Genomic DNA, 71,157 nt, shown 5'->3' on the forward strand with positions numbered 1-71,157 from the left:
TACATAGGAAGTGGTCGCTAAAGAGTCGACCAAAGGTGACGAAAAATGTTCGATACTCGATAGAATGCTTAATTTGGGTCTTCCGTTCCGTATTAGATTCTCTCTACAGATTTTACAACTTGGAGTTGCTTGAGAGATGAGTGGTGGTATATTTCAGGTAAAAGATGGCTGTGTGGCTGTTTTGATAATGACCTCTTTCACCTTTTTTGCTTTAGCTTAATTAGACAATAATGGCCGGCTCTTCTTTTTCTGGGAATCCATTTTTCACTTTGCACTACTTTTTATTGGCTGCAATAACTGCCATTTTATTAGTGGAAAACAGAACTCTTAACTAATTTGAACCGATTAGTATGGTGGTAATTTGTTTTTACCATTTTAGATATGTTCTTCTGCTACCTAGTTTGTGCTTGTCCTCTTAGAATGTCTTTTCATTCCAAACACATTACACGACGAACTTAGCATGTACAACTACAATCACTCTTAATTACTTATTTTATATAAACTTGCATATATAAAAACACCAAAACCAAAAAGGAAAAAAAAAAAACAAATTAATACGTACTTTTATTCTTGGAAACAATCGAACGTCATCTAAGGCACAGAAACAAACCATGCATGTGAGTTTAGCTAAGTAGATGGTATGAAGAGCAAACAAATTCTTAGTACTTTCTCCGTCATCTTAAGTTTCCTTTAATTTCAGCTTGCAGAATTTTTCGCAGGGTCCAGGTTGAGAGGCCATCACTGCGTACACAGTCTGAGCGGCAGTTAGAACAAGTCCCAATAATACGCCCAAGAAAGCAAGGATAGTCCAAGGGCTGCTGAAATGATCGTGAAAGAATTGAGCCATCCATGTCATCCAATTGTTATCGTAGTAGCTCTGAATCTTCAACTTTACATCCTCATAAGCTTCGATATTAGGCACCAAGTCAGTGCCTATCTCATTGAAGAGGTCAGCCACTTCTTGATCGCTGCCGAGGAGGTTGTACAGCACGTGTGCCTTCCTCATATCTTTTACGTCGTTGACTTCATCGATGAGTGAATCTAGGAAGGATATATAAGAGGTAATGCCGAAGTCGTTGTCAAAATCCAGGCACATCTCGTAAGCTATCAAGTTCATGAACTTGGGGCCCGTTGAGTCGTCCACTTTAATTGGAGGAAGCCAAAGGTATCCCGGGTAGAAACCGAATTTTCTAGTGAAACTTATGTTTCTCAAGTTACTATTCTTGCTCTGTTTCAGTTGGATTCCTGCTGATTTAAGCTCCTGCACGTTGCGATACGATTGCCAATCTGGGTCCTCTCCACCTTTCTTTCTATGTGGCCATATTCCACATGTCTTTCTGGAGGGTGGTTCGGAATTTGAGGACCCTGGAGGACTCGAGGCTTTGTTTGTTAAATTGTTTTCTTCTTCTTTTTGTGCTCTGTTTATATAATAAAAATATTAACAATTCAAGACATAATTAAAAATACTCATAAAACAAATAATTTTTACCTTTATACTACATGAACATATATATATTTTAAATTAAAAAAAAAAAAAAAAAATTACCCCAAGAGTGTTGTTCTCAAAAGGTCGAGAAGATGGGCCGGCTCCGAACGAAAGCTTCCAATGAAACTTCCAATTGATATTCTCAACTCGTCATTCTTCCCGCTCAAGTTCATCAATAAGTTGAGGAGACGATAGGGAACTTGGTTCTCCAGCAAGAACAAATCCTGTTGAGCGAAAGTTATGCTGTCGATTTTTATATTCAACTCTTTGAACTTGTTATTTACGGCACTGAATATATACTGTACTATTGCGGAGCCATCAACGAACAACATCCAGGCGAGTGCCTCATCATCATACTTTTTTGTCACTTCCTCCTCGAAGCATTCTCTCAGTTGCTTGATTTCATTCACAACCGCCTCGTATAAAACTTCTATACTCTTCCCGCTACATTCGACGAACTTATTCGCCAATATAAGCTTGTATTTCTCTCCGAGCTGGTACTTTTTGTTGTCATGGTGGATAGGACCAAGAGCTACCACTCTTGGCTCAAAGTACTTAACGAAATGCTTGTGATCTCGCAGCAAGAATATAACCTTCTGTATTTTTGCCTCTTTAACCACTCCCGTTTGGACTCCTGCAGCTACCTCTGTTAAACTTCTAAACCTTTCCTCCCTGCTAATGGAAGGCCGGTCGTGGCTGCTGCTTCCTTCACCACTTTTGACAACCTTCTTCGAGTGCAGCTCCTCAATGGAAACAATATGTTCCTCCATTTTGGTAATTAGCAATTAAATTAATCTGGTGATATTGCTAGCTGCATGTCCCTGTCCTTGCATTTAGTTCATATATATATACTACTTGGAAACTAAGGACTGTTGCTTTTATTTATTCGGCCCCTCTTTGTATCATTTTAAAATTGTTGTATGATTAAACCAAAATTCAATAATTATTTTATTAAGAGAATCCAAATAAGCCATTAGTCTTCCTTCCAGATAAAGATTCCAAATAAAGATTATAAAGAAATAGTCATTAAGAAATTAAAGTTGGGATACACTTTAATTTATTGATGATAATGACTCTATCACGTGTCTTTTATCCATCAAGCAATACTGGTATTATATATACAACTTAATTTCATACAACTGATCTTTGCTTTTATAATACTTTTATCCTAATCTATATATATATACCTCGTCGGCAATCGATCGGCATCATCCTTTTCCAGAAAAGGAGAAACGTATATTAAACGATACGTCGTGCTTTAAGGCAATTGTTTTTTTTTTTTGAAACAAATTAGTTTATGTTACGTTTTTCAGTAGGCAAATTCAGTGCTAAAATATGTTTAGTTGTAATCATCAGGTTTAGGGATTAGTTGAGATTTCATTATGTAATATATATATATATATATATATATATTACATAATGAAATCTCAAATATATTGTGAGCTTGCGATTTAGCTCGGAAATATATTTGGTATTAATTAATTAGCTCTTTTGCGATTTAACTATATTTTTTTTATGATGATTTAATCTTTCCATCAATCCTGCTGCAGGTACCAAACTAGTGAAGTACGAACAATATTCTGGAGAATGTTTCCGAGAATGAAGTCTTTTAGTTTTTCCTAAAAGAATCACATGCATGCATGGGATTTAATTTCTTTTACTTAACTAATAATGCAAAATTGGTGCCTTTCTAAAGGATATATAAGTTATGGTATTTTATGCTTTTTCCCTTTTTTCTTCATGAAGTTTCATTCTCCCTCCATATTTTACAACATTCATGGTCCATGGATCGGTAATTGCTTGAGAGATTAGTGGTGGTATATATATATATATATATATATAGCGCCATTATTATCTAATTAAGCTAAAGGAAAAAGGTGAAGAGGTTAGGTCATTATCAAAACAGCTACGTACACAGGCATCTTTGAACTGCAATATGTATATATATCTATATACATATTGCAGTTCAAAGATGCCTGTGTACGTAGCTGTTTTGATAATGACCTAACCTCTTCACCTTTTTCCTTTAGCTTAATTAGATAATAATGGCGCTTCTTTTTCTTGGAATCCATTTTTCACTTTGCAGCACTTTTTATAATTGGCTGCAACTTCATCCGCGGGAAACAGAGCTCTTAAATCGATTAGTTAACCATTTTAGACATGTTCAAGAAAAGAAACAAATTAACTTGCATGGTTTACCTTTACCATTTTAGATATGTTCGTCTACAACCTACCTAGCTTGTTCGTGTTTGTTCTCTTGGGATGTCTATAGAGTGAAGTTGAGAATCCCCTTAAATTAGACTTCTTAAACTGTCCAAGACAATAAGAGGGCTCGTAGTCTCTCTCTCTCTCGTTTGAATTTTAGTGAAATTCGAGCAGCCTAATTTTGAAGAATCTCAATCTGGAGCCAAGTTTTTCTCTAAATGAATTTAACAAATGTCATTGAATTCTTTTTAATGGGCCCAAACCAGCATTAATTTTAGTGAATCCCCTTAAATTAGGTTGCAGGGCTGTACTTATAGTCTCCTCTCTTGTCCAAATTTTAAAGAAATTCGAGCAGCCTGCTCTAAATGAATTTAACAAACTTTAATAAATTTTTGTTAATGGGACTGGCAACTGTTGGAAATAATCAGTTGTAAATATTTGCTTGGTAACATGTATTGCATAAACTATATATATATATAGCTAGCAGTTTAGATGTCTTAAATGCGTTTAGTTATGTGTGTTGAGTAAATCCATTGAATGGGTGTTGGAATAAATACGTACATACCCGATCCACTCATAATTATTTTCATTTCAAACACTTACACAAAATTAGCATAAAATTAAAACACCCAAACCAAAACCAAATAGTAAACAATTTAATACAATATATTTTAGGATTGCTGGCGCCTTGTCTGCTGATTTTTCCTTTGTTTGGGTTGTAGAGGGGTTTATTTCCTTTGTGGGATGTTCTGTGTCTTGGGTTATTCTGCTGTTGCTGGAGCAGTTGTTTTGTTCCTCTCTTCAGGCTGCCTTTTGGGTGTAGTTGAGTTTGCAGTTCTAGTGTAATTGGTTTTGTTATTTTAATTAAATTTTTAATCATCCAATAATAATAATAATACCCGATCAACTCATAATTATTTTCGTTTCAAACACATTTCAAGCTCGTACAATTCAGTACGTACCCTTACTTATTTAATATATAAATTCTTACTACGTACCTTTTTCTCTCATGTTAAAAGTTTCATGCTTATTTCTTGCAGAGGCAATTGCGAAACAAGCCTGAATGGCACTTGGAGAAAGTGAGAGCAGTACTGAGTAAAAGATAGTAATGATATTCCAGTGGCGGCTGAAATACTTGTAAAATAATTTAGCTAATTAACGTTTTTTTATGTCATTTTATACATAGTTCTAGGGAGTTTGACGAGGCCAGGACATTCTTTCACCCTTTATTAAAGTAATGACGTTGGTGTTTTATATAGAAATATACATTGTGAGCTTACGAATATTACATGTAAGTAGCTTTATTTAGACACTGTTGATGATACAAAATATCTCCCAAGGCTCAAATAATTAAGGAGCCCACTCCAAATAAAAGGCCCATAGCACACTAAGTCATTAAGCCCAAGCCCCTGCAATCCTGGCACGGTCGCCTAGTCTAGATACATGATATACGATACATGTAATTTCCAAGATTATCTTGAAAGATAACCTTCGGTTAAAACCACTCCAAATCAAGGGAGTCGAGTAAGAGTACCATGACTCACTCACAGCTTCTATAAAAGTAGGAGTCAACAAACGATACAAATACGGTGAATTTTATCATTGACTATTCTCAGTTATTATTATTTCTCTATTTCATTACTCTTATCTTAATCAAGTTCTGACTCAGTCATCAGCATCTGAGGTGGTATGACCGCCACACCCCCCACTTCGCGGTCTACCACTACTGATCCATTTTTATTCTTAGCAGGCTTTGGCATCGATTAATTAAGTATTAATTAATTAGCTGTTTTGCGATTAAGCTATTAATTTGTTTATGATGATTTTATATTTGCATCAATCTGGAGAATGTTTCCGAGAATGAAGTAGTCTTTTATAGTTTTACCAAAAGTAGGAATTCGCTCCAATGAAACATGCATGGGATTTAATTTCTTTTACTTAATTAATTATAATGCAAAATTTGATGCTTTTGATCCTTTTTTTCTTCATGAAGTTCCATTCTCCGGTCCTCCATATTTTTAAATCATGCATGGTCCATGGTGTTGCTTGAGAGATTAGAGGTGGTATCTTGCAGTTCAAAGATGCCTGTGTGCATGTGGCTGTTTTAAAAATGACCTATCCTCTTCACCCTTTTGCTTTAGCTCACATAATAAATAATATTGCCGCTTCTTTTTCTTGGAATCCATTTTTCACTTTGCACCACTTTTTATAATTGGCTGTAAGCCTGTAACTATCTTCATCGATCCGCAGTAAACAAAACTCTTAATTCGATTTGTTAACCATTCTAGATATGGTCAAGAAAAGTAACAAACTTGGATGGTTTACTTTCACCATTTTAGATATGTTCGTCTGCAACCTAGTTTGTGTTTGTCCTCTTGGGATGTCCGAAGGTGAGTTATTCCCTAAATGAATTTAACAAACTTTAATAAACTCCTTTTAATGGCACCAAACCAGCATATATATCTAATCCAACAAATGAAAATGATAACTATTCCAGTGTCTAGGATATAAATCATTTGGAATAAATGTTGATTTTATATTCTCTAAATCAAGTGATTTAGATAATATTTGTTAATCTGATTTAAGAGATATGTTTGAATTTAAAATATTTTAAATTACATATAAAGCTCTATAAATAAGATATAGCCTATAATGGCTCTAACTGTCTCTTTCATATCTTATTATTGTTATTTCGCATTATGTGTTAATTTCTACATCCAGTTTGACGAATTGATCATTATTCAGATAGCTAGTTTGAAATAATCAGTTGTAAATCTTTGCTTGGTAATTAACATGTATTGTATAAACTATAGCTAGTTTAGATGTCTTACATGCGTATAGTAATATTTATGTACGTACGTGTTGAGTAATTAAATCCATTGAATGGGTGTTGGAAATAATGCATACATACCCCGATCCACTCATAATTATTTTCATTTCAAATACATTACACAAAATTAGCATAAAAACACCCAAAGCAAAACCAATACCAAAGTAAACAAATTAATACAATATATTGTAGATGCACTTGGAATGAACAAAAAACCAAATTCTTACTACATACCTTCTCCGGCCACCATGTTAAGTTTTATGGTAATTTGAGCTTGCAGAAGTCATCGCAGGGGCCAGGGGGAGAGTCGACTGCGTACCAAGTCTGAGTGGCAGTTAGACCAAGTCCCAATAATACACCCAAGAAAGCAATGATAGTCCATGGGCTGCTGAAATGATCGTGAAGGACTTGAGCCATCCATGTCATCCAACTATTTTCGTAGTACCCCTGAATCTGGATTTTGACATCCTTATACGCTTCGGCATTAGGCACCAAGTCCGTGCCTATCGCATTGAAGAGGTCAGCCACTTCTTGATCGCTGCCGAGGAAGTTGAGGAGTATGCGTGCCTTCCTCAAATCTTTGACATCGTTGGCTTCATCGATGAGTGAATCTAGGAAGGATATATAAGAGCTGATGCCGAAGTCGTTCTCGAAATCCAAGCACATTTCATAAGCTATCAAGTTCATGAACTTGGGGCCGGTTGAGTCATCTACTGTAATTGGAGGAAGCCAAAGGCATCCCGGGTAGAAACCGAATCGTCGAGTGAAACATATGTTTCTCAAGTAACTATTCTTCTTGCTACGTTTCAAATGGATTCCTGCTACTTTCAGCTCCTGCACATTCCGATACGATTGCCAATCTGGGTCACGTTGACGTGTGAATGGACATCTACGAGATGAGTTGGTGGGTTTCGGGTGTGGCAGGGGACCCAAGAGTGTTGTTCTCAGAAGGTCAAGAAGATGGGTTGGGTCTGTTTCTTCTTGTTTTAGTTGCGGCTTCGTTTGCTGATAAGTAACGTTTTGAATGTAACTTTGAATCGACTCACTCAACTCGGTTTCATTCCCGCTCAAGCTCATCAATAACTTGAGGAGACCATAGGGGACTTGGTTCTCTAACAAGAACAAATCCTGTTGAGCGAAGGCTACGCTGTCGTCTTTTATATTCAACTCTACGAACTTGTTTTTTGCAGCGCAGAATATGTACTGTAGTATTGCGCAGCCGTCCACGAACAACATCCAGGCGAGAGCCTTGTCATCATATTTCTTCGTCACCTCCTCCTCGAAGCATTCTCTCAGTTGCTTGATTTCCTTTGCGACCTTGTATAAAAGATTTATACCCTTCTCGCAACCTTGGACGAACTCATAGGCCAATTTAAGCTTGTACTTTTCTCCTAGCTGGTACTTTGTGTTGCCATGATGGATAGGACCGAGCGACGCCACTCTTGGCTCAAAGTACTTGATGAAATGCTTGTGATCTCGCAGCAAGAATATAACCTTCTGTATTTTTGCTGGTGGGCGGTTGGTTCCAAGGGCTTCCACCGCTCTCATTTGGTCTCCTTCTGCCATAAAATTTATATACCTTTCCTCCAACTCCATGTTAATGGCAGGCTGGTCGTGGCCGCTGCTTCCTTCACCATCTTCTATCTTGTCAATGGGAACAATAATATGCTGATCATCCATTCGGGGGGTTGTAGCAAGTTTGTACCCAACAAGGCAATTAAATCTGGTGATATTGCTTGCCCTGTCCTACCATTTAATTCATATATATATACTTGATAGTACTTTGGAAGCTTTAGCTTGAGAAATTATAGGCAGTTGCTTTCATTCGAATGTTTAAGCTTAGCTGGGAATTAAATATTGGCACTTTTATGAAACAACTATATCTAATTTTGACTATAAAATAGCAAGAGTGGAATCTAATCAACAAGATTTGTTGAAAAATGTAGAGAAATAGGAACTTGCTTTTGGCTTTCATTAAACAATTATATGTTCTGAATAAACTACTGATTGTCATGACTTTGTCTTTTCTATCGAGCAAGATTGGTATCAAATACAAGGTAATTTCATTCATGGACCTGATCTTTGCTTTATCCTAATTATCTAGTAATATATACCCAGTTGGCATCATCTTTTCCCAGAAAAGGAGAAAAGTGTATTGTAATTTAATGGAACTGGTCTTTGCTTTTATCCTATTCTAGTAATATATCCCTAGTTGGCATCATCTTTTCCCATAAAAGGAGAAAATTGTATTGAACCATACCTCATGCTTTGAGGCTTTGAGGAACGTTATATTTAATTAGTTATGTTTTGTCGGTTTTATCTTTATTCTGTGCATCTGAATAAGATTATTGCCTCAGTCCCTTTCATGATTGGGGGGTTGTGACATTGCAGTAAATGCATATGCAATGATATTAACGATGGAAAATGAGAAATGGCGCACCCTAATAATTACAATAATGCTATACTTCACACCACAATCACACTACGCTAACATGAGCTTAGAATTTTTTTTTTTTTTTTTTTTTTTTTTTTTTTTTTTTTTACAATGACTGATCTAAAGGCTACTAACCTATGTCATGTCAGCATAATGTGATTATGGTCTGAATAATAGCATTTCTCTAACAATTATGATTCTAAAGAGTCTGTCTTTATCTTTACTATTGAAAGTAAAAAAACATGATAGGTTCCTTATAAAACCTCTCTTAACTCGTGGTCCATCCAACCAAAGATGGGGAGGAGACAAGAAGGTTCCCAATGGAAAGTGAGCCCCTCCAAAGAAAACATTGTCAATCAGGCCAGCTAAAAATTGTTTGATTCGGAGTATTCAAAGTGTGAGGGAAAATAATTCCCTTATTCCATTATGGGTGTATTATGTCATCGAGAAAGAACTTCATGATTATTGTCCTAAAATATTTGCTTCTATGGTCTCCCATAAAGGTGTTTTCATTTAGAAAACTACTTGTTGGAAACTAAACAAATCAAAACGTGAGAGTTTTTTTTTTTTTTTTTTTTTTTTTTTTTTTTCTAAATGGTAGAAGTTATAAGTTCTTTTAATTAATAAGGGACTTTAGTTTTTCTAAATTCATGTGTTTATTTAATTCTCAACAGAAGTCTTAACTTAGAGATAAGTTTTTGTTATTTATTACAATAAATATGGAGAAGTAAAAGTCTTGTAAGTTAGCCTTGTAATTTATTGTGTCATTAGCCATTTAATCAAAGCATTATTAAATCGATACTTTATACTTAGAAAACGTATATCACATGATCTTAGATCTAAGATAATATTATTATAATAATATGAATTGTGATTTGTGAGATAATATGATCATATAATTTAAATATGAGTGTATGACCATTAGATTATTAGCAATTTAGGACTTAGGTGTTTGAGCATTACAATTAGATAATAAGTTCAATTCAAAAAAAAGATAATAAGTTAATATAATAATAATTTAAATCATTAATCATATGATATAATTTAATGAGATCATATGATTATATAATATCAAATTAAGTAATTGACATTGGATTCAACAATGTCCCTAAGGGGTAGCTCAATTGGCTGTGTACCACGCCTCATGAAGCGGAGGTCACTAGTTCGAACTCCCCACCCCCCTTCCCTTGTGTGGACATGTCAAAAAAAAAAAAAAAAATGTGTTATTTATAACCACAATTAAAGTATTAATATAATTTAAGTTGGCCTCTTGAGCCGTTTAAGAGTACTTGAAGTTTAAATTTATATAGCAATAAAAAAAACATTAAATATAAGAGTCAAGCTCAGCTCGACTTATTTATAAGCTCGAGCTCGATTTTTTTGCTTGTCTTTGAGCTCGAGCTCAAGGAAAATTTAAACGAGCCGAGCCCGAACAAGGAAAGTTCGCTCAAGCTTGGCTTGTTTACACCCTCAATTAATTTATTGACAGAAAAAAAAAAAAAAAAAAAAAAAAAGAAAGAAGCCCATATGGGTTTAGACCCAACCCAATCAAATGAAAAAAATTACAAAAATGCAATTCACATAATGCTCGCCCCACATTACCTGCCCCATCGGCACCCGCCCTGCAAACACGATACCCGGTGGATAATGGTCTCTATAGCCGGGTAACTAGTATAAATTCTAAAACCAGCATGTTGCCGGCCGGGTGTCCACCCCTAAGTGTGTAGCCCAAATCCAATACTAGGATATCTAGGTTTGATTGTTTGAAGTAATATGTACTAATGCATACGGTGTAGAAAAAACTAGTCAAATAATGAGTACTTGTTACAATGGCAGCTAGGGATGAAATAGCGATTTTAGCATTTGGAAAATTACTAACTGCTAACCACTTTTATATATATATATATATATATATATATATATATATAATGATGTCATTTTGGTGTTTAAATATATAAAAAACCATATAAAACTCTAAAAACAACGTCGTATGTAGTAGGATATTACTATAGAAATAATGTCGTTTTTTTTTTTTAATTATTATTTTCTCTTTTTTCCTTTTAAAAAGCGGTTAGCGGTGCGGTCTGACAGTTAGCAAAGACGGTTATCCAATTTTACTAACTGTCCAGACAATTGCGATTATTGATTTTAGTTGATTACCGCTAACCGTAATTACATTGTCACCCCTAATTGACTGCATGTAATAAGACGCCTTAAAAGTGGCCTAAATATGAAGCCAAAACATAGTTTGATCCAGTGACAAGACAATTCAAACTAGAGGCAACATGCCAATCTGGGATTGAGAAAGTTAAAAGTTTGACTTAATTATCATGTGATTGTTGGGTTCTGCGTTTCCAATTAACCAAAAGTAAGAATAAAAGACTCATGCAAATAATGAATCTCAAACTATGAGGATGCAGTCAACTAGTATATGGACATGAATCTTAGATCAGTTTCAACTCAATTAATCATTGAGTATGGTTTGATGATCATTATCTGAATCATAAAATACAAAATGTAAGAACAAAAACAGCCATACAAATGCATTTATTTTGATAGAAATGCTCTTAATAGTATTCCGGAATTGAAGTTAAGCTGTAACTGCTATCTAGAAGAGCCAGGTTGAATGATCTTTGGGCTCTGATTCATCAAACCATGTTTGGTGCACATGCATCCAAGTGAATCCATCTGCAATACTGGTGGCATCCTGCAAAAAAAAAAAGGAAGAAAAAATAAAAAAGCCAGAAAAGGTCATGCACAAGTTTTGTGGGAAGCATTTACATCAGTCTCATAACTCACCTTTGAACTTAGTATGGCAGTTGTCATGCAACATCGCCGGTCCTCGCCTACAAGAGAGCAGCAAAAACCATAAGGAACTAATCCCACCATTCCATGGTGGCTTTAAAAGATGATTATTCCTTTCATGGCCTCGGCATATTACTACAGAAGAAAGGGTATGGACTATAACATATGCAACAGTCATACAGGTGAAGAGAACTGCTCTTGATGGTTTTCCAGAATACAAATATAGTGCTTATACCATGACATTGTCATTGTAGAACATGTTAGATTATTGAACCAATGAGAATAAGAAAAGGCACAAGAACATAAAAAATGAATAAAAGAAGAAGAAAGTAAAGACAGGACAAAAACAGTACCGCATAACTCCCATTTATTGAACTTCACAAGCCATGTATGCGAACTAATCTGTACGGGCACAACCCGATCAACCCAAACCCGGAGTTGTTTTCCCTGTTTGTCTCCATAGCATGATCTCATTGCATTTATGGTGTCACAAAGAGATTGCTCAACACCAGACGGATGGACAAAACTCGCAGATGGATCCTGACAAATATGCAAAGAGAAAAAATAACTAGACTCCTAACTAAACAGAATAGTACAGATTTAAATGACTGGCAGGAAGAGGGGGCGGATTCAAAATTCAAAAATTAGTATCTTACCACCCACACATTTATCATGCATACATTAATGTATCAAAAATTCTCTAGATTTACACTTAAAAGACATGTGGCGATCCAAGATGAAAGTTGTACAACTTCAACAACACTTATATGTCTGACCACCGCAAAGCAATGTTTTAGTAACACAAGTGAGTCTCCAACTATACATGCTCAGTGAGTAGGAGTCAAACTTATTATCATATTTGCATAATTGGATTCATGTCCTAAAAAGTTTAATCTAATAATGTAACAAAATTAATAACCATTTAAGCAAACACAAATATGATATCTAATTTATTATCTTTTATATGGTAGGAAAAAGGAGAAAAAAGAATATTACAGCCCAGAGTTTTACCAGAAGAAATGCAGCTCACACCAGTGCAGTAAATGTTACTTATTATGTTGCATAAAAAGTCGGGTAAAGTTGCAGAAATAATCCATTAATATTGAAATTTGGCATGTACAAGCATGCAGATGTTATCCCCTCGGAAATACCACATATCACCAACCTATACCAGATAAGATGCTCTATACTTCCTGTATGAGTAATTAAAAAACTAAACTGAAAGGTAAAATGGATATCAGACATACACAAGCTGCTTTCAAGCTTGCCAGATACAGTTCAGAATTCTCAACTTCTGCACGCCTCCATCTCTCAAAGAACAAGTAAAATTTCACCACTTCATGTCCATAATTAACATTTTCCAGCTTGCAGTCCAAAAAGTCAGTGACATCTCTAGGAGATGTGTTTGGCCCCAGGCTAAAATGACCGATGGCTTGTATGATCCCAGATGCACACCTCTCTGTTGCATGAATAATCTTAGGGTTATTCTTAGCATTTTCAGCATGCCACTGCAGCAATTCTTCTTGAGCATTGCTAACCTACATGATGGATAAATGTTAGCATACAAACAGTTAGGAAGACAACCTCAACTGCTGAGATAATAAGAATGATAATAATGTATTAGGTGAACTACCAACCATGACACCATATACTTCTGGTATACTGAATAGTTCAGCATCATTTCCAGAGTCACCACAAACAAGAGTGTTATTGGGTAGTTTTCCCTCCGACTTCAATTTTTTTAGTAGATACGCAAGAGCTTGTCCTTTTCCAGCACCTTGTGGTAATATATCTAAATCCATTCCTCCACTATAGATTATTTTAACATCGAGCTGGCCAAGAAAAAGCAAGATTTTCAAACATTAATAACAATACATGACATAAAATCATGGTAGATAAATCTACTTGGGACTTAAATCTTACCCCAAGCTTTTCAAAACACTCTTTTAGGGCCTTTGTCACAGCCTGGGCCTTAGCTTTCTCAACATAAAAGCTAATCTTGTGTGGTCGTTGCTCTGTTTCCGACTGTGTCACCCCATAAACAATTCAGAAATTTTAAATACATGAAACATTTTTAATTGACAACTCAAGTCAATTAACTTAAAAATAATTTATAAATCAAATTATCAAAGTTAATGTTGCCGCCGTGTACCAGGGGAAACAATCAACTTATTTCATGCAAACATCTTTAAGCAATACCTGAAGAGTGAGTTCAGGAAATTTGCTTGATTCCTCTATGACTAGGTTCCTGTTCCATTTCTGATTTAAGATTTCAACCCAACCATCGTCTGGAACCAATGAGTTTCCATATGTTATCTCAGTTCCAACAGACGTTATGGTTATATCCGGAGTTAACATGGGTTTCTCTTTCCTCAACTGTTTGTAAAGTGTAGGTGATCTTCCAGTTGAGAAAACTAGCAGAGAATCATGACGATAATTGGATTCCCATAAGGCATTAAATCTGAGCAGAGAAAGGTTCTCAGAATCATGATGATCAACCTGCAAACGGAAACAACTAGCCCGATAAAATCACAGCAGCAAGAGAATGGAGTGATGCGAACACAAAGAAAAGAATTATAGAACCTACCATTGTATAATCAAGATCTGAAACAATCATGAGACGTGCTGGAGACTTTAGCCGATCCATGATTCTTCCCTTGACTTGGTCCTGTCATTAAAGTAATTAAAACTACAAAACAAGCATCTATAAAAATCTATAACGGAAAGTATCTAAAATAGATCAAAGTATAAAAAACATTCCTTGCTCATCATTAAGTGCATAAACAGAGTCTGCAGAGAGTACAGATCAATTTCGTTAGCTGTATGGGTGATTTCATCGATTGTATTTTTTACTTGTATGAGCATTATCGTCTTTAACATTTTACTGGGAAATTGAGAGCATGCAATTTTATTTCAACCTACAATAATTTAAAGGACAACGGTGGCTGTTATACCTTTCAAAACTATAACTAGTACTAACAGATACAGAAGATTCCAATGAAGAATGACAATGCTAAAGAAATTGTAAAGCATTTCAGTGGGAAATTAGCTACCATAAATTGGGTTGCTTATAAAGTTTTTAAACCAATAAACTTGCCAACAATACCATAATATTGCCCTACCAAAAATATTACAATATTACAATCATACTTCTAAAACAATTGAACCCCTCTCCATCCTACCACAAAAACATAAACGAAAAATAAAGAAAAAATAAATATGCATGCACACACAGGTCATTAACTAACTAATCACAGGGAATACAGGATTAATGTCATTTGTATTCTCTTTAAATACAAAAGTGCACTGATATTAGTGGCTTAAATGTATTAAATACATGAGCTTTCACATGCATTCAAGCTTGACCCTGTTTAGCAGAAGTAGACTGTCAAAACAGAAACCCAGCACCAGCAAACATTATAGTACTAGTGCACCCTTCCCCCCCCCCCGCGGTGTAAAAAAAAAAGCAAGAGAAACTTAAAGGATTATATGAAAAAACGATCAACTTGAATTAGCAAAAACTATATCCCGTTACAGGTAATAAAGCATTTCGAAACCACAGCAAATACATAATACGCATCAAATATCCACAACCGCAAGCCAGTTCGATTGAATAAGACAAATCCAATGAATCATCATATGATCGCCGAGAAACCTAGGAAGATATAGCTTTGATTTCCACTACTCAATACTCAAAATTATTACTCCCACTCACGCCCTAAGTATTGAAAAATCATACAATTCAGAGCTTCCAAATCGTAATTTTGTCTCACATTTTCTCGGCAACCAAACAGAACTTAAAGCAATAGAACCAAAACAGAAAAAAAAAAAAAAAAAAAAAAAAAAATAGATGTAGTGTAGGAAACAATCAGAGAGTAAATAATCAATAGGATTGAAATTCCAAAATTAACATCGAAAATCTCACAAGAAAACAATCATGATCAGAAAATGCAAAAAAAAAAAAAAAAATCAATCAATCTAGTTACCAGAAGAAACTTGGCCTTGAATATGGAATTGAGAGGTTCAGATTACGTGCTTGGATGAAAGGAAATGAAACACATAGAGAGACAGAGATGAGGTGGCGGATTAATGAGTGGCCTGAGGAGGTGATAACTGATAATGGGGAAGAGAATTGGATCCGAATTCTTGGCGCTTCTTTTGTAAGCAGAACAAAAAAAAAAAAAAAAAAAAAAAGATCTCATAAAAAGGAAAAAAGACACGTGTCAGCTACTGATGTGGATGTGGGGCCTACTCTCGTCGTTTTGACGGTGGTGATGATCATGTTGGTGTGATTAAGAAAATTTGTAGAAGCATATTCTTTGGAATGTTATATTCTTATGTAATTTTACCCAACGTTTGCTATTTTCCTTCGATAATCTTCGATTGGATGTGGTTCCTTCGTGTGTTTTTTGTTTTTTCCTTTTCTTGGCAAGGAGATATATCTTGGTATGTTTCATTTGTGGAATCTGCAAAGATAATATCTAATTTATATTAGAGTAATATTATATATCCTACTAATACAATCATCTAATTACTATCCCATATTATATGTTAGTATGGCTCTATCAATTCACCCTTAAATCTTAAAAGGAAAACAAAAAAATTAATGATAAATTAGTAATGCCGCATTAAAATAGTGATGAAATAATAGTGTAATCTTTATATTAATTTACAAATATGAAATTGTTTTGTTTTGTTTGTTTGTTTGTTTTTAATTTTTTAAGCTTGTGTTGAAAGGGTTATAATATTTATGCCCATAATATTATACTTGTTATAACATTTTTTTTGATTGGTGTGAACGGCATGTTTTTTGCGTTTTTTGAGGCGTCATTGATTTTCAATTTTTTTCATCCTTTGAGATAATAACCAATTAAGAGAACCTACTAGTGGGGTGCTAGCGGGTCTCACTTCAATGTTTAAGTCAATCTCTGAAAGAAGAGTATGTACAATGCAAAGTAATTGAGTATAAGGTTCGTACCTGGTATAAAGGCCTAATTATAGGCTAATAAGTGGAGTTAGATCTGGAATAAGTCTTCTACTTCAACTTGACCTAAGAATGTTGAGAGTTGTGGTCTATTATTCTTCTAGTGGACTAATATTGGTCTTGAAACACACGATGTATCCGGTGGGCTAATAAGGTTGAATTATTCCCAACAATACTAATTAAACTTAGCACGTCCTCCATTAGAAATTAGTGAACCAAGGTGCAATATTTGGGCTCCGTTTTGTTTCGATATAAAATATTTTTCATTTAAAATTTATTTTTCAAAAATTATCTTCCAACAGTTTTATGGAAAATGTGTGACAACAGAAAATGGTCAATGACTTCCAGCAATCTCCTGTGGTGGCTCAACAAAAGTCTAACAATGGTCCGACTGTTTGAGAGGAGAAACTCAAATTAGAAAAATAGTTTATAAAATTTAAAAATGAAAACAACTTTTTAAAATTAAATAAGCTTTTTTGGTCATACCGAAAATATGTTCGATTTGACTTTTTTTTGTTTGTCGCACTAAACATAAACATAAAATAAATAATGAAAAACATTTTTTTAGAAAAAATACTCATGATAACACAGATGGAGCCTTAGTCTAAAAATTGAGAAATCAAAGCGACCTAAGAAGAGTAATGGGCAACAACAACTTGAGACTGATATTTTACAAATAAGGAATTATTGTCAATGATTTCTAGAAAGTTTTGTTTTGTTTTTTGTTTTGTTTTGTTTTTTTTTTTGTTTTTTAAATAAAGTAAAAGTATTAACAAACAATTTTAAACACAAAATACTTAAAAAAAAAAAAAAATCAAAACTACTTTAACATTTATATCACATCAAACTTTTCAAAAAAAGAAAAAAAAAAAGAAAAAGAAAAAATGATAGTTACATTTTCCTCCCATGAACTACAACGCATTTTCACTTTGCTTCCATAAACTACCAACTCTATTGCTCGACCCCCATGAACTACCATTTTGTGCCGAAAACTTCCTTCCGTCAGTCAAAGGCGTTAACTCAGACGGTCAAAGTGATAATACGTTGTAGTTCATGGGGGTAAAGTGATAATGAATTATAGTTCATGGGGGCAAAGTGATTGGTAAATCGTTTGAGTTAACGCTTTTGAATAACAGAAGGAGCCTTTGATTGATGGAATGTGGTTTTTTGGCACAAAATGGTAGTTCATGGGGGTCGAACAGTAGGATTGGTAGTTTATGAGAGCAAAGTAAAAATGTATTGTAGTTCATAGACAAAAATACTCAAAAAAAAAAAAAAAAAAAAAAAAACCTCTAAAAATTTTACCAACGAAATCAATTTTTTTTATTTTAATGATATTTTGGACTTTGAAGCAATATATATAAATTAATTTGTACAAGCGTATGTTGAAGTTCATGTGTTACATTTGAGAGCCGCTACTATCAGGTCTATCATGATAGTACCAATTTTGAAGCTTCTAATTACTATGTGACACATCATCAATTTAAGAAAAATGCAAAAAATAAAAGTGAGAACAATCACACCAAATCAGAGGAAAAAAAAAAAAAAAACCCATAGCTAGCAAGACCTCAATCAGACCCACATCATGGGTTGGGCTGGACCCACATGGGTCTGGCGAGACCCACAAACTCAAGCCGTGGGTCTCGCGGGACCCACGAACTCAAGCCGTGGGTCTCGCGGGACCCACGAACTCAAGCCGTGGGTCTCGCGGGACCCACGGGTTTGGCCGGCGGTGAACGCCTCAAATCCCGTTGGCCGTAACCCGCTTCAAAACTCATTTCTAATGCCTCAAAACCCGTTTCTAATGCCCAAAAACCAGTTTTTAATGTCTTAAAACCCGTTTAAAATGCCTCAAAACCCATTTTTAATGCCTAAAAACATATTTCTAATGCCTCAAAATTCGTTTTTGGATTCAAAACTAAAACCTAGAGGTAGAAGGTTAACTCTGTAGGATTTTATCACCCTAAAATCTAGTGTATTTTGATCCAACTTATTTTTGTGTACTTTTTATATTTGGGTTAAATACTAAATACCCCCATAGAATTTCGTTGCTTTATTTTTTTTCCCTTAGAGTTTGATTTTTATCACAGGAGATCCTTGTGGTTTTGATAATAGACAAAATTAGTCATTATGTCAGTTGACCATTAGTTGACTTAACGAAAATCTATGTGGACCAATCAAATGTTGACACGCAGCACCTATTTGATTTTTAAAAAAATTAAAATATATATATATATATATATATATATATATATATATAAAACAAAAAAAATTGGGGGTGGCTCTTGGCCATTTCGAGTCACCCCCTTTGGCCATGGGGCCCATTTGGCCAGATGTGAGCCACCCCCTTGGAGCCAAGGGAATGGCCAAAACCACCCCCAATCACCATTGGGGGTGGTTTCGGCCACCCCGTAGGCTTCATGGGGGTGGCTCCTTTGGCCATGGAGGTGGCCTGGCCACTCCCATTTGCCCGGATGGGAGCCACCCCCTTGGAGCCAAGGGAATAGCCGAAACCACCCCCAATCACCATTGGGGGTGGTTTCGGCCACCTCGTGGGCTTCATGGGGGTGGCCGAGCCACCCCCAGTACCCACTGGGGGTGGTTTCGGCCACCCCCTTGGGCACCCCCCACCCCCAAATGGGCTATCCCTAATTTTTTATTTTATTTTATTTATTTTTAAAAATACATTATTTTTTAATTTTAAAAAAATTAAATATGTGCCACATGTCAACATTTGATTGGTTTATATGAATTTTCATTAAGTCTATTAACGGTCAACTGACAAAGAATTAATTTGGTCTATTATCAAAATTACAAGAACTTATTGTGATAAAGATCAAACCTTAGAAAAAAAAAATAAAGCAACAAAACTCTAGAGGGGTATTTAATATTTAACCCTTTATATTTTTACTTATATGGTAGTTATTGATTAAAGATTATAAAATAGATATCATGATATACTTATCAGAAATTGTGATGCACTGCAATTTTTAATGTAACACTTCTAATATCGACAAGCTGACGAAACGGTGAGTTTCAAGAATAGAGAACTAAGACAGGCTAGCCACATAGAGAGAGAGAGAGAGAGAGAGGGAGCAGTGCCTGAAGCTCTCGTCGGCCGGAGATCTGAGAAAATCACCAAAAGGGTCTCAATTGAAATGGGTATGGGCTTCGTGGTAGGCGTCTTTGGAGCCGTAATTCTCGCCCATGCCGCTTATTCAACCATCCAATGTAAGCCCTTTATATATATACAAAAACATGAATCCATGTGAAATTAGAAGTTAGTTTTCAGGGTGTCGAATTTTTTATGCGTTGGTTTTGTTCTGATTGATTTGGTTGTGGTTGCAGATAGGGCTCTGCTGAAGATTGTGGAGGAAGAGTTTTCACGACCCCCAATAAATGTGAGTATTATTTATTGGCTTTTCTTTGATCCTTGAATTATGGTTTGTGGTGTTTATATGAATCTGGGGGTTTATTGGGAGTGCAGGTGGTGGTTGAGTTGCTTCTAGGATTAGTCTTCTGTATGTGGGCGGCGCTGACGGTGCCGGGGAAATTTCTTTCCATACTTCCCCATTCCGAGCAGAATAGGTATTGCTATACCTTTCTTTCTGTTTCTTCAAATTTTTTGAGTTATATTTGAGGTTGGAGATTAAGAGATTTAGTTTTATTTTGATGGAAGGTTTTGTTAGTGGCAGTTTGATTGAAACCTATGACAGTTGACATTAGAGTATGTACATGATAAATTGTATGTTGAGCAATGTAAATTTCTTTTCTGTAGCATTAAGGTTTTCCCTTATAAAAAATATAGTTAAAAGTTGAAGTGAAAAAGACCAGATTTTGATTCTGTTATGTAATATGGGGGTCTGATGTACCGATACGTGAAACTACTTGCGTATTTTTTTATGATACTGATATATTAAAGCTCACAACTGGGACTTCCTCATGTTAGAACAGGATGAAGGGTGATATATATATATTCAATTATCTTCTAAGAAGTAGACTATCAGCCTCTTGCCACTTAGCCCACATTGCTTTCAACACTACTTGTCCTTGAATTGCTCTACAGAATTCTTGTAGATGCTTGCCTTCTATATTGTTTGAGATTTGACCTTTAAACTATAACCAATGTTACTTTGTTGTTTTACATATGATCAAAAATAAGAAAGTCACATGCTTAGTCAGATAACCATTGAGCGGTTGATGGAAATTTTTTTTCCAATTCAAATCATATTTCAGACACTAAAGTGCTTTTGTGTAGGAGAAGCGTTGTTAAATTTTTGTTAAAGAGTTGTAGCTCTAATAGCACTTACCCCCACCCCACAAACACACACACAACACCCTTGCAAGAATGGGGTGGATGGTGAAGTTGTCGATCCAAAATCCGCTGGGTAGTGTGCCTATAAAAAGAAAATAGAAGCATTGTCAAGATTAATGGTTATATCCAGTGCATGGCTTTTTTCTTTACTTCCAGTTCTAATTTTTTTAATCTTTCAGGGAGTGACCAAGTTACAAATGGCCTTCACTCCCTTATTTTCTTCTAAATTGTGGTAGATAGTTACAATGCACGACTTTTCTTATGATATTTAAACTTTCTAGCTTTACGAGAGAGCAACTATGTTCTCTTGAGGCACATGAAAATATGTGCAAGGCAGTGAGTGATGCTATGTGATTAAATTTCTTTAACCCTTAGAACTGAAGTTTCAATCTAATCCTTGCATTTAATGAGTTAGTAAATCTTTTGTTCAGTTATGCAGTAGATTTCCTTGTTGAAATGCTCATTTAGATGAATTTGTTTAGCCGTTTCTTGATAAGACTGATGTCAACCCTGATGCCATTTCTTGCATGTTTAAAGAGCAATTTTAACACATTGTTGGTTGCAACTTGTGAAGATTGCACGCCTAGATTCTTTTGGTGGCCTTAGTGATGCAATTAGCTAGCACATTGCTTTATAGCTTTGTTGTGCAAATGACCCTAGCAATCGAAAGAGTAACATTATGCAGGTTTTTTTCTTCTCTTTTTTTTTGACAGTTTTCAATTCAATACTATATAAATAAATCATGAAGCTTTTTGCATTATGACTCGGATCATCCATTAATGTGATAAAGGTGCATCTGAGTTGCCTTTGTTAATGCTTCAACATTATATATACTTCCCATACAATAATAAGTGGTACCAATACAGAAAGGACCCGTGAACCTTGGATTGCTTGATTTAAGTCAGAATTGCTAATTTGGAAACATATCATAGGATATTCTTCTGAGACAGAGATATCCTAGAAAGTTCATATCTAACTCTAGAATACCTTCTGCTATTTTCTCTATCACTTCTTGAGTTAATTGTTCTGTGCATCCTTTTTGTTTTATTTTTCTTTTAATTTTCTACCAAAGTGAGATATTACTTGTTCTAGAAAATAATTAGAGCTAAGCCTTGCTGCATATGCCTGAAGAGGCTAAGATAAATTCTTCACACACGCCAAAAAAAGAAAAAAGTCTGGCTATCATTTTTAATGGTGAGGCTGTTAATACATCGTCTACAAAGAAAGCTGTCTCACTAGAATTTTTGAGTCGCTCTCTGTTGCTTTTTGTTAATTTCAGAGTCAGAACTGTTCAATTATTGCAACTGTGCTTCCCCTGGCAATATTGGCTGCAGGATTATTACTTGGATTATTGAAATCTGGATTGTGTATTTTTGGATGCAGGATAGTGTCTTTACCAGCGAATTTAGACTTTATGATTTTCAACCATCGAGGCAAAGTATTTCCTTTGGAAATGGATTTGAAGCTCAAACATTGAATCTCCTTTGGGCTTTACTTGAAGAGAAGTCATTTTCCAGTCTCTTTAAAACTTGGAAAGAGAGAAACAGTGGCACTTGGCCTATTGCTTAGTTGTTTCAGATGATGTCATTGTATCATCTCTTTACTTTCGCAACTTATTGTAAAAATAATTCTCTATTGGCTACCTTGGTTTGCTAGTTTAAACTTGGGAATATATATATATATAATCTCAATGGGATTTTATTGGTTGTTGTCTAACCCATGACCATGAGGGTTTATAGGAAGTTGAATAAACAACAGTGGCATGTGTTGGGCAGGAGGGGCGGATGAAACATCCCCATTTTATGCACATCCAACCAAGATTGGTGGCGGTGTTATGAAATTCCCAGTGTCTTTCATTTCCTCCTGTTACCAGCAGTGGCATAGCAAGTATCATGTTCTCAGTTCTCCTCTCCTTGGAATCTAGTTATTATTTCATACAAGGTTTCTTAAAAGTGCTACTTTGGAAAGCAAATCAATTCTGTTTTTCACCATGGAAGAGCAAATTTAAGAATGGAGGTTTTCGATTTGTAGACTATCTCTTCCGTGCCCCTTACAACTCTCCCTAAAGCAAGTTTCCATTGATCATTTCCGAGGAAGCAAGTAATTTACAAGTGAGAGTTTGAGAATGAGAAGTTCAAATTAAAAAAATAATTTATAGTTTAAAAAAAAAAAAAAAAAATTATTTTATGAAATTAAAGAAGTATTTTCAGTTAAACTGAAAATGTTTCGGTTGGTTATAATTTTTCGTCCCACCAAAAAATATAAAAATAATTTTAAAATAGCTTAAAATCTAAATGATAAGAGGGTGGCAGTAGATATATTTTCCCAAATTACAAAAACCAAAGGCAAAAGAAGGAAATATCGATCATCCTCGTATTTGACACAACCACGGCTACACGACAAAACCCAACGGCCAACTAATAAGCCCAAAAGCAATGCACCCACTATCCAAAATCTTTGAATAACAATTTTTCTTATTTTCGCTCAAAATGATTTCTCATTTGTCTCATCTCCTTGAGGAATCATGAAGTGGAATCACCACCAACTCACTAATCAATCCTAATACAGAAATAACGAAAGCCAGCCATAGCCCAAATCCTCAATCCTTTACCAAAGCGAACAACGCCCAGGAACATGTCACTCTCTCACTCACTTTCCATGCCTGAATTTGGGTTTTCTTCTGTGCCTGCCTACCACAATTCCCAGTTTTTCAATCACCATAGTACCACAAAATTGGGCACCATAAGACCCACAAACTCAGTACACAAATTCAAGTTCTTTGATAATAAAAAACCTACAGGTTTCCTTTGTTCCAAGCTGCGGGACTTCAACTCAGGGTTTAACAATTTTCAGTTTTTTGGTGAGTGTTGTGCTATACAATCGAATAGGTGCAGACCCAGAAGTCAAAAACACAAAGTTTTATGTCTCAATGATTACCAGCCCTGTAGCATGTGTTCAGGGTTTTACAGTACCATACAGTTGGGCACTTTCAGACCCAGAAATTCAGAAAGCAAATTTCTGTCTGGCGGTGCCTTGGCAATTCCAATTTCCAATAGTTTCAAGCATGGCAGTGGGAATTTAGGGTTTTGCGAGGTGAATTGGAGCAATAAGAAATTTGTATTAAGGTCCAAATCGATGTTGAGTGTAGATAAAGTGGTAGAGAGAGAGGAAAGTGGAGGAGAGCTGGGTAGGGAGAATTCTCATGATGCAATTGTTATTGGGTCCGGGATTGGAGGGTTGGTTGCGGCAACGCAGCTGGCGGTGAAGGGAGCTAGGGTCCTGGTTTTGGAAAAGTATGTAATACCTGGTGGGAGCTCTGGGTATTACCAGAGGGATGGCTACACGTTTGATGTTGGGTCCTCTGTGATGTTTGGTTTCAGCAATAAGGTCAGTTTGAGCATGGATTCCTTGTGTTCTTTCGTACACTGCACTTACTCGTTCGCTACCACTGATAGGAACTCTCTGAGCTTATGATGATTGAATTAAAATTTGGTTCATATCATATCATTTGATTTTTGAAGAACTATGATGGTGTGAAGTGATTTTTGGAAAAGTGGGAAGTAGCGTAACCTTGGACAATGCTATTGTATTGTGATAGAAAAACTACCATGGTTGAAAGGAAATTTATTATTTATCTGTATGAAGAAATAAAAATACATTACATGGTACAATCAAGAAGAATTAATGCCTTGTACCTTATTGATGTGAGTGTTTACCATTCCTTAAGTCATACTACCATTGATCACAATGTTTGGTGTTTGAGATGGCTTTTCCCTTGACTTTATGAAGAGCTGCTGTGGCTTTCTTGTTTAGTATGTTCAATAGTAGGAACTACATGGAAGTTTAAAATTTTCAAATACATGAACAAGTCCGCTGGAATTTGAGGTTGAACATTAGTTGCATGGAGTTAGATCAATTCATGGTAATTTAGTTTAAGTTTTAGAACCATGGAATACCTATTATTGACATAGAAAATTTTATTCACGAGACTGTCACAGCTTGTAACTGTAAAGCATTGTTCTATATTGCTCTATGCCCTAGACTTGGCAATCTATTGGAAAACCCTAAAGTAAATGAGAAGTGACATTACTAGATTAGTTTTAAGCAACTTGTTGGTGATGGACATGAATTTCCCATACACCTCAGTATATGACTTGTGCATCTAGACTGATCCTATGTCTCTTATTCCTATTATATTGGTAATGTAGTATTTGCAAAATGGGGGAGATATTTTCTGCTTCTGTCAATAAACCATGAACATCAGATGCTTTTATGAGTTATGTATGATTTATTGAACTTAATAATGTAGTATTGGCCTTTTACTGTAGTTTGTCTAGTTCTCTTAATAATTATCTACCATTTTTCGGTTGGTAGTCTGCACAGCACCCTTACTCTTGATGTTCTTCAAATCTGGGCAGGGCAACCTAAATCTGATAACCCAAGCATTGGCAGCAGTTGGATGTGAGATGCAGGTGATACCTGATCCAACTACTGTCCATTTTCATTTACCCAATAACCTTTCTATTCAAGTGCACAGAGAATACAGTGAATTCATTGCAGAACTTACCGATAAGTTTCCCCATGAAAAGGAAGGGATCCTCAAATTCTACAGTGAATGTTGGAAGGTATATTTTATTTTATTTTATTTTTTTGGATTAGTGGAATGTCTGTTTTAATTGAGATGACCACAACTTCCTCTGGCTCTTTTGCCTCCACTTATAATTTATCACTCATATTAAGGAACTTGTGTACATATTGAATAGATTTTCAATGCTTTGAACTCATTGGAATTGAAGTCACTTGAAGAGCCAATCTACCTTTTTGGACAGTTTTTCCAGAAGCCTCTCGAATGCTTGACACTTGGTAATCATTGTTTTCTTGATCTAGTTATGTAGCTGTGAATTGCAAAACAATGTCATAATTGTAGAAATTCTTTGGGCTTTGGTTTATCTTACTAATGCCAGTTGGGAGATCTTTTGGGCATTAATTTTGATCAATTGCTAAGTGTCACGTGCTCTATATTAAGATTCTTATGTGGCAGTGGCGGAAAAATGTAATTGAGACAATGAAAGATGCATCTCTAGACCACTTTATACTTGAACTTATCTGCTGAAATTTATGAATATGCCAAAGACATTCTTCATTCAGTTTAATAGAAGTTCATCCGCACTACATGAAGATGGGAATGCGATATTAAACTAAAGATCATTGCAGTACTACCATCATGTTTATTTTCTTGGTTGGTTCTGAAGTTGAGAACCTTAATGTTGAGATCATTGCACTTTTGGTCCCTACCATTTGTGTATGATCCTTTTTCGCAACACCCTGTTGGTGGATCTTCTTTGTGGACTATGGCACATATTTCCAGTCTTTGTTTATTTTTACACTACCGACTGTGATTGCTTCCCAAATTTATAATTTCTGTTTAAGTGGTCATGTAAAGTTTTCAGATCTCTTAGTTATGGACTTAAATAGTGTTGTCCTCTGCAGCCTATTATTTGCCTCAAAATGCTGGAGACATAGCTCGTAAGTACATTAAGGATCCCCAGTTGTTGTCTTTCATAGATGCAGAGGTGGGTTGAAGTGACTTTTTTGATCCTATTAGAATTTTTATTAAACAATTATTTAATTATCAATTGAATAGCTATGGCTCATCCCATTGATCTCATCTGATTTTTTTTTTCCTTATTTTGTGTCTGCAGTGTTTTATAGTGAGCACAGTCAATGCTTTGCAGACCCCAATGATCAATGCAAGCATGGTAAGCTGTTAAATTAGCTTTTAGGCTATTTTCTGTTTATTCTTATCTCGTTTCCTCATGTATTTTTTGTCCCAGGTTTTATGTGACAGGCACTTTGGTGGGATTAACTACCCTGTTGGTGGTGTCGGTGGAATTGCAAAGTCCTTAGCAAAAGGCCTGGTTGATCAGGGCAATGAAATATTTTACAAGGCAAATGTGACTAGCATTATAGTTGAGCAGGGAAAGGCTGTGAGTTTGACATTAGTCTCAAAATAAGTGATGCTTTAATATCCAGGGTTCATTCTATATGTCACAAGGATGTGTTTGTTGCTTATTTTATTTTATTCTGCGTTTTGTAGGTGGGGGTTAGGCTGTCGGATGGAAGGGAGTACTTTGCCAAAACCATAATATCAAATGCTACTAGATGGGATACTTTTGGTTAGTTTTGCCAAGGAATTTTTAAATGTTCATTGAGAAATGCACACACTCCCAAGTGCACATTCCTTGATGTCACAGTAAAAATAACCATTAGATTTTGGATGGATCACTATTAAATTTTGGATCCAATGGTGATTTTTCGCTGCCATATCAAAGAGTGTGCACTTGGGAGTATGAGAGTGAGAGTTTATGTTGCATTTCTCATGTTCATTTGGGTGATGATCCTTTTTTGCTATTTCATGTGCCAGTTTGCTTTGCTATCTTGTTGATAATTTAATTACGTTGAACTTTGATTTTGTGTAGGAAAACTCTTAAAAGGAGAATGCATTCCAAAAGAAGAGGAAAATTTTCAGAAACTTTATGTTAAGGCTCCATCTTTTCTTTCCATTCACATGGGGGTTAAAGCTGAGGTCCTGCCACCAGATACGGATTGCCACCATTTTGTGCTTGAGGTATTTGGGTTATTTCAGTAGCTTCATTTGCTTGGAAATTTTGAGGGCCTATAGATAAGTATTTTTAAATTAATAATTTGTCTTCACTTAAATTTCTTTTAGAATGACTGGACAAGATTAGAGGAGCCATATGGAAGCATATTTTTAAGCATTCCAACTATACTTGATTCATCATTGGCTCCAGAAGGACGTCATATTCTTCATATTTTTACCACTTCTTCCATAGAGGACTGGGAGGTACGTATAATACTGTCAAAATTAAATTAAAAGGTTATGTCTTATGTGGATCTTTGATTCCCACCCCGTCCTCTTTCCTCAGCACCTGCTAAATTTTAGCTGGGGTTCAAAAAATATGTGACATTTCAAATAACAAAAAAGCTGGTCTACTTTCTAGGGTCTTCCTCGAAAAGACTATGAGGCAAAGAAGGAGCTTGTAGCGGAGGAAATCATAAGCAGATTAGAGAAGAAACTATTTCCAGGGTTGAGATCATCAATTGTTTTTATGGAGGTATTGGCCTTACTGTCATACCAGTGAACAATATTGCAAAATTTGTTTAACAATTTGCAAAATGTGTAAATTTAAAACTGAACTTTAGTTGCAGAATGCTATATGTAAGTAAAGGTTAAAATTGAAATTTGGTTGCAAGCACATCTGCTATGTAACAAATTTTTGTCTGCTCAAGGAAAACAAATGATGAGGTTATATATTTCTCTCCCCCCTTCGTCCTCACATTAGCTTTGGTTACGCTACTTACTCTGGGCTGTCATGAGAACAAATTGAAGTTGATTCCTTCCAATCTCGCACCCCCAGTTTAATGCAGTTGGCTGCCTAGGATTTCTGCAACTCTTAACTCTTCATAAAATGAAGTAAATTTGAAGTTTCTGATCATGGCAGGTAGGAACACCAAAGACACACAGGCGGTTCCTGGCTCGTGATAAGGGTACATACGGACCAATGCCACGCAGTACACCAAAGGGATTACTTGGAATGCCATTCAATACAACAGTAAGTTTAATTATAAGCTATGGTGGGTCAGTCAGTAAATAGTTTTACAAGCATACTGAATTTTATTGGCTCATGCAATAATGGAAACTGCAGGCTATAGATCGTCTGTACTGTGTTGGTGATAGCTGCTTTCCAGGACAAGGTGTTATAGCTGTAGCCTTTTCAGGAGTAATGTGTGCGCACCGTGTAGCTGCTGATATTGGTGAGCAAGAGGCCTCTTTCAAAATAGAATTAGCTTGTTAATGGGTGGAAATGATTTGGCGGATCCTCTTTTACAGTTTAACTACTTATATTTAAGCTCATATTTTGACTTAGTATAAACTCACACTAGAAAAGGATGCTCAAATAAGATTGGTTCCAGGATGAAGCTTTGTTCAATTTTTTAACAAGATCTTTATCAACGAGCACTTCTCATTTGCCTATATCTTTTCTTTGACAGGGCTTGAGAAGAAGTCTCCAATATTAGATGCTGCCCTCCTTCGACTACTTGGTTGGTTGAGAACATTGGCATGATATACCATATGGGGGAAAATATGAGATTCCGATTACCACTTGGCTGCAAAATAATAGCTTACTTGCCTAATGGCTGCGATCCATAGCAGGTTGAGGATGTGCAAATTTGCTATCCTTTAATTTTTTCTCTGGAAAGGTCACCAATCATTGAAGCCAATTGAGGTACTTTGTGCAATGGCTATTTAAACAAAGTCGGCTCACGGGATTGCCCTGTAATTCTTATTTGCTAAGCTGACACTATGCATGCAAGGATTGTGGAGTTGTCTACATCATAATTATGTCTCTTTTGCTGATTGATTTAGTAGCAGATTGCTGATTCTTTTATGTATAGGTCTAAATGATTACTCTTGTAATACACTGATGCAAAATTTGCTGCATTTTCCCCTCAAGTCTTATTTACTGGATTTTAAAATTCATTTCCAAAATCCAGTAGTAAATAGTAGTTGTGATTACACAAATCAAATTTTTACACATAAGTTGTAGTCAATTACAATTAACACAAACTACTGTTTTTAGTAATAAGACCGCCTGTTAACATGACTTTGAGATTTTCCGAGGACATATCTGAGAATTCTTCATGAAGTGAAATTGACTTAAACACCTGTGGAAACATGCTGCACTCTTGATACTATCTATTTGAGATTATTTTTGCTCATCAATGAACCTTGCTAGCATTTCTTGTCACCTTGACACTCAGGTCTTCGCAAGATAGCTCCTGGAGCAGCCCTCCAGATCTATGTTGCTTAGCAGATTGCAACTTATTTAGCTCCAGATTGGAGCTTCATTCTTCTCAAAGAAAGGTATGCCAGAAGACGGTAACCAAAAACCATGGCCACCAGGGCACAGACCTCTGTCAAACCATTGTCTAGTCTCATCCCATTTATGCTGGGTTTAATGTGTTCATACTGCACCTTGAGAAGAAGCTTGTATGTGTGGTAGTTGAAGGATAGATAGCGGATCCAAGAGATGAATATTGGAACTTTCTGCAAAATTGTAGAGACTGTATTGTTATTTCTCCCTTAGATTCATCTAGCAGCTCTTGAGCGTAAATTTTTGTTAAGAATCTTGAACTGTAATATTATGGTGAGGAGATCTTCCTTTTGTTTTGATATAATACAGTATAAATGTAATTGCATCTTGAAGGAAAACTTAATTGTTCTGGCTTAGATCCAATGAAGCGGTTCCTTTATTTATATAGATGAAAGTAAATGCAGATTTTGACTTCCAAGTTTGCATGCTTGACTTCAGACCAATCAAAAAAGTAAAAATAAAAAAACATTCATGCTTACCTTCACAAAGAATCCACCAGCCAGCATGAAGGTCATCACAGTTACTGAAGCCAGAGTTGTTGCCCTCTTTAAGTCCATCAATGTAGCCCCAATGGCTAGTCCAAGTCCCTGTTTTGCAGCTAGTCATATTTAATTGCATACAGTAATTGTATTTATGGTGTCATCCTAATCAGTAGCTACAAGAGGCATACCTGAGCTGCCACGATGCAGAGGAAGATTGTAAGCATGCTTAAGAAAAAGGGTCCAGCACTCCGTCTCAAGCCTGCCATGAAATAGACGACAACATGGAATAGTACTGGTAATATCAGGTCAAGTGGAAGGTCGCTTGTAGTCCTAGCCACAAAATATGCACTTAGTCTATACATGTCGGCTGCTCGTTCTTTGCTCAGCATGGCTCTCTCTTGAGGAAATGTGAAGATTGCTGTGAAGACAGGAAAGAATCCCCAGAAGACACCAATGAAGAAAAGCAGCCCTGCCTGCAAGGAAGGTAGGTTACGTTCTATGTTTGATTGAATATTTCTGTATATATTACTTATAACAAAAAAAATAAAAATAAAATTCTGTATATGCACAAGAACAGACTATACAGTTAACGCTTGCATGAGGATGGTTATACTGCAAAACAATTTAACCATTTAAAGTTCTTTTGACTAGGCTTCTTGACATAGTACCATCGAGTAGCTTAATCTTATTACTTTAGAATCTCATTGTTCCCTTGAAATGGAAATTTATGAACGGATTTTACTTCAGATTGCATAAATAGCTTTGTTAGAAAAGAAAGAATCAGAAGTGCCTCTTTCCTTTTTGCTTGGTTTGTTTTCTTTTTCCCTTTTTATTACTGATATGTTTAACCGTCATCTTTTTCAACCATTCTTTGTGGTAAATATGTAGTTTTATAATTAGGCTAAGAAAGTGAGAAATGAAGAAATCTTATGCACGAAGAGAAACAGCTCAGTTCTGAGAACAAATGGATCTATTGATGGCACTGGAGAGGTATACTGAAGTATAGATTGAATGCCTGATATGACATTGCAAAGGCAAAATGATGTTTGATTGAGTTGGTGGGAACATGTATTGAGTATAAACAGATACCTTATCAGAGTCTATGGAATAGTAACATGAAATGAAAAGTGGGGCTAGTGTAATAAAAAGCCAATTTGCCAATTTTTTGTGAAGAAAGACATGTTCGACGGATTGCTCTTTTTGTACATGTAAAAGCTGTTTATCTTTTTGGTATAGTGACTGCCACGATTGTGGCTTATTTGGTGGAAAGTAGAGGGGAGTTTTGAGTACCATAGAGGTCGCTCAACTTGTATGCTTTAACAAGAAAATGGTTTACCTGTTCTTGCAGGTCTTTGTGGCTGTTACTATCAGACTGCCACCACAGTAATCCCAAGATAATTGCAGTGGAGAGAACTTGAGTGACTCTCAACCAGCTAAAATAGTCATGCCGCCGTTCTTTGATTCCTCTCCAGAACAATATGCAATACTGTTCCCACCAGCTTGCTCCCCATTGTCGCTTTGGAGAAGACACCTTCGATTTTACCTCCTCGTCCAGCGGTATTGGTACCATAAGTTTCTTCTTTTCGGTTTCCGCAACCCGCGTTTCGTAGGCCTCCACCAGATACTGATTTTTAAAAAAATATTCGTTAGGCAGAACCATAGCTTTTGATGTTCCCAGAGGAATCACAAGTAGAACCTGCTCTTAGGACACAACACTCACAATTATGTGGAATTCGATCTTCAGACGAGGAACACTAAATTCCAGTTTTTTTCCACTTCAACATTTATGCAGGGACAAATATATATAGTTTGAGCACTTCGGTATATTGAGGGCTTTTCCTACAGAGGGAAACATTGGGCCGCTCGTGGCAGCATTCACAGTCGCCACTTAATGGGTTTACTAGGAATTTTGTTCCTTTTTCTTTTCTGTCAAAATTGTTTTGTTGGACTGGTGGTGATTCTGGTCACTTTGATCTTATGAAGCAGCCATATGTTTTGAGCATGTCAAGGAGTGCCAATGAAGGGGTTTGGGCAATATGATCATGACATACAATAGATGGTAAAACATGCTTATCGTATAAATGTTTGAATCTCTGCCTGCATACTTCTATAATTGTTGTTTTGGTGGATCAGTCTTTTTTATTCCTGAACCGTGTTGAATGCTGATAATTTGAACACATTTCAGTTTACAAGGAATATAATTTTCTCCTTTTAGTGTCTTCCTGAGTTGGTAATTTTAAAACCAATAGATACCTCATGCACTACGGTGGGAGATGGTTTCCCGTTCCTTGTTTCAGTCTCTGAATGCTCCATTTGAACTCTGTCCTCTAATTCTGATGGTACTGAGACATCGTTTAGGTTTCCATTTGCAAGGTCTAGCAAGAATTCTGCTGGGTTCATGGCAATCAGAGGAGAACATCCTATAGATGAGAAATAAACCATTGCTTCTGATGCTTTTCCGAAGTACAACAAGCTCCCTTTCCCAAGAAGGATTAACTTGTCAAATTTGTGGAAGAGTCTGCTTGATGGTTGATGAATTGTTGTTACCACTGTTTTTCCAGCCTGCCATAGATTTGGAACAAGGTATTAAATACAATGTCTTGACTTTTTGGGATCACATTGCCCCCATAAATTTCTTGTGATATTAGTTTGGACATGAAACATGCTTGGTTTTCCAAGGTACATTCTAAAGCCTATTCAATTTCAGCATGGATCTGGGCATCAAAGAAATTGACTCTTAGAAAATGTACAGGAGAGAAAATAACGGTTTCTTCCGGCAGATGAAGCTGTTTAAGGACGTCACTGTAAAATACCTCTGCAATGTCGTGTAACATCTGGACAGTCCTTAAAGCAGTAGTAGAATCCAAGCCAGAGGTTGGTTCATCAAGAAACAGAAGGGACGGGTTGATTATAATCTCATTGCCAATACTGACTCTCTTCCTCTCTCCACCTGACACTCCACGAACAAAGGAGCCACCAATCATAGTGTCTTGGCACCTGAGCACATATTTCTCTTACTACATTAGCTTTCAAGAACAAGATCAACTAATGGTTGTTTGCTTCAGCACCCCTTATTTATATCAAAATTCTGTACTCTTACCAAGAGAATGAATGCTCCAATGCTTGATACTTGTACAAAAGAAATCCCAAGATTCAGTGATAGCGGGGAAAGAAGTAAGCTTACCTCTCCAAACCCAGCTCATAGATTACATCTACTGCTCGTTTTTCCTTTTGCTCTTTTGTCAACGTCTTTGGGAGTCGTAGGAGGGCAGCATAAGTCAGTGTTTCCTTCACTGTTAGGTGAGGAAATAGAACATCGTCTTGAGTTACAAATCCTATCCTGCCACATGTTTCACGTTATTATGATGCACGTTTAAGCTTTAATTCCTACATCTTCTCTCCATTTTTAAGTGAAATTGAGAGGAGTTATTTCTCAATCAAGCTTTTACTTTTGTTGTATCTAACAGTATAAATGGTGTCACGTCATTTAAAGACTTTGCAACATGTACACCATTAACTCTTGAAATCTAATATTGAACATGAAATGGAGAGGATTCTATTCCCTCTCCTGATGCTTATTCTAGTGTTCCTTTAGATAAAACTTGAAAATTTAAAGTAGCAAAACCTTTTGTAGGTTCTTAATGGAAAACCATTTTAATTCCTAGAAGGTTAACCAAATCCCTTATGCTATTGCTCTTTCATTTGATCCGACTATTTTGATGATCAATGCCTTTATTTGAAGTTATTAATGTTGAGAAATTCTTGTAACTACACTATTTATGTGTTAGTGCATGCTGGTTATGCATTAGCTGTGCTCTGCAGAAGATTTATATTATACTTTTTGAAAATATAGAGCAAGCAATTATTGACTATTTTCTCTTGACAAAGCAAATAAATTAAGGCATTACAGGAACTAAGTTTATATTCTGACCCATTCACTACAAAACAGGGGAAGATAAAATTTTTGGCTTCATTAAATGTCATGCAAATTTGCTCTCGCCCCGTTAGGATAAAAATCCTCTCTTGTCCCTTCGGCATGTGAGGAGTATTGATGGAGAGCTCTGGTCGTTGGAAGCAGGTTGTAATCGGAAGTAGTTGAGTTTGTTCTTCTGTTTTAAGCTCTAGTGTTAACGATGGGATACTTAGGCTATTTCTACGTGGATTCTAAATCGTTTGAGATTCGTTCCGACGTGAACGGAGGCGTTCAATTGGCTGAACGGAGTAAAAGGGTCTCAAGATCAATGATCATGGCATGGCCGACCGTGTTTTGATTGGTGAATGCATGGGATTTTCTGACCGCAGAAGAAACGGTGCATGAGAATTGGAGAACATTTCGCTTTGGCAACTTTGCGTATGTGGTGCAGAGAAGACACAATTCTTATGAGATTTTTTTGGAGTTGTCTGAATATGGAGGCAAAGGGCGGAGAAGTTTTGTGATTATCCTAGAGGGTAATGACGGGAAGGGCTGGGTGGACTGCAGGGTTCAATTACGTCGTTTGGAAACGGATTTTGACAAGCAGCGTGCAGTCAGACCGGCGGTTGGAGGGCAGTCGAAGAAGGAACTGGAAGGGCAGCAGAGGGAGGTGCAAATGAGGAAGGTATTGCAAGGAACACAGTGGGCACATAATCGGGAGTTGTATGCAGAGGTGGTGATGGGGAAGAGAACCAACGAATGGGACAAGATTCTAGCCATGATCATAGAGGAAAATTCTTCCCAAGTGGCCGGAGAACTCATCACCGGTAATTAAGCCGCCGGCAAAGAAGAGACACGGCTGATTTTGGAAAATGAAAAGGACAAGGAGCCATTATTTGCTCACGGTCATGGAGATCGCACCCTTCCAAATATAGAGATGCAGTCAGCTCACGCTTGGGAAGGAAACATTTAGCCGTTGAAAGGGATATTACTTTCCTTAAAAAGGGAGATAGACAGCTGTATGCACAAAATTGAGATGGGCTGGAGAACATGGGGGGAAAGAATGCAGATGGGCTCTGTGACTAATGAAAAGGTGGGCTTTGAGATACCAATAAATAATACGGATGATGGGCTACATCAAATTCAACCCAAACTGGACCTAGTGGAGAATAGAGCCCAACCCATACAACGGTTTAGGAAAACTTACGGCCGTAGGCGAGCACCCAGGAGATTGCTTCACTGACGCGTGAAAGAAGTTGGCCGGGAAAAATCAACTGACGCCGGAAAAGATGCCGAAGAACAGCCGGAGCAGGTCGCCGGAACTGGAACATGGCTTAAATGAGCCAGACCAAGCCGCCTAGACAATCTACGTGGAGAGGAGGACCGGCAATGGTGTTATGCAGCTTGTAGCAAAAGAACAAATGTCGTCGGAGAAGCTGTCGGAGAGTAGCCGGAGCAGGCCGCTGAAGCTAAAATTGAAACTGGGTCTAAATGGGACAGACCAAGCTGCCCAAACCATCTGTGCAGAGAGGAGAATCGGTGATGGACGTATGCATACCGTAGAGGAGGACGAGATAAGCTCTATGGCGTTGGATAGATGCCCGGCGATGGGTATGGGAGGCAACATCGTCATCGGCAGGTGCTATAACCAGCATAGAAGATTCAAACAAAGCCTTCCAGGCCATTGGCCAAACGCTGGAACACATGAATGGAAGTCCGTGGACTCCCGATTTCGTTAATGATAGACTGGAGATGGAGGAAAAATCAGGCTTAGGCCGAATAGAAACAGAGTTGGATGATAAGCAGTTTGGGCAAGAAATTACGAGGAAGGGGGAACAACTGACAAGGGTAGCTCTAAAGCCTACAAAACATTAGTGGACCCCAATGGATAGTGAGCCAATTGTTTTATCACGGTCAGTGTTTTTCGCTGAAGTGGAAAACAGTCGGCAAGATGATGAAATGGATGTAAATAAGGTAAGCTTTTGTGTGACAAGTCAGCAAACAGATGATGTGTCTGTCCCAAGCACACATCTTGTCACTGGTATGGAATTAATACATTTTGCAGATGAAGATGTGGTGGATTGTGAGCCTCTGAAAGTACAAATGGAGAAAATGATGAAGGGTGAGGAGTTGAATAAGAAAGAGGCATGTGAATGGCTTGTGGAAAGAGTGAAAGGTTTTTGCCATGTTTGTTGGATTGTCACTTGAAGGGCATGAGGAAGAGATGATGGCGATGTTTAGAACTATTGAAGCTGATCGAAAGAATAAAACAAGTCCTCTTGTGATTAACAAAGTAGTGGAACCTACAACAAGAAGCTCCAAAGGTAAATGAGAGTTACAACGTTTGTCATGTTCTATTAATTATGATGGAAAGAAAGGAATTGCAACCAAGGCCAGTGGGAAAGGGCAGGGCTCAATTTGTGGTTTAATGAAGCCAAAAATTTTATCTTGGAATGTAAGGGGGGTGAACTTGGAGGAAAAACGAATGAAAATTAAGGGCCTCATAGGGGAATGAAAAGCGGATATTGTGTGCTTACAAGAGACTAAATTGCAGCATGTAACTAGGGAGATAGCTAGAAGCTTGTGGGGTTATGCACATATGGATTGGTGTTATTTAGGTTCTCAAGGAGCTTTCAGAAGTATTTTGCTTATGTGGAATAGAAGGATGGTGTAAAAGTTGGAGGTTTGCATGGGGCGTTTCATCATTGCATGTTCTTTTCGAAGTGTTAGTGATAACTTCGAATGGGCTTTAGCAGGTGTGTATCGTCCCAATGATGATAATGATAGGCAGCTATTGTTGGATGAATTGGTAGGTATCATGCGTTTATGGGAAGTGCCTTGGTGCATTGGTGGAGACTTTAATGCCATTAGATATCCGAGTGAAAGGGTAGGTGCTGCTAGGTCTTACAGTCCTATGGGGGAATAATCATTGCTGGTCTAGAGTTGACAGATTTCTTTTATCTCCTAGATGGGAAGAGAGGTTTCTTGATGTGGTGCAGAAACGACTACCTTGTCTATTGTCGGATCACTCTCCTATTTTACTTGATTGTGGAGAAAGGAAGAGAAGAGGAGAATACTTCAAGTTTGAAAATATGTGGTTAAAATCTGAGGGGTTTGTGGATCAGGTGAAAACCTAGTGACAATCTTATCAATTTAATGGGAGTCCCAGCTATGTGTTATCATGCAAATTGAAAGCTTTGAAAGGTGACCTGCGACGATGGAATAATGAAGTTTTTGGGCATGTCGGTAAACGGAAGAAGGTGTTATTGGATGGTATAAGGGACCTTGACATCTGTGGGGAAGGTAGAGGGTTGAACGAGGAGGAAAGGAGGCGCAAAGATGAGTTATCTTCAGAGTTGGAGAGATTGTTGTTGTATGAGGAGATAAGCTGGGATCAAAAATCTCGGTCTCTATGGTTAAGGGAGGGGGACAAAAATACAAAATTTTTTCACAGAGTGGCAAATTCAAATAAGAGAAACAATGCCATTGAGTCTTTAATTATCAATGGTTCTTTGTCCTCGTAAGCCATTGATATCATGGCGCACATTGTTCAGTTCTATACACAATTGTTCATTGAAAGTTGTAGTCGGAGGCCTATACGGGATGGTTTATCGTTTCAATCTATTGGAAGTGAGGAAGGTTTGTGGTTAGAAAGGGATTTTGTAGAAAGTGAGGTGCTAGAGGTGGTAACGGAGTTACAAGGAGATAAATCCCTAGCCCCGATGGTTTCTCATTGGGTTTTGTGCAAACATGTTGGGAAATACTTAAAGAAGATATAATGGTTGTTTTCAGAGATTTCCACAACAAGGGAAGGTTTCAAAAAAGCCTTAATGCAACATTTATAGCACTTATTCCAAAGAAAGCAGGGGTGGAGGAGTTAAAAGATTTTCGACCTATTAGTTTGTTGGGCATTGTGTATAAATTGATTTCTAAAGTACTAGTGAATCGACTGAAAAATGTGTTAGATAAGATTATATCGAAGTCTCAAAATGCGTATATCAAGAGGAGACAAATTCTAGATTCGGTTTTGATAGCTAATGAATATATTAATAGCCGGCTTAGATCTGGTGAACCCGGTTTGTTATGTAAATTGGACTTAGAGAAGGCGTATGATCACGTGAATTGAGAGTTTTTGCTATTCATATTGCAACGAAGTGGGTTTGGGGAGAAATGAAGGAATTGGATAGCGTTCTGTATTTCCACAGTTCGATATTCAGTTTTGATTAATGGAGAACCTTCAGGCTTTTTTAGTAGCTCTCGGGGTATAAGACAAGGGGATCCACTATCTCCTTTTCCGTTTGTTATTGCGATGGAGGCACTAAGTAGAATGATGGAGGCTACTAAAGCTAGTGGTCTTGTGGCTGGTTTTTCAGTGGGATCAAGGAACACTCCTGGTCTTAGTGTCTCACATTTGTTGTTTGTTGATGACACATTGATTCTTTGTGGGGCCAATGAGGAACATCTCAGAAATCTACGATGTCTTTTTCTATTTTTTGGAGCGGTCTCGAGGCTGAAAATTAACTTGTCAAAGTCTGAGATTGTTCCAATTGGTGAGGTAGAGGATATTGATAGGTTGGCAAACATTTTTGGGTGCAGGGTGGCAGGATTACCTATGAAATATTTGGGTCTTCCTTTGAAGGCACCTTACAGGTCTATCACCATTTGGAATGATATTATCGAGAAGATATGAAAGAAATTGGCAGGTTGGAAGAAAATGTATCTATCAAAGGTTGGGAGGCTTACACTTATCAAAAGTACTTTGTCCAATCTCCCTACGTATTTCTTGTCTTTATTTCCTATTCCTGTGAGTGTGGCGAATAGATTGGAGAAGATACAAAGAGATTTCCTGTGGGGTGGTCTAAATGAGGAGCCCAAGTTCTATCTAGTGAAATGGGCTCAGATCTGTTCTCCAATGCAAGATGGTGGTTTAGGAATTCGAAACTTACGCACTTTCAATCGAGCTTTATTGGGTAAATGGTTATGGCGATATGCAACGAAAAGGGAAGGGTATTGGAGGTTGGTAGTAGAAGTTAAATATGGGTGTGTGGATGGTGTACCAAGGTGGTGGAGGGCCCTCATGGAGTTGGGATGTGGAAACATATTCGGAAAGGGTGGAAAGTTTTCTCGAAATTTATTACCTTTGGAGTAGGAGATGGCTCTCACATTAGATTTTGGCACAATATTTGGTGCGGGGACCAGTCCCTAAAGGAAGCATTTCCTGCATTATTTTGAATTGCGAGTAATAAGGAGGCATGGGTTTGGGATCATATGTAGCTAGTCAATGGCGTTATACAGTAGAATGTTCCTTTTTTACGAGCGGTACAGGATTGGGAGGTAGAGGTAGTGATGGCTTTTTTGGGAAGTTATATACTTTCCGTAATCGCATGGGGGTGTCGGATTGTATGCGGTGGACTCCTTCTAAACGACATATCTTTGAGGTCAGGTCTTTTTTTTCGTAAGCTTTCTTCCTTGGGGACATCCTCTTTCCCGTGGACGATTGTATGGAAAGTAAAAGTTTCATTGAAAGTTAGTTTCTTTGTGTGGACGGCGACTCTTAAAAAGATTTTGACCTAAGATAATTTACGTAAAAGAAGTGTCATTGAGGTGTGATGGTGTTGTATGTGCAAGCACAGTAGTGAGTCTGTAAACCATCTTCTCCTTCACTGTGAAGTGGCCCGAGCTTTATGGAGTATGGTTTTCTCTCTTTTTGCTGTGAATTGGGTCATGCCTAGAGGAGTGGTAGACTTGTTAATTTGTTGGCGCAGTTAGCGAGGCAATATTTCAGCTAAGGAGGTATGGCGAATTGCATCACTGTGCGTCATGTGGATTATTTGGTGAGAGCGGAATGGAAGATGTTTTGAAGATCAAGAAAGGTCAATGGAAGAGCTCAAAAAGTTGTTTATTCAAACTCTGTTCCATTGAGCTGACGCTTTTAGTGTGCCTCACTTTTCCACTTTCTGCTTTTAGTTGGGCCTTTCTTTGTATACTTCCTGTGTACTAGGGTTACGTTCCTTTGTGCTTTTCAATGAATCACTTATTTAAAAACAAAGAGTTTATATTCTGACCTGCATTTTAGGAACTTGGAATATGGCCGGTCATTGTAAGTAATGGAACCACCAACAGTGGGCTGCCTCACCCTGCCACCAAGCAGATTTAGGAGTGTCGTCTTTCCACTTCCTGAAGGTCCCATCAATGCCAAGACTTCCCCAGGATTCACTGAACCGGTAATGCCATTTAGGATATCCTTCTCCTCTGTGGTTCTCATTCCTTTGAGTATTACCTTGTATGTCACATCTGTGAACTGCAATTTCCAAAATTACAAGAATTTAAATTGGTCACATGTTGTTGCTTTCCCAGTTTATAAAATAATAGAAAGTTACTCATAATATTGCAACAAGCTCACAACAAACAATAATACAGAATGTATAATTGAGGCACAGATATCTCACTCTCTTCAAGGCGTTTCGCCCCACCGTGGAAGAATATTTCAAGAATACACCCTTCTTTACCCTCAAAATAAAATAATCTCTCTGTATGACATGTCATGTATCTTTCCATTCTATATGTAGAGTTATAAAACACCATTATATAGACAGATGCTTACAATTAGAATCAAATATCAGCATAATGGAGAAATAAATAAAGAGGTAATTAGTAACAATCATTTGATTTAATGGGTTTATAAATGTTTAAAGTTTAAGGGTGACTGAAGATTGAACAAGTTTTTTACTGTGGGAAAGAAGGTGAGGGAAAGTCTTGTACATAAATATCATATAGGATGAGACTCTGTACAAGACTGAACCTGGCCATGCTATTGCTAGGAATGCATGATGCATGATGTTCTATGGGTGGCGTTGATGCTAAATCAATCTCCATCATGGCCTGTCCAAATACATAGTATAACATCAATCAATCCATGCATGCATATTAACAAACAGAGGTTTGAGCGTACACCGGCACATGCAGTAGCAGAGTGTAAAGAAGAAGAAGAAGAAGAAGAAGCTGCATATATACATGATTAGCAGCCTTTGCAGTGTTGTTACCTTGAGATAAATTGGCAAAGTTGGTTCTGCTTGATACTTCAGCTTACGTGTGCCAGCTTCAAGATCCTCAGCTGTAATCACATGTTGCTAATTAAGGTTAATGTCTGAAAGTTAGATGGTCATGTGCTATGAAAGCAACAGAATTGAGGTCATCTTTGTTTGTAGTTACCCAAATCCTTCACCACATTACTAATCAATATGGAAACTCTAACCTCATCCTCCTTTATATATATATAATCAACGTCAAGAGAAATGTTACAAACTAGTGAAACTACACTTTTATTTCACTTAAGTGACTAATACTGTCAGCATTTATTAAAAATAAATAAAATTTTAAGACTGATTAACAGTGTGACATTAACAAAGTAGAATCAAAGTGGGGTGTATACTCATTAAAAAAGGCAAAAAAAAAAAAAAAAAAAAAAAACTATTATTGTCTGTCCCTCACACCTGTCCACATAGCTTAATATATATGATTATTATTTTTTTCTGACCCAATTCAGCTAAAAATGAATTATTTTTAGATTAAATTGACAATTGTACATTTTCACCTAAAACTATTCGATTATTTATAGTCTTTTCACAAAATATAAATTTGAATAATCGACGTACTTCTTAATTAAATTATGAGATTATGTGTAATGTTTTAATTAGATTTAACCAGAAAATATATAAAAAGTGTTTTTTCTAAAAAAAAAAAAATTGCTAGTGTGAATGTGTCCTTGATTTTAGGCTTTAGCCATGAATCAATGTGAAAGAGACAAGGCTATCGCTACCACCAAGGAGCTGGAATCCCTTCCAGTAGTCGTATTTAGGTAGAGCTGTTATCATTAGTCGTGCTGGGGCCCAATCATCTTTATCAATCCATCCCTATTATCATTATTATTATTATTATCAAACCCAAATTTCTTCAGCTGCATTTTGGACCCACTTAATGACTTTCGTTTGTTCCTTACCACACTTGTCCACAAATATGTGATTCATTGGGAGTGTGATGTGAAGGATCCTAGATATTATATATATGACAAAGTTTTTTTTTAAAATTAAGTTGGAAAAACTTCTTCCAACCCGATGATATATATCATCGGGTTGGAAGAAGTTTTTCCAACTTAATTTAAAATATATATATATATATATATATATATATATTTTAATAACATCACCAAAACTATACCTCATAATGGTTATGACCCTTAGTTTATTTTATATATCATAACCACTCATGATATATAAAACAAAAGAATGAGTGGGGTTCGTGTCATGGTAGGTAAAATAAACCACGTGGCGCCAAATAACAAAAAGGTGTAACTAAAATAAACACCACACACTTCACTTGAGTGTTTCTTTCTCTTCTTTAATATCAACCTACGAAAGTGCGACCCTTTGACATCACAAAGTGTCACACCAAACTGCCACTACTTTTCTCTTTGCTTCAAAAAGAGAAAAGGAAAACCAGAAGTGATTCTTTTCCATCTCAATTGGGATAGGCAACCAAACAAGCATCAAATTACGGATAAGGGTGATATCTCCAAAATTAGTTAGTATAAAAGTATATATACTAATGATTAATATTACACTACCTTTGGAATTCGACGTCCATGACAAACCACTGTATCCCATAGATTACTCAGTTTGATACTAAATAATACAGACTTATGATAAACTCATTCTTAAAAATCAACAAGAACTTATATATACATAATTAACATAATATTCAAGTCCTGTAAGATAAAAAATAACTACTGAAATTCAAGCAACTTAAAAGAAGGTTTACTTGATTTATCTGCTTTAGACAATCTAAAATGCAAAACCTACCTATTTTGAGTAAGTGAACCCGACAACCGCTCTCTTAAATTGTCCAAATCTTTCTAAAAAAAAAATCTCTTTACTCAAAGTACTTGGGTGAGTATACCCATATGGTTAAATTGATATAGGAGTTTTTGTTGTTGGACTTCTTAACCCAAAACTTCCCAATGAAAGAGTAAAAAAGGTGGCCAAGTGTTGGCTTTTGGACAAGTGGGGGCCATTTCCTCACCGGGATCACATTTTATAGGTCGCTATGAACCTTTTTAAAAGTCATAAAACGGCAGTTTTCTGTTCATTTTGTGGAGTGAAATAAAAGTTGGGAAACTCCCTCGGCACCTTGCCTTACCTTTTTCCCATCATCTCACATCAATCATTTGCTCTACCCCCCACCTCTCTTCCTCTTCAATAAATAGAAAGACCAAAATACCCCCACCACCATGACTATTAACCTTTCTATCTCAAACACTACCGTTTCGGACAAAAAGTAGTTGAATTTTTAGTGTAAAGCATGCAAGATGGAAAGCAAAAATGGAAAAACGCAAAAACCAAGTGCTATGAATAGTAATGCCCAATAAATCAATCGTGGAATGCAGGCACCAAATGATATATAGGTGCTGTAGCCAATGTTAAGTGACCTCACCGGCTTTTGAGTGGGATAAGGTTCTATTTTTTTCCGATTCTATTAAATTGACGTGTATTTTTGAAATATATGATTTTCAAAACTAAAATTATGTAATCTTTAGACGTGTATTAATTTAATAGATTAAATTGAAAAGAATGCACGAGACTTACGGATGTCATCGTCGCTAAATGGCTTGGAGTCAGCTATCTCATCAGGGGGCATGGTGAAGCCGGTGAAGGAGAATGAGAAGCCCAAGCTCGCACTAGAGGCTCTGCTGAGAGCTGCGCCGCTGCTCACTTCATCGAAATCAAACTTCATTTGGGCACTCCTTGACTTCCTAATGTGTGTGTTTTTCCCGATGCTACTAGTGCGCCCCGGTGATGCCACCATCAAGCGCCTGCTAGACTTTCTTGAGAGTGTTCCGCCACTCTCCACCGCCGCCGTAGCTCCCAAGGCCTCGCTCGACGGCGGTGACTTAAACGCCGCCGCCACCGTCTCCACCACCGATTGATCGGACTTTGTCCTTGCCAACCCGGATGTATTCGTCTTCTCCATCTTGATTATTGTGAAAACATAGCAAACACCCACAAAACAACACAAGACTCATAATGCTGCCGTGCCAAATTGGCAAAACAAAGATAATGTAATTATGTAACACATGTGTGTGGTCCGAAAGTTGCCTTCCCTTTCCACTGTCGACATGCCAAAACTATATTTTATATATTAGAAAAGCTCACATAATTTACACTAAGATTAACTTCACAATGGCATGATAATTAGTATATATAGCTAGCTAAAATGGCTTGGATGTGTTAATTAAGTAACCATACCCAAATGAGGCTTAAGGCATATAATTCAATCTCTTTTGCAATCTCCCTACAAGAGAGAGAGAGAGAGAGAGAGAGAGAGAGATCATACACAGTATACCAATTATTATAGGAGAAAGATAGTTCAAAGATGATGGCTTTAAAGTAGCATGATATAATTTGAAGATTATATATATATATAGGTTGATTATCCATACCTTTTAGCTAGGAGTAAAAGGGGAGGTCTAGAGAGAGTAGAAGAAGAGACCTCAAGAAGAAAGCTGTATCTGCAGGTGTGATATTCTCCAACTACAGGCACCTCATGGTGCGTCCACTTCTTATAAAGAGCAAATTAAGAGGAAAGCGCTAAGTTACCAAAACGCCCTCCCACTTCTCAACAAATTAAAGATGTGCTCCCATAATTGTGATTACAACTTGACGGACGACATAAGGACATGATGAGGATGATGATGATGAGATCTTGCCGTACACGTGTTTGGACATTTTTTGTTCCTATTTTGCATGGAATTAATTTCTTGATTTTTTGTTTTTTGTTTTTTTGTTCACGTATATATAATATTATTATTCATGACGTCAATTAAGCTTGGAGTAATCAATTAGAATGCTTTTGACATTAATGATTTTTAAACTTATTAGAGCCATTGATGTGGCTCCTAATCAAATAGCCCAGTTCGAGACAAGAAATATGGAATTTGTTTGCTATTTCGGAGGGCCTGCATGTTGGAAACATGAGGCCTTGGTTTGATCTCAGATTGCCTGTTCAACAGGGAAGAAGCACAAGCTTTGGAGTTTTCTTCAAACTCATGTGCATATATGTTTTTCCTTTATATATATATATCAAGTTGATTTGGCTATTTTTGCCATTATTACGTGGACAGGATAATGAAGAAAAATGATGTATAAAATAATGTTCTCGTCGCGTCATCCTGATATAATTATTGTCGTCATCATTATTTTATTTGAAAAAGGATTTTATTATTTATATATATATATACATACACACACGCAATATTCTATCAAATTTTTACAGGAAAATACTCGATATCGTATGAATTTACATGTGGTAATTAATTAATGACATTATGATGGCTCTTGAAGAAAATTGTTCATGAAATTTCGATGGAGTGTGTACAATATCTACATATATTTCAAGGATAGTGGTATTTAATTAACAACCCTAATTCTCTTGTAGATGAAGTTCATCAGCAATTATGATGTCTCTAAGAATGTTGCTAGCAAAGCAAATTCATAAAATGGCATGGATTTGACAATGTTTTAGTGATCTTGCAAGGGAAAACAAATGAAGCTAGCAAGGGAATTAATGAACCTCTCTCATGCTCTTGTCATCTTTTAATATATATATTGGAATACTTTCTTATAAATAGTGATGATGCAGTTAATCGCACGGTCAACCTCACAATAAACGCCTACATAAAAAATGAGAAAGAGGTCGGAGATCGGAGATTCTGTTCTGCATCCACTATCTGCTTGTTCGCATAGGTCACAGGCAGATTTTAGCCCATAACTCCATGCAAGTTGATATCATATCTGCTATGCAGAATATAAGGTGGATATATATATATGTATATTAAAGTTAATTAACAACACAAAATAAAATGTATAATAATTAATTTGGTTAAAGAAGAGAAAAGGGTATAATTGTAATGTAGGGCGAGGAGAGTCTTTTGTTTGTGGATGAGTGGTTGACGTTGATGGGGCACTGAAGAAAGAAGTGAGAGCGGACAAAATGTCCTCAAAAGGACAATTTTGGTGGATCCTGATGATATGGAGCTCTCTGTCTGATGGATGGTGGTCGGTCACCCTCGGTCGTCCACGACGACTTGTCGTGCGTGGCATTTTCTTTTAATTCAAATAATTCTATCGTCAATCACGATATTAATCTCAATTATTTATTCATGTATCAGAATTATCCTCTTTAATCAGAAAACGTACTGGACATTTACCAATATATATATATATATATATATATATATATATATTGGTAAGGCTACTTTTGGTATTGGCGAGGTTAATTATAATATCCGAATTAATAAATACTTGAGCTAATAATTGTAAATGACCAGTACGTACGTTTTCTGATTAAAGAGGCCATATATATAATTATCTATTAATATGGTAAAGGAAAATTGATTATTTTCATTATTTTTTAGTATTTTTATTTGATTTACTACCTTCTTTATGAATTTTTTTTTTTAAATTAATCTTAATAATATAAATAAATAAATAAATGTAATGGAAAGCCCACGTAAGAAGAAGAAAAAAAAAAAAAAAAAAAAAAAAAAAAAAAACAGAGATATTTCTGTCTTTCACTAAAAACTGAGAGGGCCGGGGCGGTGCCGCCCCTTGTAGGGCAAACCACGTGACAAGGACGTGCCGGTGAGAGAGTGACGGAGACGGGCAGCCTTTAGGTCCCAAAAGGATTGGGATTAACCCGCCATTTCTTAAAAAAAGCGACCAGCTTAGCCGTCATTCCCTCGCCACGCGTACAGTGAAGAAACGGTTGTCGACGACAACTCACGACGCGTTGATGGCATTGATTCACCACCGCACATGACTGGACACGTGGTCAAAACAAGTCCCATGCCCTGTCTTGCTCATCTACCAGCTGGACCTTTTTTCCATGACGTATCTGGTGGGAAGCAAAATCTTTTTCTCCTCTTTCGGCCTCTTTTGAGTATTGACAAAGGGAATTATCACGTTAAATAGTTAATAATCTGGGAAGCAGATCATGAAATCCTCATGTAAAGAATATAGCTCCATCGCAAGCTGTTATATATATTATTATTACTTTTACTTTTAAATTTTATGTCGGCACTCTTTAATTAATTTCCCCATAAAATGATGTTAATAATTAGCATATATAGCCCCACCCTGCTCAATCTTTTTTAGTTAATTTAGTTAAATATTTTATGTGTTGCATGCAGTAGTTCATATGTTCGAGAATTTTAGAGTATTAAATAAATAATTAATCCCTGTTTTTGACATCCTTAATTTTAATGTTCGACACACGTCAATAATGATACGTCACTTAAAACATCAAAAACACCCAATCAAGAAAAAATCTATTTTTTGTAGCGTTAACACTCCCATACGGTACTTATTATCGTTAATTTCCATTCATAAGCTTTAAAAAGAAAGGGAGAAAAGAAAAGGATTAGCTAGGCATTCTAATGATTATAGAAACCAAAAGTCAGGTGCTCAAATAATAAGCATGCATATGATTGGTTAGTACGATAAAAAGGAACAGAAATGAAACCCCATGATATATATATCTCAAAAACGACCTTATAAAAGGTAGATTACTTAAACTTTCAAAAAGCAAGAATTTAGTTAATTTCTTTTTTCAAAAAAAAAAAAAAAAACTCTCTTATAAGCTCTTTCTATTGGCTCAAGTAAAGCAAACATGTGTAACCTAAGAGAGAAAGAGAGAGAGAGAGAGAGAGAGAGAAGATAAATGATGAATGACTTGGTTGACTTGTCTTCATAGAAAAAAAGAAAACAAAAACACACTTACGTGGCATTATCTGCATGCTGTCCGCAAGCTGTGATGTGGTGCTATACGACGAGGAAGCAGCAATATATATGAAGATTGAGCGATCGAACACACGCTCGTGAATTCACTGTCTGTGTGTCGAAAGTGAAAAAAACAAGATATATTGAAGATTGAGGATCTGATGGGGATCGAAAATGACAAGGGGAAAGGAAGCTAGCTGCTAATGGCGGAGGCTTTTTAAGAGGGTTGAAAGCGAGGGATGAATTCAAAAGTTAGTGTGTTAATGGGGTTTTTGATAAGTTTGAAAAAAACAAAGGTTATACATGTTATGAAAAAGATGGTGTGTGGTAGGTCGAGTGTCATGTGCTCTGGGCGATGGATGAGATCGATATAGGTATTCCAATTAATTTCCCACCTTCATTATTGCATGGAAAAGGCATATATATATATATATATATATATATATATATATATATATACACACACTTTTTTGCACCTTTTTTCTTTTCTTTTTTTGTTATTTTATAATTTTGTTGCTTTCTTTATTAATTTAGAATTTATACAGTCCCTTTTTATCTTAATTTATCTTGTTAGCTATTTACATTTCATTATATATAGTCGGGTTTAAAAAGGAAAAAAAGAAGAAGCATATATATATAGGCGAAGAGAAGGTAGAAAGATGGGTGTTATGCTGCATGGTAAAATTATCATTGAATTTGAGATGATTATTATTAAATTTTGATATATTAGTGATTTTAAAAGTCATATCGCGTTTGAGAGGACACGCGGAGAATTATTTTCCTCTTTCTAGCGAGCAAATTAGTTAAAAGACTAATAATAGCTAAAAGTAGTTATTTTGAGCATTTTTTGGCCTTCGGCAGATTAGGTAGAGAATAGGTAGAATACAATAAATTACTATTCACTCCAGCACAATATGTTCAATTTTTTTTTTTTAAGTGTTTTTTGCACTCTTCTCTCTCCCCTCTCTCTCTAGCCTTCTTCCTCAACGCTCGGTGGGTAAACAGGCATCTTTCTCTAATTTTCTTCATCATTTTTGGCATCAAAGAGAAGGTAGAACTGTGTTCGTGAACTAGTGGCGGCTCATCAAAGAGAACAACCATCTTTCTCTTCATCATCATGATTCACAATGTTGGCATTGTTTTGGTGGAGAAATTTGACTGAAAACTCTCATCTCTCTTAAAATTTTGGCTTTTCTGTTTTGCTGAAACCCCACTCTCTTCCCTGATAATCGTGGTGGATAATAGTGAGAGATGAGGAGAGAGGCGAGAGAGAAGAAGAAGAGTGTTTAAGAGAAGAATTTTTTTTTAAAAAAAAAAACTTTGAATTCTTCAGGTGAAACCCACATCTATCTTCCATGAGAATTGTGGTAGAGAATCGTGAGAGATGAAAGAGAGGAAAAGTGTTTAAGAAAATAATATTTTAATAAAATAGATCATAAAATAGAAAATATGTCGGAGTGTATACAAAAATCAGTAATTAAAGTAGAGAATTGTACTTTTTCACTAGCTACTTTACCTCATATTGCTGAAGATGCTCTAGGAAAAAGTACATACACATATCTTCCTTACACTAGTATCTATCTATTTTTTTTTTTTTTTACCTAATTGAATGAAGGAAAAGGTTACAAGGGAGGGTATTAAGAAGTATGTACACATGTATTCCTTAAACTACTATCTTTTTTCTTTTTTTTTTTAATTGAATGAAGGAAAAGGTTACAAGGGAGCTAGGGTCTTTTCCACCTCTGATCCGAATGGAAGACCCTATGGGAATGCTTCCAAAAACAATGGAAGTGACCCACTTAGCTAAAACATGTGCACGAAAATTAACACATCTAGACACTTTCGAAGCATTCCAGCTAGGAAAGGATGATAAAACAACACTAATGTCAGAAATAAAATTTGCAAAAGACCAAGAAGAGAAAAGTGAGGGATTTTAAGTGTAACTTGTGCCTATTACTAGATGCGATTTTACAATGTCGTGAAGTTAAGATATTAAAGAATGTGGTTGAGTGATCGAGGAAAGTAAATACTTACAGAATTGATAAACTCTTTTAATTATGCAAATTTGATATTTTCTGTTACAAATGATGAACGGTTTCCTACATGACTATTTAACTGATTGATGTTACGAGCCTAAAGATTTTACCTAATGATTATGATTACATATAATAATTGTATTTTGGATAAACAAACAATATACGATGGATTGTCGTGTACGAATGGCGGACACAAGTACAATATATACACTTTATTCTATGGTCAAGTTTAGTTCAAAATCGCCTTGGTATCAATGGTTTATAACGTGACCAACTTTGATTAGTGTTACTATAGATAAACATCATTAGTGGTGTGGATCACTTGAGATCAAATTTGGCTGAACTTCTTTTGATGAATGGTACGCACCTATGCGAAAACATCGGGCCACCAGTGTTGTACTACAGGTTCATCGGGACATTGCCAACCTTGCTAAAAATTGGTTAAAATCTCAAATCGATCATATGAAGAGAGTTACAACTAAATTATATATTTATGTAATAAATTTCCAGTTAACATGATTTATGTATTAAGATGTGAATTGTCCTTGAAATTACGCTTATTTCTCTTTAACATTAAATCTATTTTTGTATTAACGAATTTTGATGAAACTCAAGCCATTCTCTATAATTTTTCATTAGTTTATAAAACGTGTTTTCGATCGATACTTAAGGTTCGACGCATAACAAACAAAGTTGGTAATAATTGACTTACTAAGGCGTAGATTTACACAATTACTTTCCACTATGGAACGAGTCTCTATTTTGAAGGATAGCAAGTTCGGTGGTTTTTGGAGTGGGCATTTCACTAGAATGAAGACGCCAAGCAAATAGCTCATTTAGACAGGTTTGATAGAATAGTTGGCAATGAGTCTTGTGAAAGTGGACCTGTATGGAAGAGGCAAATCTTATTTGATTGGAGAGAGAGAGAGAGAGAGAGAGAGATGTGAGAAGAGGGAAGGACATGGGTCGCCCTCCATGTGTAGGACAATTCTATTTAGATAATGGCATTGGCTGGCATCCAACTTGGATACAGGTTGACACATAAGAGTACCAAGTTGTCTCTTTGCAACAAGAAACAAGTTGGACAATTTGGTTACATACATACGGTCATAGGACAACACCTGTTGGACACGGCAGCCTTACAGACTACCTCCATTGAACACAACAAAACATAGTTAATGCATCTCTGACCAAGCTGCTGTTAGCAACTCGCAGCAGTGTCATTTGCTGAGCATTTTTAAATAAAATGAAAGGAAAGGAAATGTCTAGGGCTAATTCTTTGTAGAGTAAAGTAATTGATGATAAATTCACATGTAAGATCCTCCGTGAGGTCCCCCAAGTCAAGTAGTAATAGACTCAACAAGGTTCTTCTACTAAATAAAAAAAGAAAAAAATCAAACTATTCCAATATAATATATTAATCAACTGGAAACTGAAAAGGAAAATACAAGAAGAAAACACTATAATAAATGAGCAAAAGACTCACCCTCTCCCACTCTGAAGCCCCAAGGCTGGCTGATCTTTACAACACTATGTGCTTCAAATTTTGTTAAGCTATGAAAGAGCAAAATATTAGCTAGAGATTATATATTAACCATGCGCCGATTCTTTTTGGTGATTCGTCATTCGGCCGGGATCAGATATTAACTCTTAAATGTTTTGCAATGCTCATGTTATTTTGTATGCCTTTCTTTCCAAAACCAGTGTCTTGCATCATAGCCACGAACTCACTGTAATCAATGCGCCCATCCTGCAAAGAATGCAACAAGTAAATCACAGAGAACTATGAACGTAAACTAAATTTGTACAAGCACATGCATGCAATTCATACATTATCCTGGTCGACTTCACGTATTATATCTTCTAGGTGAACATCTTCCAAGCCAAACTGGTCACAGGCCTGTTGTAGTTCATCTGGAGTGATGTATCCACTCCCATCTTTGTCAAAGTATGAAAAGGCTGCAAACAAATGATCCTCCCTCTGAACCTGGTTTAGATGGAGCATTGCTGCTATGAACTCGCCATAGTCTATGGTACCACTGTTGTCAATATCTGCCTGATTTTTTTTGAAGAGAACAGTTAATTTCATCAAACAAATTAAAATAGAAGACATGATACTTAAACTACTATGAACTTCAGTGAGTACTAAAAGCAAAAACAAAGAAGCATTCTATGTGCGTATGATTAAGCTTGGTCTTAGTAATCCAAATACTAATTCAAGCCCACCTAGGACATTTATGCTAATTTTGGCCATTAACAGCTACAATAACTCAATTTGAACAGAGTAAGGAACTGTGATCGATGCTTTCCAACCCTGGCAACAACTGGTTGTTTAACTACAGACACCTGGGGGTGGGGGGCAGTCATGGTCTACATGGGCACCGAAAACTCTCAATGTGTATATCAAAATAGTGCTTACTGCTTGCATTAGTCCACTAATCTCAGAATCCTTGAGAATAGCTCCCACTCTTTCCAAACCGTTTTTCAGTTCCTCAAGGGTGATTTGTCCACTGTTATCTGTGTCTATCATCTTGAACATTTCTTTCAGACCTGCAATTTCCTCTTCAGACAGACTTTCAGCAATGACCTACAAAATAAATTGAAATCATATCATACCTTAAAAAGATATAACAGATGATGTTGAAAAGCTCACAGTACAAATGTTGAGATGCAATGAACAGCCATAAATATTTATAAGTTGTTTCTTTTTTATTTATCAACCATTGGCAAATATATATATACGCACTTTTGCAGTACTATATGAAACAACATTCCAACATTCCCACGTCTGACATGTGCTATCCCTAAATTTTAGGGCTGAAGGATAAAAAGTACTCACTCTGATGACTATTTTCTTGAGCTTGTTCATGGCAGAGAATTGCTTCAAGCGACTAAGAACAGCAGAATCAAGAGGCATATCAGGAGCAGCACCATCGACCTGAACCCATGGGTGGCCTGCAGAGGAACAAAAGCATGTATTAAGAGGGCAGACATATAGTTTAAATAATTAACTGATGTTACCAGCAGATCTTCGACTTATACTTTTCTCTTTCGAAATATTATTTATTGCTAGACAAATAAGTTTATCATACATCCTAAGACAATATATTTAGAATATGTTAGGTTGGCCTTTTGATTAATACTTTTTTTACCCCCTATATTTTGGAAAATATAAAATTTGTGAGCCACCTTCCTACCATGAGCTATCCAAGCCAGAACAGATGTAACTTAGGAGGGCAAGGATTCTGTTACAGTATATGGGCTAGTTATTAACTACAGTAAGTTCTTGCATACACTTCTTAACACCCAGGTGGTTCATTACTTCAACCTTATTTTAGAAGATTCTAGAAAGATAAGAGTGGAAAAAGGCTAAAGCTTAAGGTTCAAATGCTGACGGTATCATTCATCATGCCCCACTAAGTTCCACAAGGAGATGTAGTACGATGGCTATCAACTCTTTCACCATTTCTTCATTACAAATTAAAAGCATATCCTGAAAGCATTACAAAGACTTTTTGTTTCTAGAATATAGAATAGTAGGAAATGGGCAGAGAAAGATCTTGAAAGAGAAAATGGCTGACGTATGTGCTGTCTGCTGCTGTCTTGCAATGTGACATTCAACAAGAAAACAAAAATCAACAATTGATCTTGAGAAGCAAAATACCATTTAAAAAAAAACCCGCTTTAAAAGCACATTCGTTCCCCCAGATAAAGAAGGGGGGGAGGGTAAGGTCACAGCCTCACGGTTTCAATCCCTTACTGATGCGTGAGTGTTGTCCACCTATAAAGAAATTATTTAAAAGATTTGGCCAGTTCCCCTATATCCATACTCAAGTGTGCAATTCTCTCTCTCTCTCTCTATATATATATATATATATATGAATCCTTTCTCCCTAATTTATCAGGCTCCTTGAAGAAAGCATGTCGACGCACTAATTTTCATGATTCTTTACACAACCAATTTAACTCCATGCCTTACTTTTATTATTTTAATGCCTTGTACTACAATACCCATCACTTTCTCCCCACTCAGATCAAGCTTTCTCATCAGCAAAACCATTACACAAGTTACAAATATGTGTCTGAAGCACTTGAAGTTTATTAATTTTTGTATCTCCAATCATAAAATCTCTTGTGGCTGCTATCGACAGTGACAATTGAAACATTTTTTTTTTTTCTTTTGGATAGGTAATAATACCGATACAAATAAGCCTTCCCTAAATAAGCATCAATTAAGCCAAAGACTTCCTACAATCCCATGTTGCCAACCAGAACTCTGTAACAACATGATGATGGCATGGGCACCCTTGGGCCACAACATCATAATTTTTCTATTTTCAGTCTAAAGATACATTTACTAAATTACTCAAGACAGATGCATGTTTGCTGCTACTTTGCAACAAAAACAACAATATAATATATCCAAGGTACTCAAATAGCATATCCAAAATAATACCATACAGCATAGCTGCATCATTAATTTAATATGACGAGCTACTAATTAGGCATGTCTAACAAAGTAACAAACAGTTTGATAATTACGACCAAGGATAACATAATAAAAAGATCAAGTTATTGAGACATTTATACTCACGAAGAACTTCAGGAGCTGTAAGCCGCTTTTTTGGATCTCTTACAAGCATTCTTCGAACCAGATCCTTTGCACTTTCTGATATACTAGGCCATGGTTCTGATACAAAGTCAAGTTCGCCTTTTAGGACTTGCTCAAAAATTCCTTGCTCCGATTCTGATAAATAACATAACATAGAGAACCGAGAAATTAGATGTAATTGACCTATTTAAACGCACATCATGAGGAGAAAGCTTTAAAACATGAGATTCTCACCATCCCAGAACGGAGGGACACCACTAAGTAAGATGTAAATTATCACCCCTGCACTCCAAACATCACATTCTGGACCATAATGCTTCCGCAACACTTCTGGGGCCACATAATAAGGGCTTCCAACAACATCCGTGAAAGTTTCACCTGTGAGAATGCATTAAATTATCTAGATCAGACATAGACAATGACTAAATCTAAAGGAGTGAGGAGGAAAAGCAATGAATGTAAACTATGTTCAAATTAAACACAACCAATTGTTGAGACTATACGAGCTACAGCCAAATATATCACTTTCAAAGGGGAATATTGACAACATAAGACATACTAACATGCAAATAGGAAATAGGAAATCAAAATATCATTTGGCATGGTCAACTAATTGAGAAATGGAGTAAATTTCTATTTTATAGATCAATATCCATCCATTCTACAGGCTAAGCTAAGATGGCAGCATAAATAGAAACCTTATAAAACAACAAGTCTACATGTCATACGTTTGAAAAAGTTCCCCCAACCCCCAAAAAAAACCCTCGCATTCACAACCTGACCATCGAGGCAACATTTTAACTTTTTTTTTTTTGGATGAATGAGCTTCTTTTACTAAACAACAAACACTCAAGCAAATTAGATCCCATCTGCTGAACAAGACCACATTTGCAGAGTTACAACTCTAATCCACACTCTCCATCTAAACGACCTCCTACTACAAACTCTATAAGACAGTAATATACAACAGCAACATTTAAACTTGCTTACATATCAGTATAAATTCTAATCATTAAATGGTTTGCAGCATGTACTTACTATTTTTTTAACTATTTCATGCCAAAATGGGATTTTAAGTTACTTCCGCATGCACAGTATAATTATGCAAAGTCAGATCGACATAAAAATATTTTTTTGATCAATTACTTGAATTATGAAGACAATAGGCAGATAGTCATGAAAGTCACCTTGACATATGCAAATTTAAAGAAGAGAATTTACCAATAAAGAAAAGTGCAAACATAAACTTCACAATACATTCATACACTAGCTGTTCGTGCATCAGAGTATAGATCTTTGCTTCCTATATGCATGACAGTTGGGCCAAGCAACAATCAATAGTACGAGATAGCTCTGAATTCTGAATTTGATACTATAAGTTTTTTTTTTTTTTTTGATAACATAGGAGATCTTTACTCAGATTAATTGCAAAAATTTGATACTATAGTTACTAACACAAGCATAATATAACCAACCAAGAATATACCTGGCCGAAAGAACACCGAAAGCCCAAAGTCAATTGTTTTAAGTGGCGACTCCTCTTCCTGGTCGACAAAGAGAAAATTCTCTGGCTTCAAGTCCCGATGCATAACACCCAAAGAATGGCACGCTTCCACAACACTAACTATAATCCTTGCAAGCTCGGCCGCTTTTCTCTCCGTATAATGCCCCCTCTGTATAATCCTATCAAAAAGTTCCCCACCAGCACAAAGTTCCATAACAACATGAACCGCAACAGCATCCTCATAAGCACCCACGATTTGTATCACATGGGGATGACCCGCCAAGTGGTGCATTATCTGAATCTCCCTCCTAACATCCTCCACATCCTCTTGCGTGGTCAGTTTCCTCTTGGCGATAGATTTACAAGCAAACTCTTTGTTGGATCCTTTCTCTAAGCACAGAAACGTCGTCCCAAACTGCCCTTGTCCAAGCTTCCGCCCCAATGTATACTTCTCCTTCAAATTCTCTGTTTTCCTCCCCAACACCGATTCCATTTGAAGCCCCGCACTTGACAACCTCTTTATATGGGTGGGTTTCTTGGGTTTCCCAGCATTCTCAGCCTTAATCCCCTCCTCTTTCACCTCCGGCTTAATGGGTTTTTCGGGTTCTTTGGGTTCAACTTGCTCATTGGCAGCAATCTTCACCGGCTCAGGCGGTGTGCTCTGAACTGGCATTGGAGGATCGGAAACTTTGGGAGCATTTGAACCTTCAGGGGAATCCGCATTGCTTTTGGTGCTCATTTCGGCACTGGGTGGGGGAAGCTGGGCCTCCGGTGGCCGGCTTCGCCAAACCGCTTCACTAACAGATTGGAAGAATCCATTAGCACTAAGATTTGGACCTACACATGTGTTCCCCATCAAAATATGCTAATTGATATTCCTCTTCTGAATCCCAAACATCCTAATAGATCAGATCAATCAACGCTAAAAGCATTCAAAAAGCTCCAGCTGCGTGTGTGATTGCTCGGATCAGAGACCTCGAACAAAACCCTAATCCTAACTCTAACTCAACCCCTTTTTTTCTTTTTCGCTCCTAAAGGCATGCACTTTGGAAAACCTAATTGCACCCACCCTAAGCTAATCCTCCTTCGAAATCAAACTCGTAGATTCTCGAAACTTTCAAGAATTCAATACAATTTCCACAAATAATTACAAGAATTGCTAAATGAAATGAGATGCCAGGGAAAAAGTGCCGTAGATCTCGAATTTCAAAGAATAAGGAGAAAATCTACAAGAAAAGAATGATAATTACAACAAAATGGCCAGGCAGAAGAATGAAAATAATGAAAAATAGTACAAAATAGATAGTAGAGTTTGAGATTAAAAAATGGAAAGAAAAAAAAAAGGGGGAGGGGGGGTTATCGTAAATGAATGGTGAAAAATGAGGAAATGGGAGAGAAAGGGAAAGCAAATGTAGGAAATGGGCCTGTTTAGATTGCGAGCGGCGAGCAGAGTCGTCGTGAAGAAGAAGAAAAAGGTCTGACCAAACGATCAGAGGCTCCGGGATTTTCTTCGTTCAAAAATGGAGGAGACGCCATGTCCAGGTTTGTTTAGCTAGGGAGACAGAGAGAGAGAGAGAGAGGGGGGGAGAAATTGACGCTACAAAAAATCCACACGATAATCATTTCATGTCCCTTTTTTTCTAGTAAAACATATAATCTATGATTGTCATTTCTATAATGTATGTTCAAAATAATAATCAAAGATCCATTGAAAAAACTAAAATTTATAGACTTAATTATGTAAAAATAATAATTATAGAGTTAATTGGAAAAATTGGACCCCCGTTGAGTAATTTAATTTTAATACAAACCATAAACTTAAAAAAGATAATTACGAGAATAACTTCTATAAAATAAATAAAGGTTTTCTTCTAACCTTTTTACTTTTACTCATATTATTTTCTAAGATAATATTTTAATAATTATGTGCTTATTTGCTTATGATTAAAAAGATCTGATAACTATGGAAGGCGTGTATGATTAAAAACACATTATCGGGTACTATATAATAATAATAAATAATATAAAATTTTAAAGAAAAAGTGATATTTTGTCTTTTCAAATTTTAAAAAATAGTATATACTTTTTTTTAGGGTTAGCAAAATAGGTATCAGCCAAATAAACAAGTATCAATTTATCCTATGCATGTAACTATTCTTTATAATGCATCGATGAATTTTATTGTAAAAATACATGCATAGGATAAACGGATCGTAAATGGGTCATGTCAGATACCTGTTTTGTCAGCCTTGTCTAAGGTAATTGTAAGAGAAAAACATTTGCTTTCAATCATGCTTAGCTTTAAGTGACAATGGATCAAAATTTAGATAAATATATATATTTTAAAAAAAAATTAAAAGTCATAATTTTATGCTTAATTGTTTATTTTGAGTCATTATATGTTGATGTACCTAATTATCAAGGGCCTTTTGGGCTCAACTACCAAAAACCTGTTAAGACCCCCTACCCCCCTAAGTAGAAGCCCCCCAAGTTGAAGATAGGAAGCATTGATTGTTCATTGGGCCCACACAATTAGAAAGGGCCAACTGAGTGGCCCATAATCCTCAGCCTGATACGTACTATGCCTTAGCTTATATATGTTGTATTTCAAGATAATGTATGATATTATTATTGTGCCACGTCAAATAATCTCATCGGTATTCTTATTTTATTTTTTATTTTTTTAAGGGAAAATCAATATGATTTCATTAATAGTGGTCAAGAGCATAAAAGCTCTTACAATCACATAACATACAGTTTTGCAAGATCATAGCTGAATCTAAAAGATTACAAGTCAAAAAATCGAAAACATAACAAATCTTACAATGAAAACCCAATCTATGACGTCAAACATCCGCTATCTTAACCCGATCTTTAGATTATAGAACAGATCTGCTAACGCAGAATCCTTCCGGGAGCATAGGAAGCCATTTCCCATGTATGAACAAAATATTCACACCCAAACCATTCCCCTCTCGACTCAAAAGCCAGAAGCATTATTCACATCCTCAGCCCAATAGCTAAAACCAAAAAATAACAACAACAAACAAAAACAAAAACCCCTACAAGCAACAGTGGAGAAATACGGTATCGTAGACATCCATTCGGAAGATACGCCTTGGTTAAAGAAAACGATCAGATCAAAGATTGAAGAGACTAGATATGGATCTAAATCTAGATTTACAAACTAAATTTAAAGTAACCCGCCAGAAATGGAGACTGGTGTAGCCTACAGAGAAAACGCTGAGTACTGCTACCATGAGAGGGGAAGAGTGAAGATCTAGATCTTCCCTCCTCCCATCGGTATTCTTATTGGGAAATGTTACAATGCAATAAATTTTCTACAATTGGGACATCTAATTCCTAGGTGGCAAAGAGCATGTAGCCATTTGCAATTTTTAATTTTTAATTAATTAATTTTTTAATTTTAAAATTAAAATTAGAATATAAAAAAATTAATCAAAAAATAAAAATGGGTGGCCCGCCACCCCCCAATTTAGCTTACGGGTGGCTTCGGCCACCTTTTTTATTTTCTGATTTTTTTATTAATCTTGATTTTAATTTTAAAATTAAAAAAAAAAAACTTAAATAATAAAAAATTACAAATGGCCATGTCCCTTTTACCACCTAGGAATTAGATGGGCCAATTGTGGGAAATTTATTGCATTGTAGCATTTCTCATTCTTATTAGTGGTTTAATTAACCATCGTTGCAACCACAAAATAGCAAGAGCTCAATTTTGGTGCGGAGAGAAATTTCCTTTAAACCAATTTGGAGAAAACATTCTTAAACCCATTTAAAATAGTACCAAGAGTCTATAAACATTTAAAAAGCACATTAAATTTAAGTACTTTCCATAATATCTTGCCCAATTGAGAAAAAGGCGGAAAATGGCAATTTATAAATAAAAATGAAGCAACTCCTCATGTACGATCCATTCACTCATTCTCTGTTTTCTCTTAATTCATTTTTTCTACAACTTTTTTTTTTTATTAACTTAAGCATAGAAGGTTTCCTCCATTGGCACACTCAACATGCCTCATTGCTTACTTTTCACAGTTTCACCTATTTCACAGGCATTTTTCACCAAGTATTTAACTATGTGGTCAACTGTATCAACAATTTGGAGCATGTCAATGGGAAACGATTGATTTGTAATTTCCTTCAACAAAGGACTCATGCCGAACACTAGGTCAGAAAGTGTCTAGGGTGATGATGTCGGTACTTCTAATCAGCCCAACCCTCAAGAACAACGACTTATGACTCTCAAAACTCAGTTGTTGCAACTTTCTCAGAACATAAGTCTTGTCTTACAACAAACCTCAAAATGATACAACACTTTTCAGTGGCAAAATTCAGAACCACCACATCATAGCTGCAAGAACCACCCCCAGCTTAGGAAGGAAAAGCCAATGAGGTAGACCGTACCACGAAAGCAGCACCAAAAACTAAGGGCCTAAGGCCAGCAATTTAGGTTGGCATGTTGGGTACCGGTCCACTCACTTGAGCTGCCAACTCATTAAGGGTCAACCATAACATAACTTAACGGGTGACTTGACATGAATCGATTGTTTGACCTGTTTAATAAATGGATCATGTTGGATTAACATGACCTAACCCATTTAATAAACAAGTTGTATTTGACCGTTTTGACCCAAACACAACATGTTCAACTTGTTTCGACTTATATTTATTATATAAATTATAGGAAAAATTTCACTTAACCTCTTGAACTTTCATCACCTTTGAAATTATCATCCAAAGTTCTAAAACTCTCAAATTAGTGTATCAAATTTCCAATTTTTTGCTATATCACCATCCCGTTAGCATTTTCTATTAAATCCAATCAAAATTTCAAAAATACTCATATTTTTTATTATAAAAAATAAAATAAAAAATTGCAAAGATGCGATTATTATGCATACCCTAAAATTATTATCCACGTATGCAAATAGTAATTTTTACAATCCACGTCTACATCCAAGTCCAAGTCCACGTACGTATCAAAGCAGTGATCATATATCTTGAGACTTGGTCCTTGAGAGCTGAGACCAAGTTATAATTAAGGGACATTGGTTTTTGCTATGTCAAAGCAATTATATATCCAGGGACTTGGCCTTGGAAGCCGACGATCACAAAGTTTTCTGTTTTAAGGTAGACTGAAGAGACCAAGTTAATTTGCCAAAAAAATTGATGCTTTTGTAGGCGTTGAAACACCTCTATATTCATCAAACAAATCTGAATTAATTAAGGACTCCAAATTATATATAATACACAAAAGAACCAAGTCACAGTTTCATGGAATTGTTATGAAAAAATCAACGTTTCTGGTATTTCAGTTGATGATAAACTCCAGGCCTTAATTAATTTGATACGATGATTCAGTTATTATATATAGTATGTTTAAGAAACATATATACTAAGTAGATTCTAGATTCATCAATCTAGAAGAAAACGAAACCTTATATATACAGAAGAAGGAAAAAAAAACTGCACCCCATGGAGTGACTTTGACTTGGACTCACTTTGTCTTATTATCATTTCTGATTTAATTAATTGCTCAACTGCCACCGTAGAACGATTCTTTCTGGAAGAATTAAGCTGCAGCCGGCAAAGGTCTACTGAATCAGCAGCCAATAAGAAAGCAACAAAGACCAAGTCAAAGCAGAGGATATAAATAGAGAAATATGTGGGTTTCGTAAAGATTAAGCCACAAATCGATCAATTAACTAATATGAGCTCGCAAACAAGAAAGCAGCTGCAGGGTCCAAGGCCTGCGCATCTTACAGTGAGCCAGGGCTCCAGAAAGATCACCAAAAAGCCGCCAGTTATAATATATTTGCAGTCTCCCAAGGTTGTCCACGTCAGACCTGAGGAATTTATGAGCACAGTTCAACGGCTAACTGGGAATCAAGCGCCAAGCAGTAGTACTACTATTGGTGTTGCAGAGGAAATGGTTGCCGCTGCTGCTGCAGAGGAAACCATGGGAATGGGAATTGTGTCGAGCGAGGAGCAACAGAGGTGGATTGACTTTGAGGCAGCTGGTTCAGCTTTCGGAATGCCTGATGATGTTCCAATGCTTTCCGACTTTGCTGCTCATCCTGGCTCCTATGAGAACAGAGATTTTCGCTGAATGGTGACTCCATTAATGCAGAGACAATACTGATCAACATATTTGATTTAATTTGTATGCTATAAATGTTTTTTTTTTTTTTTTTTGGGTTGTGGGGAGGGCATGCACTCTCCATAATTCAACCTAATTATAGATCGAGTTCTTTGAACTCTAATACCTTTTCATGATTAAGGGTCTACTGATATTACTTAATGATTAGAGATTTTTACTACAAGATTTTTACCAACCGATGCGGCAATTTATGGGTCACTAGTCACATCAGTAACTAAACAATTAAATTTACTGTTAGAATTGGTAGCTCATATTCTCTCATGCATAGAAAGTAATATTGGAATACTAGTGCCATAAATCATTAATAGTAAAATATAGCTGCATTCTCTGTGGACATAGGCACATTGCCGAATCATGTAAATCTATATCTCGATTTTCTCTTTTCGATTTTATATTATTCATTATTGTTGTGCACGGTAACAACATTTACTTACTAAATTTTGTTACTTTTTTTCACGATAAAATACTGCCATGAAAATTTGTAAAAACTGCAATACTTCAAATATTTTCCTAATCAATTTATATAAAACCCACAAGCATTAACCTATAACGATACCGCATGCTTGCTTCGTTGTTTAGACAATAGAGATGGAGGTATCTGGGGTCGAGAGGAGGCAAATGCCCTGCCAGTCGATAACCGTCTTCTTTCCTGTTTTTCCCACCCTTAGAAAACAAAATACCCCCAAATTGGCTAATTATTTGAACCATATCCGTCGTATAAAAGTGGCGAAATTGTCAAAGAGCAGGTGAAGTTGTCAACGTTTGTATAGTTCTTCTCACAAGCCTCACAACCAAACGACAAGTTTTATATATATATGACAAAAAGTCAAGGCTGGTCAACGCAAATTCAAACAAAACGCATGGTGTCATGTCCTAGTACGTATTAATGTTCTCCAAAGCTTAACCTTAAAGACAAACCGATTTCTTTATTATTATTATTAAAGATAATAAAAAAAATTATATTATTTTTCCCCTCTATAATCTATAATTAGACCTACTAGTAAAAAAAGAAAATGTGCCACTGACCAGTGAAAAACATGAGAATTTTGTAGAACTCACGATTTGCAGCCTCTAACAATTACTCATACCGATGTAGGATGAAAAATAAAGAATTGAGACTTTTAGTTTTACTTGTAATGTAATGATGGAATTGGCCAAAATCAATCAAATTAATTAGGATTAGGGTTGTTGTCAGTCTATTTAAATGTTCTTTTATAATAGTTTTTACGTCAATGGAAAATTATAATTTTTGAGTGAAATACTTTTGTAAGAGATGAGATTTCTCTATGTGAGGTGCGACTCCTCTTTGGTAGTGAGACTTTGCCAAGCACTCCTTCCCCACCACCATTTACTATCTAGGTTCAAATTTTTGGTAAAGACGTGACAGGTGGACCAATGAGCTATCCATCAGTATATATCTGCAATAACTCCGAGAATCGATAATTTGACTATGCCAAGCACTCCTTCCCCACCACCATTTGTTGTCTAGGTTCAAATTCTTGGTAAAGACGTGACAGGTGGACCAATGAGCTATATATATTCTGACAGGTTATAGGGAGTAATTTTATATGGTCTACTTGTGTCTTATTAAGAATGATATGACTATTAAAATTATTATTTGATCAAAATTCAATAATGATCAATTACAAGCTCAATAATGCTTTTAATAGCAACATCATTCTTAATATGACACAAGTAGGTCATCTAGAATTATTTGGTTATAGGGCAAAGTCTCAATATCAATCGGATATAATTGTCCGAGGCTCATCCTACAATTCTTAATTTTAAGGAGAAACTTCACTTACTCCCCCATATACTTTCGTGCTTTTTGCAGACACCTCCTCATTGTTCAAAAACTCTCATTTTTGTGTATCAAACTTTCGTTTCGTTCCAAATACCCTCCTACCATTAGCTTTTGCAGTTAAATCAAACAGTAGATTTAGTAAAAGACCTTTCTACCCCTAATTTTTTTTAAAATTCCAAATTTACCCTTATTTATAAATAAAAAATTATTATTATAACTATTATATTAAAAAATAAAAATAAAAAATGAAAAAGTGACCCATCGGGGGTCACTTGGGTCACAAGCTAGTGACCCCCGGTGGGTCTTGACCCACCAACGGGTCACAAGTGACCCCCGGTCACTATATATATATATATATATATATATATATATAATAATAATAATAATAATAATAATAATATGACCCGTGGGTCACAATACGGGTGGGTTGAATCCACCGGTAAACCCACGGGCCATAATTAAAAAAAAAAAAAATTATTTTTTAATAAAAAATAAGGGCAAGATTGGAATTTCACACCCTTCCGTTAGGATTTCACAGAAAATCCTAACGGAAGGAGCAAAGTGGAAGGAAACGAAAGTTAGATACATCAAAGTGAGAGTTTTTAAATAATGGGGGGTGTCTGCAAAAAGCGCGAAAGTATAGGGGGGTAAGTGAAGTTTCCCCTAATTTTAATTACCGAATTGTGAATCATATGATATGTTTATTTGAAATTTCCTAATTTTTGTTTGGTTGTTGAGAAAACTGAGAAATAAACAACGAAATAGTGAATTTTGTGCTTATAATCGTTAGCTAGAGATTATTGGAATAGAGAAATTTCACTCAAATAAGTGAAATCGACACTAATTAACAATATAACTTTTTGTTAATTTGTCTACACTTTCTTACCAGCCAAACAAACCTGCAGTTAACGAAACCACTATTTAAAAACTCTAGAAGGTCTTGATCTCATGAACAAATAATTCAAATATATATATATATATATATATATATATATATATATATATATATTAATGCTACGTCAATGTGAAAGAAGAAAAGGAAAGAAGAAAAAAAGAAGGCATGCAGCTAAAGGTCTCGTTTGCTAGCTCATGCTGTCATGCACATGCATGGAGTCATTTATGGACAACTTGATCTTGAGGATTTTTTTGTCGGTTGTTATTATGTTTCCTCCTAGTTTTTTAATTGTTTGAAATGGTTGGAATTTTTGTTGGAGATTTTTTTATATGTTGACGCAGTTTTTGGTACGGTTTTACCGACTGTGGATTGCTTGCAAAATAATAAGAGCATTAAAGGGTTTCAGCCTTGGCCGGAGACTCTTCGATGCTTAAGTTAAATAACACTTTTATGTGAAATCAAAATATAGCATGAGCTTAGATCCTTTTTGAAGGATTTGATCGACCCCTTTTATCGAGTTTTATATAACTGTTCTCTCCATATTCCACCTTCAGGTGATTGATAGATCATTAGTTATTCACATTCAGATAATGGTTGAAAGATAATGAAAGGTAGTTGAGTTATTGTAGAATTTTACTGTGGCTGCCGCCTTATCTCTACGTGACTACTTGAGTGGAACCCATAGTAGATTTTATTCCCAACATACATTTTATAATTCCTTAAATCATTTTATTTAATAAATCTATAGAGAACCGGTTTGATTTTCGATTAAAATTCAGTCAGATAATCCACCTAATAAAGCAACATTTGGTACAGGGGGTTAATTTGACTAGCTAACGTACTCCCTCGTGGTTGGACAAGGTTATATTTTTATTTTATAATTTTGATTTTTACTTGATTGTCGGTGGCAAGTAAATCAAATTATTATTATTATTATTCGTGGAGCCCGTGTAGTTAACAATTGACACCAAATCCTTCAAGAAGGATCGGCCGAAAACTCCAAATTCCCTTAGAATTCTGGGCTTCCAGAGATTGGCACATGAGGCGCGCAAGTAGTTAAAAAAAATAAAATAAAAAATAAAAAATTAACCACTTAAAATATACCATGTCAACTAATATAAAATGTGTGTGATAAATAGATATGATCAATAGCATAACATAGCTCTTTATAACTATGTGATGGATGAGCTTAAGGGGAAAGTATATATATATATATATGTATATATATATATATTGCAAGTGATCGGTGTATTTATTTAACTATCAAAGTTAATCAGAGAATAATGTTAGATTTGATTAAAATTATTTATTTTGGGTACTTTAAATAATTATGAATGAATTTTTTAATCCAAAATTTTAAAGTGGATTGATAGGAAAGATTACATCTTTTATTTCAATTCAAAATTTGGCAGGGAACCCAAAACTTAGAAGTGTACGTATGGATGGAGGAAAATTTGTCCCACTTTGCCTAGAAATATTGAAGTCAACACCGTGTTAAAACGACCATAAGCCAGACGTCCCAAAACAGCCAGGTCAATAAAGATATTGACGTGGTAAAAAGTACATGTTACAAATTATTTTCTGACGTGCCATTGTTTGCCACGTCACAAATTTCTGACGTGTCAAACATTGGCACGTCAAAAAATTCCCAGTTTTGACACCCTAATTTTTAACCTTTGACACTCGTTAGAAATTGATAGTCAAGAAAATGGTAATTTTTTATAGTGTAGGGTAATTTTTTGTAGTGATCACTTGAGTGGTAAAGAAGGCGGCTAGCTGCCTATCGCGCGGGGATAAGCAATAGTGCTTGTGTAATGCGCACAGGCATAAAAAAGGGCTTAATTTGGGCCCTACACCTAATTGTTTCAGATTATTAATTAATCAAGGTTAATCAATCCGTTGGAGGGTGTTAAATGGCTCATTTAGGTGGCTATTAAGTGGGATAAAACCGTTACAATTTGTGACCATTAGATCAAATCAATTTGGATCGTTGGGATGAGTTCCTCACCACATTGAAGCTTGTGTACATTTTGGATGACAATTTGAAGGCATTTTTCGATCCTACTCTAGAATAAAGTGTTGAACTAATTAATGTATTAGCATGATTTTCTGCATTGACATGTGACATTTTACTTTTTACCTACGTCAAAAGAGAGTTCATATTATCTACCATGTTTACTAGGGTTAATTACAACTCACTAAGTCTTTGACTTAGCGTTTTGTGTGTTTCAGCTGTAAAATATCTTTATTTGACAGAGAACATCAGATATGGTGCATGGGGATATTTCTTGAGAATTTATCTATCTTTGGCTTGATTGGCGTTCTAGACTTATTATGTATATTTGACATTATGACTTTGTTTGTATTTATTATTTGATGACTTAGACTTGATATTCGATCTGTGACCACATCAATTACTTGATAGATGAGGAGTTGTGATGTTCTAAATGACAGTATATATTAAGCTCAGGAAGCTTCAGAAGTACTTAATTGAAATACTGTATTCTAGAACATCACAAGAAATTATAATAAAAAAAATTAAAAAGAAACTGATATATATATATATATATATATATATAAGCAGAAAATAAATGACCGTATACAAGACATGCAAGATCAGTAAACCCACAAAACATTAGAACCAAATTGGACATGAAGGCACATAATTAATTACTACAAAATAGGAAATGATCATTTGAAAAGAGAAACACATATACATGCCAAAGCAAAAAAGACCCTTTATGTTGTATTACAGATCCTTAATTAAGATTCAAGATTGATATATAACTAAAACGGTGCTCTTCAGTCTTCATGCATGTCATGTAGTTGGTGATGAAAAAGACTTATGCATTAAATGTATACCGGAGAGGGCTGAAGTTCAATCGACCGAACAGACTAGACCAATCCAACCGGGTCAAAACCAGTCAAGACTTTCCGGCCAGGGCCGACGGAAGACTTGGTCAACCTCAAATCAGTCAAAGGTTTATGGTGATGATCAGATGGAAGTTGAGGAGATGTAGGGACACTTCATATCCCACTTGTTTGACATAATTAATGATGACAAGGCATGACATGTAGAATAAACTTGGCGGTGCCATGCATCATGCATCATGCATGCATGTCAAGGCGATCATATCATATATATATGCCAGAATTTGAGTCAACTCGTTTAGTTAATACTACAAAACTTAACCGATCGCGATAGGGTTTTTGTGGACGGGGTCGTACTTGTGTATCCGGAATTTGAATTAATAAAATATGCAGGAAAAAACTTCTTAGAGAAAACCTTAATTCTGAACTGATCCAGTCAAGAAATAGGCGCATTTTCATTGTATTGTTTATAAGATCTGTGTTCTTTTTTTATTTTTTATGTTTTCACAATTGATTTTGTCAAATAATAACATATTATCAGAAGAACTTTGTCAATATCCATTGTTTCCAACGTTTCTGGAAGATTAACTTGATATGAAAAAGAATAGTTTGAATCGAATCGAAAGTAAAACAATATAAACTGACTTCTTGATATCAAGAAAGTCAAACATTAATTCTGGAACTTATGGTTGACAATATCATAGATATATATATAGTTAATTAATATTTCTGTAGATTTCTTCTAAAGCAAAAACCTAATACAGAAGAAAAAATTTGCCTCTGTGAAATGACTTTGACTTTGACTGACCCTGTCGTACTATCCACTGCAGATTAATTGTTCAACTGCAAATATTGAGAATTTTCTTTCTAGACAAACAGCCGGCTAATGACTTAATTAATATTATATGACTAAATCAGCCCTCATTAAATAAACAAACAAATAAGAAATACTGATTCAAAGCAGGCCAAAATAGATTTTCTTTGTTTTATATATTTTGTTTCTTCTAACCAAACTCCACTCAAACCCACCAATATAAATACATGTGCTGCAAACATTCAAGCTCAACCACACTGCAGAGAAAGAAAAGATAATCATATATATATTTATAATATGAGCTTCCAAACAAGAAAGCCGCTGCAGGGTCCAAGGCCTGCGCCTCTTATGGTGGGCAAAAGCTCCACAAAGATCATCAAAAACCGGCCGTTTCCGGCCGGACGGAGCCGTTCTCCGGTGATAATATATTTGGAGTCTCCCAAGGTTATTCATGTGAGACCTGAGGAATTTATGGATACAGTGCAACGGCTCACAGGGAATATTCAAGCACCAATATGTATTCCCTCTTCGTCTCCTTCCTCTTGTGCAATGGTGGCTGATGAAAGCATGGGGATCATGGGAGTCTCAAGCGAGGAGGAGCAACAAAAGTTTTACAGTAGGGTTCGTAGAATATGGTGCTGATCATCATAGATATTATTGTCTGGCAAATTTGATTATTTATATGAAGGGGGAATTGTTGTTTTTGTTTAATACTTTTGCAGACAGATTTCTATTAAGTACTGTATGACTTGCTATAAATTTTCTTTCGTTTTTGGTAAGAAAAAGACTAGAATTTTGTAAATCCACCAATTTCATTTACCTAACTTTGCTAACATATAGTTGATGTATTGGGATTTTCACTAAGCATGATAAAATTGAATCAAATTGAATTCCTGAACTCAAAAACAATTTTAACAAAGGTTAATTATCTAACTTCAAATCAAAATTTCTCTATATATTAGAGGTGATGTTGTTTAAATGAAAATTTTCAAATTAACCATACCCCGGAGAGAGAGAGAGAGAGAGTCGGAAGGAAAAAAGAGTAACGCACTAATGCTACATGCTATACTCTCATTTTACTGTATCGACTAATGTAGCAATGCTTATGATGTGCTCTTAGATCAACTTCTATATTAAAAAAAAAAACACAAAAAAAAGCTGATAAACAATACGACATGAGATGGTAGTTAATGAGTATTTAAAATTACACAAGAAAAAAAAAAAGAAAGTGAAAGGCAAAACCACAAACGTATATAATTAAATGTACTGCATGAGAGAAAATGAAAAAGGATATCATTTTTGTTGGGTTATATTGCTCACTCAATGATATATTTTATGCTTTTAATTATATGGACATTAAGGTGGCCGGATCTTTGATCAAAGTATATTATGTTAATCCATCTAATTGTGTCGGAATAAAAAAAGGTAAAGACCATTAAAATTAATGTCATATGCATTACTTGCTAAGGTTATATTTCTTTGAAGGGTTAAATACTAATTAAATACCCCCCTGGAGTTTTATTACTTTATTTTTTTTCCTTGACGTTTGATTTTTATCACAGGAGATCTCTATGGTTTTGATAATAGACCAAGTTAGTCCTCTGTTAATTGACTTAACGGAATTTCACGTGGACCAATCAAATGTTGACACGTGGTACCTACTTAAATTTTTTTTATTTTTTATTTAAATAAAAAAATGCATTTAAAAAAAAAAAAAAAATTGTGAGCCACCCCCTTGGCCATTTGGGGGTGGCCTGGCTACCCCCATTTGGCCGGATGGGGGTGGTCGAAACCCACCCCCAGTGGGTACTGAGGGTGGCTCGGCCACCCCTAATAATGGTTGGGGGTGGCCGAAACCATCTCCAATGGTGGTTGGGGGTGGCCGAGCCACCCCCTTGGTGCTAAAGGGGGTGGCTAGTGCCCAAGGAAGTGGCCGAAACCTACCCCCAATAAGTACTAGGGGTGGCACATGGAGCCTAGGGGGTGGCCGAAACCACCCCCAATCCACCCAATCCCCAGTGGGTACTGAGCTACCCTCATGGAGTCTAGGAGGTGGCCGAAACCACCCCTAGTACCCACTAGGGATTGGGTGGATTGGGGGTGGTTTCGGCCACCCCTTAGTCTCCATGGGCGTGGCCGAGCCACCCCCAGTACCCACTAGGGGTGGGTTTCGGCCCAGCCACCCTCAATTTTT

At 36.1% G+C, this 71,157-nt stretch overlaps 7 protein-coding genes across 9 annotated transcripts; 2 read left to right on the forward strand and 5 right to left on the reverse strand.

The window, feature by feature from the left end:
• Positions 1 to 568: 568 nt before the first annotated feature.
• LOC132162089 (UPF0481 protein At3g47200-like) lies at positions 569 to 2,266 on the reverse strand. The gene is made up of 2 exons (XM_059572338.2): positions 1,547 to 2,266; positions 569 to 1,418 (listed from the first exon to the last, which is right to left on the reverse strand). Exons 1-2 carry the CDS (start codon positions 2,254 to 2,256, stop codon positions 680 to 682), a joined length of 1,449 nt encoding a protein of 482 aa, XP_059428321.2. The 5' UTR covers positions 2,257 to 2,266; the 3' UTR covers positions 569 to 679.
• A 4,502-nt stretch (positions 2,267 to 6,768) lies between these two features.
• On the reverse strand, positions 6,769 to 8,201 carry LOC132162232 (UPF0481 protein At3g47200-like). Its single transcript, XM_059572494.2, has one exon. The coding sequence runs from the start codon at positions 8,199 to 8,201 to the stop codon at positions 6,780 to 6,782; it is 1,422 nt and encodes a 473-aa protein (XP_059428477.2). The 3' UTR covers positions 6,769 to 6,779.
• A 3,188-nt stretch (positions 8,202 to 11,389) lies between these two features.
• LOC132191517 (sucrose-phosphatase 2) lies at positions 11,390 to 15,913 on the reverse strand. Its single transcript, XM_059606583.2, has 9 exons — positions 15,747 to 15,913; positions 14,348 to 14,428; positions 13,960 to 14,259; positions 13,684 to 13,785; positions 13,398 to 13,592; positions 13,008 to 13,298; positions 12,114 to 12,300; positions 11,755 to 11,801; positions 11,390 to 11,662 (listed from the first exon to the last, which is right to left on the reverse strand). The coding sequence occupies exons 2-9, from the start codon at positions 14,405 to 14,407 to the stop codon at positions 11,564 to 11,566; spliced, it is 1,281 nt and encodes a 426-aa protein (XP_059462566.1). The 5' UTR covers positions 14,408 to 14,428; positions 15,747 to 15,913; the 3' UTR covers positions 11,390 to 11,563.
• Positions 15,914 to 19,757: 3,844 nt separating this feature from the next.
• Positions 19,758 to 22,762, forward strand: LOC132192284 (membrane magnesium transporter). The gene is made up of 4 exons (XM_059607568.2): positions 19,758 to 19,975; positions 20,093 to 20,145; positions 20,232 to 20,332; positions 22,443 to 22,762. Exons 1-4 carry the CDS (start codon positions 19,903 to 19,905, stop codon positions 22,534 to 22,536), a joined length of 321 nt encoding a protein of 106 aa, XP_059463551.1. The 5' UTR covers positions 19,758 to 19,902; the 3' UTR covers positions 22,537 to 22,762.
• A 769-nt stretch (positions 22,763 to 23,531) lies between these two features.
• CRTISO (carotenoid isomerase) lies at positions 23,532 to 29,583 on the forward strand. The gene is made up of 13 exons (XM_059606308.2): positions 23,532 to 24,446; positions 25,478 to 25,684; positions 25,823 to 25,922; positions 26,550 to 26,632; positions 26,762 to 26,818; positions 26,894 to 27,046; positions 27,157 to 27,235; positions 27,539 to 27,687; positions 27,790 to 27,924; positions 28,082 to 28,195; positions 28,583 to 28,693; positions 28,787 to 28,895; positions 29,133 to 29,583. The coding sequence occupies exons 1-13, from the start codon at positions 23,694 to 23,696 to the stop codon at positions 29,204 to 29,206; spliced, it is 2,124 nt and encodes a 707-aa protein (XP_059462291.2). The 5' UTR covers positions 23,532 to 23,693; the 3' UTR covers positions 29,207 to 29,583.
• Positions 29,584 to 29,635: 52 nt separating this feature from the next.
• On the reverse strand, positions 29,636 to 44,992 carry LOC132191345 (ABC transporter G family member 22). Of its 3 annotated transcripts, XM_059606305.2 has the most exons (12): positions 44,907 to 44,987; positions 44,713 to 44,758; positions 44,053 to 44,437; positions 41,455 to 41,525; positions 40,477 to 40,712; positions 33,683 to 33,838; positions 33,312 to 33,495; positions 32,752 to 33,060; positions 31,835 to 32,122; positions 30,687 to 30,971; positions 30,496 to 30,603; positions 29,636 to 30,189 (listed from the first exon to the last, which is right to left on the reverse strand). In XM_059606305.2, the coding sequence occupies exons 3-12, from the start codon at positions 44,435 to 44,437 to the stop codon at positions 29,965 to 29,967; spliced, it is 2,247 nt and encodes a 748-aa protein (XP_059462288.2). In that variant the 5' UTR covers positions 44,713 to 44,758; positions 44,907 to 44,987; the 3' UTR covers positions 29,636 to 29,964. The 3 variants fall into 3 exon arrangements, with proteins under 3 accessions (XP_059462288.2, XP_059462289.2, XP_059462290.2); XM_059606306.2 differs by lacking the exon at positions 44,713 to 44,758 and having other exon boundaries at positions 44,907 to 44,992; XM_059606307.2 differs by lacking the exon at positions 44,713 to 44,758 and having other exon boundaries at positions 44,957 to 44,980.
• A 6,671-nt stretch (positions 44,993 to 51,663) lies between these two features.
• On the reverse strand, positions 51,664 to 58,012 carry LOC132191296 (calcium-dependent protein kinase 20). Its single transcript, XM_059606245.2, is given in 8 exon segments — positions 51,664 to 51,980; positions 51,982 to 52,029; positions 52,111 to 52,335; positions 52,699 to 52,866; positions 53,119 to 53,234; positions 54,874 to 55,026; positions 55,126 to 55,269; positions 56,378 to 58,012. Coding segments are annotated over 8 exon segments (1,761 nt in total). The 5' UTR covers positions 57,252 to 58,012; the 3' UTR covers positions 51,664 to 51,947.
• Positions 58,013 to 71,157: the final 13,145 nt, after the last annotated feature.

Source organism: Corylus avellana, chromosome 10 (genome assembly GCF_965113065.1).
Source record: "Corylus avellana chromosome 10, dhCorAvel1.hap1.2, whole genome shotgun sequence".
NCBI lineage: Eukaryota > Viridiplantae > Streptophyta > Magnoliopsida > Fagales > Betulaceae > Corylus > Corylus avellana.

Coding starts and splice junctions, on each gene's coding strand:
- LOC132162089 (XM_059572338.2), bottom strand. CDS start 2,256: ATGGAGGAACATATTGTTTCCATTGAGGAGCTGCACTCGAAGAAGGTT. Junction 1,419..1,546: donor TTGAGAACAACACTCTTGGG/GTAATTTTTTTT, acceptor TTATATAAACAG/AGCACAAAAAGAAGAAGAAA.
- LOC132162232 (XM_059572494.2), bottom strand. CDS start 8,201: ATGGATGATCAGCATATTATTGTTCCCATTGACAAGATAGAAGATGGT.
- LOC132191517 (XM_059606583.2), bottom strand. CDS start 14,407: ATGGATCGGCTAAAGTCTCCAGCACGTCTCATGATTGTTTCAGATCTT. Junction 13,593..13,683: donor AGTGTTTTGAAAAGCTTGGG/GTAAGATTTAAG, acceptor TTTCTTGGCCAG/CTCGATGTTAAAATAATCTA. Junction 11,663..11,754: donor CTGCCATACTAAGTTCAAAG/GTGAGTTATGAG, acceptor TTTTTTTTGCAG/GATGCCACCAGTATTGCAGA.
- LOC132192284 (XM_059607568.2), top strand. CDS start 19,903: ATGGGTATGGGCTTCGTGGTAGGCGTCTTTGGAGCCGTAATTCTCGCC. Junction 20,146..20,231: donor TTTCACGACCCCCAATAAAT/GTGAGTATTATT, acceptor TTGGGAGTGCAG/GTGGTGGTTGAGTTGCTTCT. Junction 20,333..22,442: donor CCCCATTCCGAGCAGAATAG/GTATTGCTATAC, acceptor TTTTGGATGCAG/GATAGTGTCTTTACCAGCGA.
- CRTISO (XM_059606308.2), top strand. CDS start 23,694: ATGTCACTCTCTCACTCACTTTCCATGCCTGAATTTGGGTTTTCTTCT. Junction 27,047..27,156: donor TAGTTGAGCAGGGAAAGGCT/GTGAGTTTGACA, acceptor TGCGTTTTGTAG/GTGGGGGTTAGGCTGTCGGA. Junction 27,925..28,081: donor CTTCCATAGAGGACTGGGAG/GTACGTATAATA, acceptor TCTACTTTCTAG/GGTCTTCCTCGAAAAGACTA.
- LOC132191345 (XM_059606306.2), bottom strand. CDS start 44,437: ATGGAGAAGACGAATACATCCGGGTTGGCAAGGACAAAGTCCGATCAA. Junction 33,496..33,682: donor TATGAGCTGGGTTTGGAGAG/GTAAGCTTACTT, acceptor ATATGTGCTCAG/GTGCCAAGACACTATGATTG. Junction 33,061..33,311: donor TGTTACACGACATTGCAGAG/GTATTTTACAGT, acceptor AATCTATGGCAG/GCTGGAAAAACAGTGGTAAC.